Raw genomic sequence first — 72,089 nt, 5'->3', positions numbered from 1 at the left:
GTCTCTTTGCTAGTGAATCTAATTCAGCCTGGATCGCATCTTTCCATTTAGGCCAATCCGCTCTTTGTTGACATTCTTCGACAGAGCGAGGTTCGATATCATCATATTCTATAATTTCTTTTGCAACATGATATGCAAATGCATCATCAATAGCCATAGAATTTCTATCCATCATCTCATGTACACTAGTGTAATTCATGGAGATCTCTCTATTTTCTGGAATTGGTTCTGACATTGGAGCGTTCCTCAATGATGTCTCTTGGACATAATCATAATCCAGAATATTCTCATGAGATGGATTATTTACATGTTAACGTTAGTGATCCGAGGGATCCCTAGTTAGCTTAAAGAATGAGAGAGAGAGAGAGAGAGAACGACACAAGAAGTATAGTGGTTCGTTTCCCGCCTTAGCGGGAAACTACGTCCACTTGAATGTTTAACTAGTGTGTTTGGGCCTTGCGGCCCAAGGGGATTACAAAGTGTGTAATGGGATCCATTGAGTTGTGGGTGGAGACATTCCTTTTATAGGTGAAGGAAGCCATCTCCTTTACATTTTCTTAGATGTGGGATGTAGAAATCACTATTCTAGTCTAGAAAGCATGTTTGTGAAGGCAACTTTGCAAGGCCGGGAAAGTGGCTTCCCGGTGACGTATTTGCCACTTCCGGATACCGTAGCGTAGCTTGAACATAGGGCTACAAGATGCAAGTAGCGGTTGGGCCTCACCATGGCTTGTGGGTGTCCCAAAGAGGGTGTTACTTATGCTTGGTGAGATAGCAAACTAGTCATGCTAGTAGAGGTATCTACAAGTCCCCGAAGTCCCCAAGTAAGAGGAGCTTCTTGGTTGGGGAGTTATAATCATGAAGTCATCAAGCATAAGAAACTGGGCGGCACGGAGCCCCTACAAGTCCCCGAACTCCGTAAGCAAGAAGGGACTCGTTAACCTGCACAATAAAGATAAAAACAAGCATATGTAGAATGTTCATTGCATTGGGCAACAAATGTGAGTTGCATGGATATGCGTTGGCAGATATGAACGTATGGGGTGCGCGATACATGTTGATGTATATATGTGGATGGCACCGAGTACGATCGGTTATGTCGTATAGACTCGAGGGCGCATATGGATTGCATATGATAAATGTGTGACGGGCGTAAGGGAACGAACGAGGTCAAGTTTGACGGGGTTACGCTCGTGAGATGTAAGTTGCATAAGTACTGCGAAGTTATGCATTTGTAAGTCATGAACGTGTGTACCGTTGTGTTTGTTTGGTTTTTCGCTCGTATTAATGGAACGCGAAAAGAATTCAATTTGTCGCAAGCGACAAATGGTAGAAGAATTCAATATTCCATTAACGTGTGGTGTGTTGAGTAGACATGAGTGTAAAGCTCGAGGATTGCCGGGAAGGCATGAGCTGAAAGCTCGTGAGCGGGAAACTGGGGGTTGCTGGGAAGGCATGAGCGGTAAGCTCAATGGTGCCGGGAAGGCGTCAACGGGAACTCAAGGGTTGCCGGGAAGGCATGAGCGATAAGCTCAAGGGTGCCGGGAAGGCATGAGCGGGAACTCAAGGGTGCCGGGAAGGCATGAGAGGTAAGCTCAATGGTGCCGGGAAGGCGTGAGCGGTAAGTTCAATGGTGCCGGGAAGGCGTGAGCGGGAACTCAAGGGTTGCCGAGAAGGCATGAACGGAAGCTCAAGGGTGCCGGGAAGGCATGAGCGATAAGCTCAATGGTGCCGGGAAGGCATGAGCGGGAACTCAAGGGTGCTGGGAAGGCATGAGCGGTAAGCTCAATGGTGCCGCGAAGGCGTGAGCGGTAAGCTCGTGAGTGGAAGCTCGGGGGTGTCGCGAAGGCGTGAGCGGAAGCTCGTGAGCGGGAGCTCGGGGGTGCCGGGAATGCACGAGGGCGAAAGTCGGCGGTGCCGCTGAGGCACGAGCGCGAAAGCCTGGCGGTGCCGCTGAGGCAAGACAGCCAAGCTCGGTGTTGCCATGAGGCATTAACGGGCAGCTCGATGGTGATGCCCTGAGGCATGAGTGTGACCGTTGCTAATTATGCTGGGCTGTATGTACAAGTCCCCGAAGTCCCCAGTCAAGGAGGGTGTTCTTGCGGGTTGATACCAAAGCGTAGCTTTGTGCCGTATATCAAGCATAATTAGTGCGAGTGCGTCGTCCATCTAGAATTGGTCGGAGGGTGTTCTTGCGGGTTGATCAGCTCAGCCATATTTCTTTTATCGTTAAACTGCTTTGCAAGTGTTTATTTTGTTTTTGGTTCTCTCAAAAGTAAGAATGAGCAAGTGTATATACTAGTTTGGTTTTAGCTCTCCAAACAGCTTTAGACTCTTGTAATGAGAACCTTAATCTTGGGTGGTTGGGGTAGGATAAAGCCTTCATTCCCAGTTTCCCTAATAGCTTACAAAGAAAAGGATAAATGAATGAAAAGGAATCGACAAGCATGCTATACAGATCCTTATTGATGTTGTAGGCTTCAAGGAAAAGTCTTGTGTCGTCAAATTATTCTCTACTTGGCATACTTTGCACACACCATGTCATTCAGGCACAGATTCGATATAGCAAAAGCCTAAAAGGTCCTCAGCAGTCACCAAAGTCATGAAATCATCTAGAAGTCAATAAATCCCACCTTTGGCTTTGGACGCGTTTGATGTTAGAATAAACTTCTTATCCACAAAGCCAACGCTGATATGACATGTTCCTGGAAGCTCATTTCCCCAACTAGATAAAATTGTTCACTACTCCAAACACTATATATACTTATTTCTAATCTTCCATTCCATCATCACCACAAACAACCCTTCACTTTCTAGTTTCATACATTTTACAAGAGCATACCCACAAGACTTCCTTTCATTTAAGAAGAGGATTTTCTTTCATAAAGTTAGAAAAAGCGGAGAGATTTTTTTTCACTTATATTGAGAGATGGCTGAGAAAACCCACCAGGCATACCCTGTAGCCCCGGCAAATGGTTACACAAGAAGTGATGGAGAGTCTTTAGTATCCGAAGGTGAGCTCAGACGCAAGAAGAGGATCAAGTTGTTTACTTATATTGGCGTCTTCATTGTGTTTCAAATCATAGTGATGACTGTATTTGGTCTCACTGTGATGAAAGTTAAGACCCCCAAGGCCAGGTTGGGTGAGATCAACATCCAAAGTCTCAACTCTGTCCCTGCAACACCTTCGTTCGATGCAGCTTTCACTACGCAAATCAGGATCAAGAACACAAATTGGGGTCCATATAAGTTCGATGCAGGTACTGCCACGTTTCAGTACCAAGGTGTGACTATTGGCCAAGTTGTTATTCCTAAGAGCAAGGCTGGAATGCGTTCAACCAAGAAGATTAGTGTCGAGGTGGGTGTGAATACTAATGTATTGCCAAGCAGTTCAACTCTTGGCAGTGAATTGAACAGTGGGGTGTTGACCCTTACTAGCCAGGTTCAATTGAAAGGAAAAGTCGAACTGATGCTCATAATGAAGAAAAACAAGTATGCTGCAATGGATTGCACCATAGCATTTGATTTGTCATCAAAGACGGTCAAAACTTTGGAATGCAAGTGATCCTGAATCAAATAAGATAACCATTTGTATAGAGAGATGATTAAAGACTAGTTCTTGATCTTCTATTTTGCTTTTATTCATTATGTAAAGTTTGGATTTGCTATATATAATTACGATATTGGTGTTGTCTATTTGATTGAGTATAGATATGGAACTTAATTTCTGTACTAGCAAGTAGCGAGTATACCTGGATTTCAATCATGGCATGATATGAAAATAGTTTCTGAATCATGGCATGCACCTTGAAGTTTCTTTCGCTTTGTAACATCATATTGCTATTCGACATGCCACAGTTTGGCTACACACCCCTGGTCCAGTAGCATAGTCGACACGCTTCTCTGCTAGGATATGGTGGATACATATGAATACCAAAGGATATGGTGGAAGAGTAGTCGAACATGCAGAACTCAGAAACTAAAAATTGCCACTAGCATATTTAAGCCAATGGGCTTAAAAGCTCATCCTTTATGCACAACTCCATAATGTGTCATGCTAGCAGTATTCTAAGTGTGGCTCATGACAGAATGCGTGCATATCGAATTCATAGGGACCGCCAATCTGTTTTCTCAATCCGGATTTGGGTATTTGTCAAAAGAAGGTGTTGCAGGGGAGAGAGCTGAAGTTCTGGACGAATATGAAATTTGAGTTAATTGCATAGTCAGATTCTGAAAGGTTAGTGGAGAAAATTAGAATATCAACAAGTTTGCCTCGAGTGATATTTAAACAGATCAAAAGCGCGGCAATCAATCCAAATACATGTTTAGTTCCTTCTTGAAATGCTTACATTCATTTATTCCATAACACTATCACAACTAACAACTCACGAATACCGAGTAATATAAGTAGCAAGTTTACTAGTCGTGCTCCCTAATGAACTCGATTACCAAAATTACAAGTACTCAATATTATTCAAGGGGTGAAATGAGTTCCATGAGGACCTTAATTTTATGTTCTGGTTCCAAGACAAAGTCTCAATGCCCCATAACTAACAAATACAAGGAAAAATATTCAACGAAAATAAATTAAATCACTTGCTAAACCTGCTAGGTCCTTATTTTTGTTGTAGACGATGTGGTTATGCTGTCTTAGATTTCTATTATTTCTTGCCCTTAAAAAGTCTTGCTCTTCTTCTGGAAGGACTATGCCAGATGAGTAGATTCACAGCAACGCGTTTTGACCTGTTGGGTTTTGGTCTATGCAAAAACGTATAAAATCGAAGGTCCTAAAACGTCCATTTCAATTCTGAATTCTTAGAGCAAAAGCCTAAAATGTCCTCAACAAAGTCATCAATCATCTAGAAGTCAACATTTATCACCTATGGTTTTGGACGCGTTTGGTGTATCAAATAATATTCTGTCCAAATAACCATTCGTTTCCAGCAATTTTGTTCCTCTAAATAACTTACTGTATTGTCCATACTATTTCCAAACACTATATATATGACACCACTACTACTCTTCCATTCCATCATCTCCAAAAACAACTACCTTCACTTTCCAAGTTTCATCCTACAAAAACAAACTCACTGAAGCAGAGCAAAAACAGAGCAATTTTCTTTTCATCCATATAAGAAGGATAAAAAGAGATGGCTGAGAAGACCCACCAAGCGTACCCTATAGCACCGGCAAACGGTTATGCAAGAAGCGATGGAGAGTCTTTGGTATCCGAAGATGAGCTCAAGCGCAAGAAGAGAATCAAATTGTTTACCTACATTGGTATTTTCGTTGTGTTTCAGATCGTAGTGATGACCGTGTTTGGTCTTACTGTGATGAAGGTTAAAACTCCGAAGGCTAGATGGGGAGACATTAGAGTTGAAACCCTCAACTCTGTTCCTGCAACACCTTCGTTTGATACAACCTTTGAAGCCCAGATAAGGATCAAGAACACAAACTGGGGTCCTTACAAATTCAATGCAGGCACTGCCACATTTTTGTACCAAGGCACAACTATTGGGCAAGTTGTTATTCCAAAAGGCAAGGCTGGCATGCGTTCCACCAAGAAAATCGATGTTGAGGTGAGTTTGAATACTAATGCATTGCCAAACAGTTCCACTCTTGGAAGTGAATTGAGTAGCGGGGTGTTGACGCTTACCAGCCAAGTTCAATTGAAAGGAAAAGTTGAGTTGATGCTTATAATGAAGAAAAATAAGAATGCCTCTATGGACTGCACAATAGCATTTGATTTGTCATCCAAGACAGTCAAAACCCTACAGTGCAAGTGATCATCAAGCCGGTATACGGATTGCCTGATGAAGACTAGTTCTAGTTTATTTATTTATTTTTTCTATGTGAATTTAAATATTTTGTTCTTTGTTAATGTCAGACCTCTTGGGGCTTGAACATGTTGTATAGGCATAATTCATGAGTATATATATAATAATGTTCTTGAACTCCTCCTTTAATATGATTAAATTGAACCTAGCTAGTTTTCTTAAATGCACCCTAACATTTAGCATAAACACTCTGGAGGACTCAAAGCCAAACGATCAATATAATGTATATTAGTACTAACTGTATCATGCCACAAAAACTATATGGGGTGGGCTACTGTTATGTTCAAAACAGAAATTAGAATTTTTGGACATACTATTGCAAAATCTTCAAGGAGCGCAGAATCTACTTTTGTCTAAGCCTGGAAATTGTACTTTTGTCTAAACAGAGGAAACAGAATGAACAGAGGTGCTGGACCTACCAATAAATTTAAATTTCCCAAAGAAACTTGAGTACCAAATTTTACTTACAGGTGAGATTGTGAGAACATGTAGAGATGATAAGTAGGCCATCTCTGGTAGGAGAGGGCTATATTAAGGTTAGTGTTATAATTTAGCCCCCAAAAATTATTCTTTATTGATGAACTAGTGAACCATCTTCAGTAAGGCATGACTAAATTTTAGTTATTTAAAATATTTTATGGTTTTACATTATGTTTTTTAGATGGAGAAAAAAAAATGAGAAAAACCCTAGGAGAGCTCTCTGTCTCTCTCTCTCTCTCTCGCTCTAGCAAACCTCAAGCCGGTGACGGCTAGTAGCCTCTTCCTCATCGACAAACCCTAGCGCCATCCCCATGGTCGGGCTTCCATGGAGGCCTTTGCCACCTTCATATCCTCGTTTGCTCCAGGCTGTTGATCAGCCCTTTCCTTGTTTCAAGGAAGGGTGGATTGCATGCTATTTGGATTGGCTCAGCTTCCGACGGGGATGGTTTCTTGGTTGGAGGAGGAGACCCAAGATCTGATTCTAGTGGCGCCTCCCTTCTTATAGGGATTGGAAGATTTTCGATGGAGGTATAGGAATGGCAGCAGAGTCTTGGCATAAGGGAGTCGGAGCCCTGCTTTGGTGGAAGATCATGATGCTGTGGTTGTTGTGGGTGCAGATCGACGGCGGCGACAGGATTGGTCAAACACTGAGTCTGGATGCCGTGTTCATGGGGGTCCAGATCAGTGGGATGTGGTACTCACGAGATCTATGGAAGATCTGGGTTTGGGACCCAGGAATTAATGATCTGCCTGTTGGTTTTGCCGGATTTTGGTGGTGTTCCGCCACCGGGAGAGTAGTCTCTAACCATATTCAAGGGCAAGGAGGAGAGGATCGAGCTTGGGTCGTTTGGGCCCTAGTTCAAATGTGGTGTCATCAAACCATATCTCGTGACCTGCTGGATCTTACATTTGTGGGAGGCTTTTTGTAATCTACTAGTATTTTTGTACACCAATTGAGGTCTCTAGGCGAACTTACTTGTTGTTCAGTTGCTTTGAGTCATGTATTTTTTTACTAGGTTGCAGTTTTCTCTTGTTTGTCGCTTGTCTAATTGTGCGCATTTGTTTACAATGAGGGTCACCTGTCATTTGTTTGGCGGCTTATGCCATCTAGAATTGTTAGTATGAGACAACATGTGATGTACGTGCCTTCTGGCCATGGATAAGTAATGAAGTTATCTATTTCTCAAAAAAAAAAAAAAAAAATGTTTTTCAAATTTATGATTTTATTTGATTAATTTTTTAGACAAAAATTAATTTTTTAAGATGTACTTTTGGATGAGGTATCTATGTGTTACTATAAATAACATTTTCGGATAAGATGAATAAAAGTTTTATTTCATAAATTAAATATTACATAATTAATGATACAAAATCGTAAATTAAATCATTGTTAGCATAATTGATAGCAAAATTATGACATAATTGATAGCTCTTTTGCCTACAGTTGGATCCACAACCAAACCATTAGGCATTGATTTTTTGTCAAATCAATGCATCCATGTATGTGTCAACCCCTCCCCTTTAAATATGTTGGATTTGTTTATGGGTCCCGCTAGATCCCAAGGGTCACATTTGGGGCTATTTTTAGCCCTATTCAATTTTCATAAAAGAGCTAGAGAGCCTAGTTTGACCCCCCTATTAGAGATAGCCTTATTTACACCATTTGCAGGTGTCTGTCAAGTATTTGGGGATTTGAGGATTGGCGAGTTTGAAGCTTAAGCCAGGACATCTCAACAGAAGTTTCTCATAATATGTAAGACAACCACTAGTCTCAGAAACTGGAACCGTTTATATGCGGGCCATTGTCTAAGTTTTCATAAAAAAGATTTAGGGGCTATTGGCAATGCATGGTCTGGGTAGGTTTCTGATAACTAAATGAAAGGCAAATGGCATGATTAAGGGTTAATTGCTTTGCTCACTAAAGTTAAGAAATTGGAGTAGATGACTTGGAATCTTGGATAGTTGAATGTATTGGTAGACCTTTGTGGACTGTGGTCTGTGGATTAATGAAAGGAAGGCAGAAGTGCTTGTTATGACCTGTATGTTATAAGCTAGCACTGCCCAATCCAAGTTGTTAGAGGTAGAAGAGTTATTGCAATTACCTTAACTGTTGAATGATATTAGAAATGAATGCAAAAGTGCTTGTTTTTCCCTACGCTTCTAAGCTCATCTCACTAGGAAGGAGGAAATCTTCAAGTAACATTAGCATATCAATTGTCATGTCACAGACGTCACACTACGGTAACAAAAGTGGCGCCTAAAAATAAGATCATCCGTCAATACTTGAGGAAATGCAGTGGTCTAGTAATTTGAAAGCATCCGAGTAACATAATAGTACAACGACAATTATACAAAGTGTTACTCAAAAACAAAGAATGAAACATGATACAACCAATCAAAGAATTAAGAACTACTCCCAAAACCACACCTATAGTTTGGCCTAATTTCATTCTCCATCACCAAATTTACAGACGCTATATACAAAGTGCCACAATTCCGCTCTCTGCTGATCATTTGCATGCCAAAGCTTGAACTGTCTTTGTGGACAAATCAAGTTTCATGGCACAGTTCATTGTGGCGGATTTCTTCTTTTTCATTATAAGCATCAATTCAACTTTTCCAGTCAATTTAGCTTCGCTGGTCAAAGTTAATCCTCCACTGCTCAATTCACTTTCAAGATTGGAAGTGCTTGGCAATCCATTGGAATTCTGTTGGTACAAGTTTTTTTTTTTTTTTTGGTCATATTGGCATTCCCATACAAAAATGATATGTTGTTTTACAAATGTTGTTAAGGGAAAATATCTTGGTTCAATGCTTATTTATTTAGAAAAGATATTCCCTTGGTTGTTTACGTGGTGTATTGTAATCCTAAGTCTTCTAGGATTTGATATTTTATTTGGTCAATGTTTAATCACCATGATACTTTCCTATTAGAAGTCTATTAGGGTTGGCGTTGCTTCTTCACATATATATAGGATGCAAACTACATGTGCAGCCAACTCGCAAGAACGCAAGAATAATTGAGAGTCTTGCTTGATATTGTGTGGTGATAAAAATCCTAAACACTTGTTCCTTGGTTAAGTGTTATAGGTCAGTTGCTCATGCGTATGGAGTTACTTGTGATCTGAAGAGTTGCTGTGAAGCAAGAAAAGGAAAAATTGAAGAACAATCAAGTGAAGGAGTTCGAGATTGAAGAACAATCAAGTGAAGAAGGAGTTCGAGATTGAAGACAAACTGCATATTAGTTTTGTCTATTCATTGGAGCCGCGCTAGTGCTATTTGAAGTTGTAAAGAACATATCCTTCATCATAATTTAATTGTTCTTATTTTTGGGTTCTCAAGAGTAAGAGCCCCGCAGTGTTTTTAATCTCGTATTTGAGATTTTCACTGCGTAACTAAAAATCTGGAGTTTTGTTCGTTTTCTCTGATTTCTGCCCAGTAGGGATTGATCCGTATACTGCAATCCCCATTTTCCAGAAAACGTATTCTGTCCTTATATTTTCAAATTCAAACTCACCTCGACATTGATCTTTTTGGTGGAACGCATTCCGGCCTTGCTCTTTGGAATAGAAACTTGCCCCACTGCTACACCTTGGTACATGAACGTTGCATTGCCTGCATCGAACTTATAGGGACCCCAATTTGTGTTCTTGACCGTGATTTGGGTTGAAAAGGTTGTGTCAAATGAAGGAGTCGTAGGGACAAAGTTGAGATTTTGGACATTGGTGGTGCCCAATCTCACCTTTGGAGTCTTCACTTTCATGATAGTGAGACCAAAAACAGTCATGACTATGATTTGAAACACAATGAAAATGCCAATATATGTAAACAACTTGATCCTCTTCTGGCGTTTGAGCTCCTCGGATTGGAAGGTGGGCAATTGTTCATCTTTTCTGGTAGTGTAACCTTTGACTGATGCCAAGGCGTTTTTGATCTTTTCAGTCATCTTTGTTTTTTCCTTAGAAAAAGCTTAGACCAGTTTAGCTGTCAAAAGTATGAATTGAGTTTGTGTTTGACTTTCTACTAGTAGGTGGGTATTTATAGTTTTCCGGTGTTAATGAGTTTGTTTAGAGGAGATGGCGTGAGCTTCCCACCTTCCAGGAAATAGTAAAATGTAGGCAATCGCGCGTAATCTGGAATCTGTGACTTTGTAGTCTTCTAGATGAGGAGCTCACTTTTGGGTGTTTTCGTTAACGTCTTTAGGCTTACATAGCTCACAAAGAAAAGTATATGTAAAAAACTGAAAATAGAGGTCTCAAGCAGACAGATCCTTGTTTATGATGTAGGAGGTCATTATGCCGTCATAGCCTTCTATTATTTTAGGGTGCGGCTATTGCCACCCTACCATTTTCTTTGTTCACCCTACTTGCTTATTACACCTTACATTTTAATTTTAATTATTAAATATACTTATCTAACCCATTTCTCCTTACAATAATATCCTTATATCCAATTGAAAAAGAATTTTTTTTAACGAAAATCTCTCATTTAATTTATACCAATAAAAAAATAAAAATATATTAAAGTTTCATACTAAAATCATAATGTGATTTATTTCCATTTTTTTTATTTTTCCATTTAGTTTCAATGTTCATCTATTTCAATTCATGTCAAAAGATTAGTAAGTTAACAACGGTAAGCAATGAAGAAGAGATTGATTTTTTTTTTTTTGTGTTTTATACTTTTACATCGGTGTTGCAAAGATTTTGATGAAGTTAACACTAATGGTTTGCGAATTGAATAACACATTAACTATGAGGAGTCAATAATAAAAAGACTAAAAAAATAGTAAAAAAATTCACATTTGGATGAAGAAGATGAATATCAATGTTATCCAATGAGAAATTAAGTAGTCTTTATATTTAATTAATTGGTTATGTATTTAGTTGTCCTTACATATTTAGATTTTAGAAAATTAGTGTACTTATTAGTCATTTTGTATTTGGGCAATATATTCTTTCAATAATTCAAATGTTTGTAGGGTAAACTATGAAAATAGTAGGGTGACAATAGCCGCAACCTTATTCTATACTTCGTTTTCCTTTACATTATGACATGAGCAAAACACCAAAAGGGTCCTCATCCATCATCTAGAAGTCAATAATTCCCACCTTAGGTTGGGACACGTTTGCTGTCGAATATTTTTCCAGCAAGTTTATTCCCCTAAATAATTTAATGAAACAGTGCATATTCCAACCACTATGGTCTATAACTCTATATATACACACACTACTCTTCTATCATTTCCACAAACAACTACCTTCACTTCCTAGTTTCATCCTAGAAACACAAATCAACCCGCAGAAGTAGAGAAAAAACAGAGATCGAGATGGCTGAGAAGACCCACCAAGCTTATCCTACAGCCCAAGCAAATGGTTACACAAGAAGCGATGGAGAATCTTTGGTATCTGAAGATGAACTCAAGCGCAAGAAGAGAATCAAATTGTTTACCTACATTGGTATCTTCATTGTGTTTCAGATCATAGTGATGACAGTATTTGGTCTCACTGTGATGAAAGTCAAGACCCCCAAGGCCAGGTTGGGCGAAATCAGAGTCCAAAGCCTCACATATGTCCCTGCAACACCTTCATTCGACACAAAGTTCACAACCCAGATAAGGATCAAGAACACAAACTGGGGTCCTTACAAATTTGATGCAGGAACTGCCACGTTCCTGAACCAAGGCACTACTATTGGGAAAATTGATATTCCCAAGAGTAAGGCTGGCATGCGTTCTACTAAGAAGATCAATGTCGAGGTGAGTTTGAATGCTGATGCTTTGCCAAGCAGTTCCAAACTTGGAAGTGAATTGAGCAGCGGGGTGTTGACACTGACGAGCCAAGTTCAATTGAAAGGCAAAGTCGAATTGATGCTCATAATGAAGAAAAACAAGAATGCTTCAATGGACTGCACCATAGCCTTCGATTTGTCATCAAAGACGGTCAAGAGCTTAGAATGCAAATGAGCAGATAAGCTAAACAGTGAGTGATGGAGGGTGGAGCTAGGCTGCATCTACCATATGGATTGCCAGAGGATCAAAGTCCTAGTTCTTAATTTTCTATTGTATTGTTACTTTTTTATTCTTTTATTCGTTTTGTGAATTGAAGCATATGTATTTGTTGTGGAGTTTATAAACTATGATGGTGTTTATTGAATCACTGAGGCAGCTGTTTTTTTGTTTCTTCCTTATAATCTTCTCATGGTTATAAAGAATACGGAAACAGATCACTGAATCGTAGATAAAGAAATGAGGAATATAGAAAAAGATGAATGAATATCTTAAGGAAACGATAATATATACAGAGCAAAAGCAGAACATATATACAAATTCCAAGGATTTGGATCCTTCTTTCGATGCTGCATTACAATCATAACACCAAACACCCAAAAAATTTATAAACTCATTCTTTCTCATGCTCAAACATCCTTGGATAATGGATATACACAGAATGATAATCTAATGAAATGATCCAAGTCTGAAAATGATGCGTAATCTATTCAAAAGCAAGAATACCTGTTGTTGATTTTACCCGCCACTTTTCATCCTTTGTTTGCTCTTATTTACCATCAACTTTAGTTGTCTAATCATCTATGCAGGAAAATCTTCTCTGCCTTGAGAAGTTAGAGATTTTGTTTAGGGTTGTTGTGCGTCCCCACTTAACCAAAGTCCAAATACCTCATCTAGTGGACACACGTCTAGAGCAAAATCAAAAGATAATTGTGTTGGGCTGAATTTTGTGTGGCATAGTATCTCATTCGTGAGTGAGAAGTTGTGAATTCGACTCACAAAAGACTAATCGTAGCATTTGAGTTGTTTATCTGATAAAAAAAAAAAAAACTTGAAATCATATATCAGAACTTTGTAAATTATGAGACAATTAGTGAACCAGTTCACTAATAAATCATGGATAAAATAGTCTAGCATCATGGACAACCATCATACCTTTAATCCACACTTTGAGATAAGGTCTATAAAACCGAGGTGTTGCATGCCATCTCCAATAGAGGAGTGAAAAATACAATTTAGCCCCAAAAGATCTTACCACTTTTCTGTTACTTTCCGATTAGAGAAAACAGTCGAACTGTTCTAATAGTAAACTGTAGAAGCACACATGCTACATGCAATCATATTAATATCCACCTGCAAATAAATGTAGTCACAGAGTTGGTTGGGTGTCGAATAAAGTGTGACTGTACATGAATCCTAATATGAATAATGCCTTCATGAACTACAAAAAAGTTGTTGGAAAATAAACTAAAATTCAGTGTAAGAGTTCGATAATAATAGCGTATTTTGAGTCTCTCAATAGCATTATTTGGGAACTCTGTATATGCTCTTGAACTATATATTTCTAATAACATGTTTGTGTGATAGGACCGTTTATCTAAATATTTTCGTCAAAGTGTGTTGTATCACGGATACCCGTTAATATCCAATAAAAATTAATGATTCTAAGATAAGCAGGCAACCAATTGGCAAAATGAACAACTGTAAAGCCAGTGGCCAGTGGCCACCATAAAAGATGATTGAGAAAATTAGATATAAACTAAAAAATATAAGTTTTTTTTGAGAAAAACCCATAGATATTTTTCTTTCAATTTACACCCATTATATATAAGCAAACTTTGTATATAGAGTATATGGCTATAATTAATAGTTTTTCTCACTCTTTGATATATCTACTATGCCCTTCTGATTATGGAGAGTTAAATTAAGTATCTTGATTTATCTTTTTTTTTATTTTTTAATAAAGGGCTGGTGCGGCTGCCCTCAAGCCTCGATTAATGAAACTGTCGAATACAAGAGGGGGACATTAAGCCTAAACCTCTTATTACAATAAGCATCTAGAGTATTTCCTGAAATAATATCAGAAATCTCTACATAAGACATGTATTCTAAAAGCACAAACTAGCAAAGAGTACACAAATAGCTACTCCATTTGCTTTAACATAGTAGTAACATAGCGGAAATATAACTCGATATGTAACTTGATTACAACATAGCATAATTACCAGCTTTAGCACAGCTTTCCTCCTGTGTTGCAGCCGAAAAGAAAATCCGACGACACTGAGTCTCACCCTGCCACTGGTGAGACTCAGTGTCGAAGCAAATAACTCGCCACCGACCTAGAGCAGACAAGGCACGTAGAGTGCATACACAGGCACATAGCTCGATTAGTCCTACACAACTAATGTAGGGACTTATTAAGTATCTTGCTCAATCTTATCATCCATTTGAATTTGAAATATTAAGCTAAAAATCAATTCATTTTGACTTTATCATAATTAATTACGTCCTTAATTTCTTCCTTACTTTATATTTTCATTACTGACTTGAGCATATATTCCTATATATACTCATTACAATAGTAGTTCATTTCTAGCACAAATTTCAATTCTTATTTTCCTTATATGTAGGTATTTTCTTTTCGAATAGATTTTCAACTTTCTTTTCCTTGATGGGATCAATTATTGTTTCAAAAGATGGAAAGAGATTTAGATTCAATCATTGGGAGCAAGGGCGAGGGGCAAGCAGGTATGATGCTTCTCACTTGTGTCTATGAAGAACAACTAAAGAAATGTTCTTAAAGAAGAGAAAATGATTCAAGATGGGGTCAAGAAATGTAAAAAAAGCTTTTGTATTGTGTTTTCACTCCTAGGCTCACATTCGGTGCCTCTCTATATTCTAGAAAGATTTCTAATTGTAAGGTATGTATCTTGTTCTTGGATTACTTTCTTCTTCTTTTTAGGTATCTTTTTAGGTATCTCATGATAGCTTTTTACTGTCAACTACTACATTTCTAATTTACCTACTAAGTAATTAGATGAAAGTGAGGCTTGAATACCATAAACCTTCAAGCTAAAAAAAGATCGTATCTTCTACGATCATAGGTATAATATAGTAGAAAACCTAATAAAGAGGTATGATACAAAAAAAAAGAAAAGATTGTAATATAGAGGCGTCCGTGTCATACAAAAAAAAGAAAAAGAAAAAAAGAAACCTCCTATGTATCAGATACAAACTTGAAATCAAATTAACTAGAAAAAATGTTTTGATGATCAGGTACCTAGCTTATTATATAGGTATACGCATATAGATATAATATAGAGGCTTTCAACCTAATAAATATGGTCAACTCGCAATGATAGAGTACCTAAGAAAGAGGGTTGATGTTAAAAATGATTCTAATAAATAGGTTGATATGAAAATTTCTAGAAATCAAGTTAGCTAAACATACATGTCTAATCTTGAGGTTGTAATTTAAAAAAAATATATAATCTATTAGTTGGGTTAAAAACTTTAAACTTCTACCTTTAGGTTAGGTTGCAAGTAAAACAGAAAGTTACTTTTAAAATAGAAAGTTTAAATTATCAAAAAGTAAATATCACATTCACTTAAATCTATATAACTTTTAAATTCAGAAAATTATGTAAAAAAATATCCATAATTCTAGCAATCATGATGAATTTAATGAAAATTGCGATAATAATAGGACCAATAAAAAAGATATACAATTAAGGTATTTAAAAATGACATTAATTTTGTTAGTTGACTTATGTTTGGCAGAATTAAATTATGGCAATTTATGTAATTCTTTAAAAAATGAAATCTAATATTTTATTATAGTTGACAATAATTGGGTGTAGATTGAAAAGAAATAATAGGTGAATTTTTTCTATTAAATTTTGTAGAAATTGGGTGTATAATGAAATGCCCTCTTTTGTGGAGCAGCCTATTCTTGACCAGAAGAGCCATTACTCCCATTAGTATGATTATCATATAAGCAAATTGGGTAGCACTCTTCTAGATTAATATTTTCAACAAGATAAGATTAGTAGTCTCAAGTCAATAAAAGAAAGAAAAATTTACACATGCTTTACATGCTACATTCCCTTTTATATTATTTTTGAAATTGCCATCATCTAGAAGAATAGCAAGTCAATCACTTCAACCTATGCTGTGCGCGTTTTTGGAGCAGTTTCCAGGCAACTGGCACCCACCATTTCCTAAAACACATTGATCAAATTGTCCAAACACTATATATACACCACCTTACAGAGTTCAGTTCCCACAAATTACTTGCTCAGTTCATCTTCATATTCTGTATAAAAAGAAGCAAAGAGAATACGGTTTCTTTTAAAACTTTCAAGGAAGATCAGAAAAATGGCCGAGAAGGACCAGCAGACGTATTCATCAGCAAATGGCTACTCCAGAACTACTGACCCAGAATCATCTCCCTTCCAATCCGATGAGGAGCTCAAACGCCAGAAGAGAATCAAATTGTTCACCTACATTGGTATTTTCATTGTCTTTCAAATCATAGTGATGACCGTATTTGGTCTCACTGTGATGAAAGTTAAGACCCCGAAAGCCAGATGGGGCGAAATCAGTGTTGAGACCCTCAACTTTGTCCCTGCAACGCCTTCGTTCGATACAACCTTTGAAGCCCAGATAAGGATCAAGAACACAAACTGGGGTCCTTACAAATTTGATGCAGGCACTGCCACATTTTTGTACCAAGGCGTGACTATTGGGAAAGTTGATATTCCTAAGAGCAAGGCCGGAATGCGTTCCACCAAGAAAATCGATGTTGAGGTGAGTTTGGATACTAATGCATTACCAAGCAGTTCGACTCTTGGAAGTGAATTGAGCAGCGGGGTGTTGACGCTAACTAGCCAAGTTCAATTAAAAGGAAAAGTTGAATTGATGCTCATAATGAAGAAAAATAAGAATGCTTCTATGGATTGCACCATAGCATTTGATTTGGCATCAAAGACGGTCAAAAGCTTAGAATGCAAGTGATCATCATCCACAAGACACGTAAATACAGGAGGGTAGAGCCATTTACGCTGTATCTTCAGATAGGATTTGGATTGTGAAATGATGAAGACTAGTTCATTTGCATTCTTTTATTCATTTTGTGTGATGCTTAATTGGATTAAGTTGTTGCTGGGTCGATTATAATGATATCTTTCTGAGTATGAGGCCTCTGTTCTTCACTATTTCATTCTCTTGTCTGATAGAAGATAGTAACTGCAAGAATACCTGGCTTTTTTTACTTGCATAAAATCCTGTTAGAAGAAATTTGTTATCTAATAGATGGCTTCTATTGTCGTGTTTCCTCACCTAACGTAACCTATCTTCATTTCTCCCTGTTTCACTACTTTAAGGCAAAAGAAAACAAACTAGTCGACAATCGAAAGATTCATAATAATATGTTGGTTCTTGGTCAATATCTTGATCTATAATTAATCAATTGAAATTCAATTGTTCAACTTTTCTTTGAACCATAATATAAATTCAAATCGATGAGAATAATTAATAAGATAAAATTTAGTATGTCATAGCAACATTGTTCAAGGTTTTAGGGGTAGACCACAATATTTGAGTTTCATAAATCATTTTTATTGCTATTAGGGTTGGAAGTATCACAATTGAAAAACAAAAAAAAATCACATTCAACAATTACAATGAACATGTTGGGTATCAAAAAACGTTGATATTATAAAAGATTAGAGAAAAGACAAAAAATCAAGAAACAAAGATGATGAAGGACCAACCTCTTCGGCGCAGAGAGAAAAACTTTGATAGATTTTTTTTATTTTTTTGTAAGAGGGAATTTTGATAGATTTTTTCAAATCTTTGGTCTGGAGGCTGGAAAATTATTGGAGTTTGGTATGTACAGTTAGCACTACAAAGTCCATGATTATCTATGATTTTCTAATTCCTCTGTACTTTTATTCATTTTTAAAAGTCTTAATTGAATACCTCTAGATTTTGGTAGGATTCATAAAGTCTTTAAAAATTCTAATTGAATACCTCAAGACTTTTATGGACTGCTAAAAGTCTATATTGAATACACCCAGAGTTTTAAATTTCATAGATTTCTTTAAAAGTTCCACTAATTCCATGTACAATACACTCCCCTGAGTCTTATGGCACGTTTACTTACTTGGAATGGAAAATAATCATGAATCGGAGACAAGTGGAATGAGAGAAGAAAGGAATCGGTATTGATTCCGGAGGAATGATTCCTAAACCCATCTCCCAGCTTCGTAATCGAATTCCTGAGTATTCAGGAATCGATTCCTGATAAATAGGTGGGACCTACACCAATTCCGATTCATTCATATGTTAGTAAATACAAGAATTCTTTTACTTGGAATCATTCCGATTCCTTTATGTGTTAGTAAACACAGGGGTGTTTTTACTCCGTAATCATTCCATTACATTCCATTCCATTCCAAGTAAGTAAACGTGCCCTTAGTGTTGTTGCTTTGGTCTTCTATTAACACTAAATTCTAGGGCTATGTTTGTTACATGGGACTGGACTGGATTGGAGTAACTTATGTAAGAAAATAAGACTCATCCCACGTTTGGCACACATGAGGACTCAATTAAATGAGATTAGAGAGTCCCCGCATCAGCTCCCGACCTTCTTACATAGAACCCCCAAAACTCATCGGACTGTGGAAGCACGGGATTCAACAACGCATTAGTCTCTCCTTCCCTTTCGCGCGCTTCAACCTCGTCTCTCCTTCTCTTTCGTGCTTCAGCCTCGTCTCTCCACTCTCGATCGCGCATCATCCTCCTTGAACTTCTATGTTCAATTTCTTTTCTATGTCATGCTCCTTTTGCTTTGATTCTGATTCCTTCTTCCCTTCAACCCCGTCTAGCTTCTTCTTCTCATGTATCTACTATGATTTGTTAAATTAAAGACTATGGATTGATTTTCTATTAACAATTGTTTATGGGTTGTAACAATTGGTGTCTGGGTAGCTTGATTTGCTAAGAATTGATCAATTTCAAGATTGGGTTTTTTTTTTCTTTTAACAATGTCTGTGTTTTTATCTTCTTCTTTGGTTGGTTGTTTTCATTGATTTTGAATGTTGATCAATTCTGGGTTTTTTCTTTCTTTTAACAACGTCTGTGTTTTTATCTTCTTATTTGGTTGTTTGTTTTCATTGATTTTGGATGTTGATCAATTCTGGGTCAAGTAACTCTAACTAGTCATGTAACTGGTCACGTAACTGACCATGTCACTGACCAAGTAACTGACCATGTCACTGACAATGTCACTGACTAAGTAACTGACCATGTCACTGACTAAGTAACTGACCATGTCACTGACAAAGTATCTGTAACTGGTCAAGTAACTGACCATGTCACTGACCAAGTAACTGACCATGTCACTGACCAAGTAACTGACCATGTCACTGACCATGTCACTGGTCAAGTAACTGACCATGTCACTGACCAAGTATCTGTAACTGGTCAAGTAACTGACCATGTCACTGACCAAGTAACTGTAACTGGTCAAGTAACTGACCATGTCACTGACCAAGTAACTGTAACTGGTCACGTAAAGGATAAAATTTCTGGATTTGTCTTCAGCTTTCTCATTCCAATTTTATTTTCTTCTCACAAACTCATAAAATTGTTCATGTCTCTAAAATTACCAACTTTTAGTCCAATACACAAACAAACATGGGATAAGACTATTTTGACTATTCTGCTCTTTAGTCCTAAGCAGTACCAAACATGGGTCATGTATTAACATAGCATATCCCAGGTTAGAAGAGTCCTAGACTATTATAGGAAATAAGGTGGGGGATAATAGTCCCACGTAACAAACACCACCTAGGAGAATTGGTTCGCTTCTTTTTTTTTTTTAGATAGGATGAATAAAAGTTTTATTTCAACATTTAATTTCATAAATTACATATTACATAATTAATGATACAAAATCGTAAATTAAATTAGAGTTAATTACATATAAGTGCATCTTTAAATGTTTTTTTAGTCATAAGGCCACCAACTAATTTTCTCTCTCATAAGGCCACTACATTAAAAATGGTCTTATATTTTGGATATAAAAACTAACATATTTACATAAATGCCACAAGAGTAAAAAGTCAACAATCATTCTCTCTCTCTCCTCTCTGGCGAGGTCTTTGGTCAACTTCGGCAGACCTCTGGCAGGTCTCCGACCAACTTCCGGCGAGTCTCCTGCAAACTCCGCGTGACCACAAAAGCTACTGTCATTAACACAAAAAGCTACTATGACTAGCAACAAAAGTTACTCTGATGAAATTTCCAGCAACTTCCGGCAAGGTCACAAAAGCTGCTATCACTAACAATAAAAGCTACTGTCACTAGCAACAAAAGCTACGCTGGTGAGATTTTCGGCGAAGTCACAAAAGCTACTATCACCATTAACAAAAGCTACTGTCACCAATTAAAGATACGCTCCCAAAAATCAAAAGCTACTAACATCATTAACAAAAGCTACTGTCACTAACACAAAAAGATACTCTCACCAGCAACAAATGGCTACTGCCACTATCACCAGTAACAAAAGCTACTCTCACCATCACCAAAAGCTACTGTCAAGCAAAACAAAAACTACACTAACAAACACTAAGACCTGCTCTCACAAAAACCAAAAGCTACTACCAAGTAGAAAAAAAGTTACTCTCAACCAAATACACTCCGATTTCAACCAAACAAGATCACGTTACCAAAAGAAATTTCAAACTGCTAAATGAATCCACACAAACAAGATCACGTTGTAAACTCTAATATAAAACTAAAACTTGTAAAATGGTACGATAAACTAGACGAAAGCTATACAATACCTCCCAGTTAACAATTAACTACAAGAATCATGCTACCATACATATTTAGGGTGAGAATAAAAACAAAAAATTGCATCAGATCATAATATGTTTAATTTGCAATCGACCTAAGTAAATTGACAACAAAAATTAGCACATAAAAAAAAGAGTTCACAGTTCTTCCACCTCAATTGTTTCTTATGCAACATTATCTCAATTTGAAATGAAATTCAGCTAAAGAAAATATGCAATAAAAAAAAGCTTCCTAAAAGCGATCGACATGCAGCTCGGGCGGTCAATGAGTTAGGGGAGAAGTCGTTGTCGCCGGTGAAGGTCTGAGTTTTCGTCTTGGATGGCTTTGACAGCACACCGGATAGACCGGGTCTCGTCGAGTTCGACATTCTATATCGGAGTTCTAGTTTGGCGACGCTGGAGAGAGGCAAGATTTGGCAGGGATCGTCGCCGGGTTGGAGTTTCCTTCGATGGTCGAGACAATGTCGTCGCTGTCGATCTGTGGGAGAAGCAAGGGAATCCGTCGGTGGCAACAGTGATCTGTGGGAGACAAGAGTTGGCGAAGGGAGACAACGGCAGAGTCGAACAGATATGGGAGATCCAATTGATTTTGTGAGATCTGGAGTTGTTGATTTGCTAGTCTCGGATTTGGGCTAGGGCTCCGGTATTAGGTACTTGAGGAACAACTCAGACCGGTTCGGCGAGGACTGGTAGGTGGTTCATGCACGGTGGTTCATGGCTGAGAGAGTGAGGGAGGGAGAGAATTGCAGTTGGATTTTACAGAGAGAGAGAGATACGGTTTTGATTTAAGAGAGAGAGAGAGAGTGAGAGACTGTTTGTTTTGTTTGTGGAGGGGCAAAATAGTCAAGACAAAAATAAATTGAAGATGAAAGTGACCTTATATATACAAGAAATACTAGGTGGCCTTATGGATAATTAAAGTCTCAAAATGACACCTGTGTGTAATTTTCTAATTAAATTATTGATAGTAGAATTATGGCATAATTGATAGGCTGATAACATAATTGTCTACCGTTGGATTACAACGGTTGTGTAACATGAGCTGTTGATTTTCTTTTCAAATCAATTCATCCATGCATGCGTCAGCCCCTCCCCTTTAAATATGTTGGGTTTGTCTGTGGGTCTTGCTAGAGCCCAAGAGTCACATTTGGGGCTATTTTCAGCCCTCCCCAGTCCCCACCCCCCTTTGGACGTAGACTTACCTTTAGCCCTATGACCTTTTGCTTGCCGGAGTCCATAATTTTTTTTAAAAAAGCTAGAGAGTCCAGTTTGGCCCTCCTATCAGAGATGACCTAACATCAAGACCAAATCGGGTCATATCCACTTGCATTCGACCTGATTCAAGGTACGTACATTCCTTTTTCCATTTTTATCTTTTGATTTCCGAGTAGTATATGCATCCTAAAATTGTTAACTCCGTCTATAAACCTTTTACATTAAAATCGATCCACTTTGTCTATTGATAATTGGTTTCAGCATATGAGAGGGACGAGCTACTAATGAAGAGCTCATCTCTCACCAAAATAATATATTTGAGTTTGCATAAATTGGAATGCTTTGCTTGCCATCAAGATTTTGATACATTGAATTATATTGACGATGCTGATCAAAGATCTTCGCGAGACGGCCCAAGCGAAGAGTGACACTAGAAGGCTTGAGGAGGAGCCAGGAAGCTGTGGAGACGGTAGACTCGCCAGATAGAATGGAATACATCTTGCAAATGTTCAATTCACCATTTTGATTGTTTTTTTTTTTTTTTTGAAGTCCATGAGCTATGTATAATTTTGATGACTTTTCAAGTTCAGGTAGATACAGAACATGTAGTCATTACATGACTTTTGATTCAATACTACTCGTGATAAATCCCTATTAAATGTTCGGCGCAAACCCAAGTCACTAGAAGCACTGATTTGAAATCACGGGCTTGTTCAATGAAGTTACATTCAATCTTCAATGTGTAATGCCAAATTACGTCATATATATGTTTTTATCCATGACTCTGACTGTCACCAAATAAAGGAGTAGCAACAGACAAAGAGCACTAGATGCTTTAGCCCGCAAGCAATAACAAATTGCCAAAAGAAACAGACCGTTGTAAAGCCACCTCCCATAATTCTCAGTCATTTCAAGCCCTCTTTTCTTGACCGGTCTCAAGTCAACTAGAAGAGTGCAAATTACATCACGCGTTGTATAATACAAATATCAATTCCTTCAGATAATTTCAATGATACCAAACTTCATTTTATGTCACATTGACTTGAAAACGAGCTTAGTATGTATATATTAAGGGTTACACATATTAAGGGTTATAAACAAATATCAAGTATGATATGCGGCTTCCAAATGTGTAGAGAAGAAGGTTCTATAAGCGGGGAAATAATAGCCACATCTAGAAGACTAGGGAAGCCAATCACTTCAACCTATGGGGAGTTTGGTTTGATTTTCACGAAACTCAGAACGGTTACTCAGAGACTAGTATAAATACAAGCAGCAGAAGCTAACATTCCCACAACCAATATCACATTTCTTCTTCAGTTCATCCTATTCATATTTTGGAAAACAATACATCTTCTTTTGAAGCTTTCAAGACGCTCAGAGTGATGGCAGAGAAGAAACAGCAGACCTATGCATCAGCAACTGGCTACTCCAGAACTACTGACCATGAATCGGCACCCTTCCAAACCGACGAGGAGCTCAAACGCCAGAAGAGGATCAAGTTGTTTACCTATATTGGTATTTTCATTGTGTTTCAGATCGTAGTGATGACTGTGTTTGGTCTCACCGTGATGAAGGTCAAGACCCCAAAGGCTAGGTGGGGAGAGATAAGTGTTGAAACCCTCAACTCTGTTCCTGAAACACCTTCGTTCGACACAAAGTTCACAACCCAGATAAGGATCAAGAACACAAACTGGGGTCCTTACAAGTTTGATGCAGGTACTGCCACATTTTTGTACCAAGGTGCTATAATTGGGCAGGTTGCTATCCCTAAGAGCAAGGCCGGAATGCGTTCCACCAAGAAGATCGATGTTGAGGTGACTTTGAATACTAATGCCTTGTCAAGCAGTTCCACTCTTGGAACTGAATTGAGCAGCGGGGTGTTGACGCTGACTAGCCAAGTTCAATTGAAAGGAAAAGTTGAGTTGATGCTTATAATGAAGAAGAATAAGAATGCCTCCATGGACTGCACTATAGTATTTGATTTGTCAGCAAAGACGGTCAAAAGCTTAACATGCAAGTGATCGTCGATCACACAGAAGCCAAGCAGTCCGGGACAGATATTGGAATTGAAATGGCGCTTTATATATTACTCTGATTTTGGATTGCAAGATGATCAAGACTAGTTCTTGATTCTTTTTACTTGGTTGTTAATCACTTATTCATTTTCTTTTTGGGATATGTAATACTCCTTGGAGTTGTTGTATAGCTATAATGAAGGCTGCTGTTTTGTTTTGCCTTGTTTTATATGATTGAATATAGAAATAGATGTTTGATTTTCTATAGAGGCAAGAATACCTGATTTACATAAGAGAACAGAGTAATAACAGAGGAGGGAATACTCTTTGCAAAACACAGTAACAATCAATCACGTTTAGTATTCATTTATGGTACATTAGTGTACTAATTTACTAATACATCAAGTGAACTAATTTAATATAAAGGTAGAGGAAATCCATGTATTGACAATGTTTAACATTATTTTGAACTAGTGTATAACAATACCAAAATGTTAAAAGAAGTTGGTCATTTCCTAGTAAGTTATTGCTTAGATCATTTGTCATCCTCTTCAAACATCAAAATGCCAAATGTCAGACCCCAAAAAATCCTCATCGATGAAAAAGAGCCAAATGTAAGAATGAAAAACCACATGGGGTGAATGTGCAAACTACCCTAAATATAATGGACCAAATGTGGCCTTCCACCTGTTCGCGGGTTTTGAAAACTCTGAAATAGAGAGTTAGGTTCCAATTTCCTCTCATGGCGACAGGGATTGATCTAACTAGGGATTCTAGAGAGAAAAAGGGGAATCATCAAATTAGGCATCACATCCAGCTTTCTCATATTGTACAATCGCGATGGAGGAACTTCTGATTTTTACGGTATTTCTAATTAAGCTTAATTGCTTATCAATATCAATCAGTTAAATTCATTTGATTTTTTGTTCTGGATTAACTGTTAGACCTAGTTGTTGTATGCGTGGAGAAAGTTGAAAAATTCATATCTTTTAGGTTACAATTTTGTGTCCAAATTCTGAACTCTCAAACAAAGTCAGGGTGAAGAACACCAATTTTGGTTCAAATTAACATTGTCATATTTCAATGTCAGGGTGGATCGTCTTCTGCAAAACTATCATTCCCCATAAAATTTTTAAGCTTACTTTAGGAGCTACATTTAAATTTTAAAAGGATCTCTTTTTCTATATTCAATAATGTAAAGGAAAACAAATTGAACAACCTTATACAGAAAATATAATGAATGAATTAAAAAAATTAACAAATCCAGAACTAGTCTTGATCAATCCTGAAGATGCAGTCTCTAGCTCACTTGCATTGTAAAGTTTGGACTGCCTTTGAGGATAGATTAAATGCTATAGTACAGTCCATATTAGCCGACTTCTTTTTCTTCATGATGAACATGAGTTCAACCTTTCCAGTCAATTTAGCTTGGCTGCCGAGGGTCAAGATCCCACCATTCAGATCACTTCCGAGATTTGAGCTTGACAATCCATTGGAATTCAAACTCACTGTGACATCAATCTTTTTGGTGGAATGCATGCCAGCCTTACTCTTAGGAATACTAACTTGCTCCACAGCCACGCCTTGGTCCATGAACGTTGCAATGCTTGCATCGAACTTATGGGGTCCCCAGTTTGTGTTCTTGACCTTGATTTGGGTTGTGTCAAATGAAGGTGTGGCAAGGACAGAGTTGAGGCTTCGGACGTTGATGGCACCTAACCTGACGTTTGGGGTCTAAACTTTCATCACAATGAGACCAAATACGGTCATCACTATGATCTGAAACACAATGAAACCACCAATATACATAGCCAATTTGATTCTCTTTTGGCTTTTGAGCTCATCTTCGGATTTCAAGGTGGCAGATTCTTCATCCTTTCTGGAGTAGCCATTTGCTGATGCAAGCAACTGTTGGTTCTTCTCAGCCATGTTTCTTTTCTTCGGAAGCCTTGAAAGAAAATGTTATGTTTTTCCTGTTTCAAAAGAAAGTTTTGAAAGTATAAGAGGAATTGAGCAAGTGTAGTATGTGTGAAGTTGTTTGTGACAATGTTGGTACTGCTATGTGGTATATATAGTGTTTGATAGATGACGGGGGTAGCTTAGCATCCAGGAAAGTGTAGTCAAACTTGCATAGTACAGACGTTTTGATGACTTGATAGTCTTCTAGACTTTTGGTTCTAATTTAGGTGCGTGCTTGCTGCAAGACAAAGTCTACGACTTTGGATGACTTGGATGCTTGTTTCCAGGCTAAGTCTTTAATCAATTTGTTGAAGGATGTCGACATCATGTGTGCCTCTTCAAACTAGAGTTTAGAGTTATAATAGGAAAATGTTCTAGGTATTCAATTGTATTCGGATTCTATTACCATTTGTGTACCTTGTAACTCCCTATATAAAGGGCTCTTATTATCAATAATAAACATAATTCCAATTCTCTATAACACGTTATCAGCACGAGCCCTAACCCTAGCCTAAAAGAAAAAAAAAACAAAACCCTAAAAAAAAAAACCTCATCACCAAAATCTGCCGCAAGCCCTAGCCCGTGAAGCCCTACCTTCCGCCCTGCAGCCCACTGCCACTCCCTGCAACAAGCTCTAGACTCCTCAATGCGCCGGTGCTGCCCCCCTGCACACCTGCGCACCAGCGTGCCTACTGCCCCCGCAGCCTCTGCACACAGTTGCCTGCTGCCCCCGCAGCTCCCCAGCGTGACATCTACAGCCCTGCAGCCTGCCCCTTGCGCGCCAGCCAGCCAGCCTACCTCGCTGCTGCCCCGTCATACACACATGCTGTTGCCCTGTTGCTACTGCTCATTTGCTGCTGCCACCGATTGCTACTGCTGCAGTTTGCTGCCACTCGTTGTTGCTGCTGCTTGCCTGTTGCGGTGCTGCTGCTACCGCAAGCTACTGCCGCCACAGCTAATTGTTGCTGCTGCCCCAACACACCTGCTCCAACACGCGCGTGTTCTCAAGCCCCGTACCATCATGTAAGATTTTGTATTAAAGTTGCTGCTTTCTTGTATTTTAAATTCATTTATTTGTTGCAGAATTTTTGAAATATATGAAGATGGTTTTGAGTATTTATAAGCAGAATCGTGGGGATTCACGTTAAACGAACTAAGAGCGTTCATGCCAATGACCTAAGAGTGTTCATAATAAACGAACTAAGAGAGTTCGTATGAACTAAGAGTGTTCATAATGCTCGGACTAAGAGCATCCGTAAGCATCAAATTGTGACCATATTAAAACATCATTGTTTGGTCTAATCCAATTATTATTGGAAATTGATTTCTTGGTAGCATAGCTCGGAAATCTTATTATCATTAGTTTTCGTGGAAGTTTAGCTCCGAAACTAATTCGTTCTTGTTTCACCATTTTTCAGGATGTCAAACTCGAACATACTCAATTTTGTTCCATTGGATTATGCAGGAAAAAGATACCTATTGTGGGCTCAGGACTTTGAGCTCCATCTTATTTCTCGTGATCTATTGCACACAATCCAAGAGCTTTGTTCTGAAGGAACTGCTCCAGACCCTCAAACTGAGATTGACAATTCCAGGACACTTTCCCTAATGATGCGTCATATGGATAGAGACCTTTAGTTTGAGTTCATGAATGAGGATGGCAATGTTCGTGACTCCATCCTTCTGAATTTAGAAGCAGAATGGAATGATCTTCGCTTCTCTGACTTTGATACAGTCATACAATTTTATTCGGAAGCTCTCTGCATCACAGGCTAGGGATGATGCATTTATGTGGCAAGACAATCACAGAAGAACAATTGATTGAGAAAACCCTCAATACCTTCCCTGTCTATGCTAGAGGTCCTATGATTTATTTCGAACTCATATAAATACAAGACGGATCACAAGCTTTCAAAAGCTTATTGAAGCTATGGAAATTACTGAAAGGCAAGACAACGAGCTTGTGAGAAGAGAAATTGATAGGCTTCGAGATAGCGATCCAGAGCATCGTCCCATGGCTAGAGAAAGTTGCCATAGATGTCGTGATCCATATGATAGAAATGTTCATGAAGGTAGTCGCCAAAGGCGACAATCACGCCATCATAGGAGCCGTGATTTTGAGGGACTAAAGGTTGGAAACCATAGAGCCAATGTTGGCCATGGTCATAATCTTCCATCGCCTCAGGTCCTAGGGACCATGCACATTGCGCCAATGCGCCTCAATCAAGGGAGAATCCTCTTCATGGTATCTATTTCTGATATGGAACGTTTGATCAATGGGCCTGAGTTTGCAATGTACCTAAGAAGGTAGCTGCCTCACAGTGATCAAGACATCGAGTTCAAGAAAACTTTAAATCTGGCGATGAAGACAAAATGCCGCAGATTTTTATTTAGAATAGTCTTTAATTTATTTCCAAGAATTATGTAATGGCAGTTAAGCCTTAAATCAATAAATGACATTTTGTTTTAACTCTTTTTCACTTGGCTCACCTAATTAAGCATGATGTCTAGGAAAGTAATTGAGATTAGTGGTACTTAAGAGAGCCAAGTGAAACCGACATCTCTTCCTACTTTCTTGGTCATATTTGATTGGAGTCACCGAACGGATTGAGTGACTACAATCTGTCTAAGTTTGACTTTTATTTTTGGATTAGACTTTGGTTAAGAAACTTTGATGTAATCATTGGCTATTAATAAAGTGTCGATTCTTTTACTTAATGTCTTGGACATACCTTAATTCGAACTTTATTTGAAAGATATAAGAGCCAATGGTTTTCATGTGGAAACACATTGTGAGAATGGACAAGAGTTCCTTTGCATCGGACAAGAGTTCCTTTGCATCACCTTTAATAACTACGGACATAAACGAGTATTAGAGAAACTTATATGTCGCTCTAATGGGTTGTATGCAACCACTATTCAAGTCATTGGATCCAACCATGTCATGAGAGATGATTTATGGGATTCTAACATATATATGCTTTGGCATGACCATTTGGGACACCCAGGCCGTGACATGATGATCCGTGTATTAAAGACTTCACACGGACATCCATTTTTCAGAATGAAAAGAAGTAAGAACCAGAGGAGCTACACATGTGCCTCATGGTGCCATGATTGTGCAAGACTGGCCACATATGGCAGGCACTGCCTACCCCCTACGGCCAATACATGGAATCGGTGCCTGCCTCCTATGGCCAATACATGGCATTGACGCCATGTATGGAGACTTGGCTCCTCTCTCTACTTCTCAAAGAAAATTGTGACATTCTGGCTCAACCAAAACTTTCATTGGTTGATTATAAGGCCAATCTTTCGTTCTGTAAAGCCTTTTTTTTTTAGGATCAAGACCATCCTATGCAAAGGACACTAAAGAAATAATTCCATTCTTACATAGAATCCAAGGGGATTTTGTAGATCGATTCAACCAACTTGCGGACTGCTTAGATGTTTTATGGTGTTGGTTAATGTGCGGACACGCTGGTCAAGTGTCGTGCTATCATCCACTCGTAATGCTGCTTATGATGAACTCCTAGCCCAGAACATATGGCTACGGGCTCACTACCCATATCATCCCATTAAGTCAATTTGACTTGATAATGCTAGAGAGTTTACATCGAAAATCTTCGATGACTATTGCATATCATTGGGTATGGATATCAAATATCATATTCCCATGTACACACCCAATTGGTCTCGCAGAAAAGCCACCATTAAAAGATTACGATGGTAGCCCGGACTTTGGTTATGCGCACCAATATTTCCGCTTGGGTTATGCAATATCGCATGCAACTATGCTAATTCGTCTACGACTCATAGCAGCCACTCAACTTTTATTTGCGTTATAGCTAGTGACTGGGTTCGAGTCTAATATCTCGTACTTATGCATATTTGAGTGTGCCGTTTATGTGCCAATTACATCGCCACAACGCATCAACATGAGTCATTGCAACGAATGCATATATATATATATATATTTGTGTTGGACATAAGTCTCCAACTATAAGTCCACTATGTAGAACCCTTGACAGGTGATCTCTTTTTCGCTGGATTCGCGAATTATCACTTTGATGAGACAGTCTTCCCGTCATTAGGGGGAGATTAGAATGTCAATGTTCAACATGAACGACAGGAATTGTCATGGTCTGTCCCCACTATGTCTCATCTTGATCCTCTAAAAGTGACGAGATCACATATACCTGCTGCAAACATGTCTGCAAGGATTGATGTCCCCACAAAAGGACATGGTGCCTCCCAGAGGAGATCGGTATGGCACCACTACCATGGATGGTGGTATGGTGATGCCACAAGGTGGCATAATGGCGTCATAGGCCATGGGTTCCACTAGAGAGCGTAGGAGACCCATAGGTTCGATGGATTCTCGCCCTAGGAAGAGAGCGAGTTTGGCATAACTCGATCCATTGATAATTGATACTCAAAATCCATCTCATGAGAATATTCTAGATTGTGGTTATGTCCAAGAGACATCGTTGGGGGACGCCTTAATGTTAGAACCAATTCCTAAGAATATAGAGATCTCTACGAATTACACTAGTGTACATGAAGACGTGGAATTATTGAGACTAATGACATGGAACCTTACTCCGTTGAAGAATGCCAACGTAGAGAAAATTGGCCTAAATGGAAAGATGGGATCCAGGTTGAATTGGATTTACTAATGAAGAGGAAGGATTTCGGACTTGAGATGCCAACACCTCCTAACATAAAAGCTGTTGACATCAATAGGTCTTCATTAGATAGCATGATGAGAAAAAGAGTAGATAATCTAGCCTTATGGCACAAGGCTTCTCACAAAATGCCCTGGAATCGACTACGAGAAGACATATTCTCTCGTAACGGATGTCATTGCACTCCACTACCTTGTTAGTTTGGTAGTTTTCGAATAACTGAACATGCAGTGTACTTACATGAGCATTTGCAAGCATAATTAGCTATAATGAACCATTCATGATACCGCCAGCGGTACCAACTACCACCAACTGTGTGACCTACGGAAACACAGTCGAACATGTTACCACTTGAGCCCCGGCTCTCCCTCAGATCACCGCTGACGCGCGGCGCCAAGTTAGCATCAGAAGCTTCAGAAGCTGGGGAATGAAGCACATCAGTCCCACATCGAAAACATGGAGAAGATCAAGTCCCTCCTTACCTATAAAAGGTTCTCTCCTCTCTCCTCATTAATTACTCATTTAATACTTACATATTGTTACTTTGTCAACATAAATACATTGACTAACTTAGGCATCAGAGAAGAGAAGACCGCCCAGCGCGGTCTCCCTTCGATGCCCTATGTATTTCACTAGACAGGTAGCGGGAGCTCTGAGAGTATCATAGGTAGCGGTCTGCCCATCGGACCAGCATTAATAAAGGTTTAGCTACTGCTGAACTTTAAACATTAACATTGGTGCCGTCTGTGGGAACCCTTGAACAAAAGGCCATCTCACTAACGGTAGCGGGGGAAAAGCTGAAGAACGAATGGATCAATCAGCCAACCCCCACCCTAACAACCCAACGATCAACGTTAATCCAGTGGTTAACGTTAATTGCGCATTATTCAACATACCGGTTAACCCTAGTGTGGAACCCCAGGTTACTCCCCAGGTCCCGCCAACCCAAACTACGATGAGGGCTCAGCCTAGCGGCAGCCTTCCACCGGTGCAGGACCTTGCCTCTATGTATGAGCTGGCACTGGCGGACCTTCACAAAGAAAATAGAGAGCACGAGCATGAGCGCAAAGAAAAGGACGAGGCCCAAAAGTAGGTGGCCACGCTGATGTCAAGATTTGATGAGTTGAAGAAGGCGCTGGAAGCAAACGCCAACCCAGCACAAAGCGAGCAATCACGGAGCACCAGGCACAGTCAGCCCAACACCGGCGGGTTGGTACCCAGACCAACCGCTCGGCGATCAGGGCTACAACTGAGGGAAATCCACCTACCCACAGGCGGGAGCTGGACTAGAGGAACCTCTAGGTGGGGCCCACCGGTGACACAACTGCCCTAATCTTGGAAAAGATGCAACAACTAGAGAAAAGGCTAATCCAGGCGGAGGCAGGCGTCCCAGCACCAATGCCAAATCTACTTTTTGAGTCCAGGCCAGGACCATTCATCACCAGGATCCTGTATGCCATCCGCCCGACGCACGCAAAGAGGCCAAAAATGTCACACTACAACGGCATGAGTAACCCCTTTGTCCATATGGACACCTTCAAGAAAGTCACCAATAACAAGAAGTTCGATGACGCCACCCTCTGCCACTTGTTCAGCGAAATGCTGGATAGTGAGGCGATGAGTTAGTTCTTTGAGTGTCCGCCGGGGTCCATTGACTCATTCCATGCACTATCAAATGCTTTCCTCTCTCGGTCATTCTATTGGTTGTTGGACACCACAACACAACTCAACTATTCAACCTCAAGCAAGGAGCAGAAGAAACATTGAAGGCATTTGTCACCAGATGGCGAGCGGCAACGTCCCAGTGCCGCGACCTTGATAAGACAATGGCGCTGGCAGCTTTCAAGCAAGGACTCCTCAAGGGGGCATTCCTCTATCATCTTAACTATAAACATCCAAAAGCCGCGTATGATCATGTCATGAGCGAGGCTGTGATCTATGCACAGGCAGAGTTCATCACATACAGAGAAACTCTACCACCTCTGCTGACACTAGCAAAGTCCACTCAGCCTTCATCCAGTCATCAGGAAACCCTAACAAGGCCCCTGCCACGTCGCAAACTGATAAGAAGAGAGAGTGGCAACATGGTAGCTACCAGAGCAAGTGGTAGAAGGACCAACACTAGAATAAGGGCAACCGCTCATCCTATGGGGATAACCGTAATAAACAGACTGAGTCCTCCCAGCGGTACGCAGTGTTTACAGTCCTCACAGCCCCATATGAAGAAATATACGACCAGTACAAGGATCAAATTCCGCCACCACCCCAAGAAAGTACCCAAGGGTGAGTAAACCCAGAAACACAGGCAAGTGGTGTAAGTACCATGAGGACAGCGGGCACAATACCAACAACTGCAATGCTCTCAAAACAGTTATCGAGACTTTGTACCGAGATGGTAAAATGGAACAATTCAAGGTGCGCCAACCACCACCCGTGATCACCAACATTGAACCCATGGGTCGTAGCAACACCATTGATGGTGGTACCCCAATCACCAACATGTCTCATAGGGCGAAAAAACGCTACGCACGTGCTAACCACCCCAAAGAAGTGTGCAACATCCGTTATGAAAGGTCCGCTAAGCTCCCAAAATCTGGTTGGGCGCCCTTTTCCTTCTCAGAGGAGGAGGAGAGCGGAGTACATCTACCCCACGATGATCCATTTTTGATCGACATCGTACCCGACAGATGGTCGGTGGGAAGAGTCCTTGTTGACAGTGGGTCTGCTGTAAATGTCATCTTTAATGGTTGCTACAATAAACTTCAGTGGAATAGAAAACTACTATAGGATCACGAGCCATTGCTTAGCTTCTCCGGTGATGTCACGCAGCTATTGGGTTCTAATTACATGTTGCTAGTTATCGGCGCTAGTCCATGCACGACGGAAATCCATACAGAGTTCATCATTGTGGACTGCTTCAGTTCATATAATGCCATCATTGGCCGACCGGCACTCAATAAGCTCAAATGCATCATCGTCGGATACATGCTCCTCATGAAGTTCCCTACCCCCAGCGGGATAAGCTGTGTGAAGGGAGGACAACAGCTTGCTCGTGAGTGTTATTCGATGACTGTGTCAAGGTCGACCCGCCTCCACTAGATCCTCACGATAGGAAACAATGCACCGGCGCCAGACATCTTTGAGGACCCTAAGGATGACGAGAAGAAATATGTCAAAAAGGAACCTGTCAACCCAGAAACATCCTTGAGGGTTATCAGCATCTCTGACGAGCACCCTGAGCGGACAGTCTGCATCGGCACCTAGGTAGATCTAGAGGTAGCGGCTGAACTCACCTAGTTTCTAAGTGACAACGCCGCCGTCTTTTCATGGTCCTATGCCGACATGCTAGGCATCTCCCCCGAGATCATCACACACAAATTAAGTATCAAACCATCTGCCTACCCTATCAAGCAGCGGCGAAGGGCCTTTCATGAGGAGAGATACCGTGCAATAGGGGAAGAAGTTGCCAAGCTCCAGAACATTGGATTCATCCACTAGGTTAGTTACCCTCAGTGGATTTCCAACCTGGTTATGGTAAAAAAACCCAGCAGAAAGTGGCGGATGTGTGTTGACTTCAAAGGCCTTAACAAGGCATGCCCCAAGGACAACTTCCCGTTACCTCGCATAGACCAACTGGTCGATGCAACCGTTGGCCACGAACTACTCAACATGATGGATGCCTTCTTCGGCTACAATTAGATCAAGATGCACCTTGGTGACCAGGAATGCACCTCCTTCACCATCGACAAGGGCCTATATTGTTACAACGTCATCCTTTTCGGTTTGAAGAACGCTGGTGCAACTTACCAACGACTGATGAATGCTATGTTCGTTGAACATTTGGGCAAAATCATTGAGGTCTACGTGGACGATATGTTGGTAAAAAGCATAAAGGCTAGCGGACATATGGCAAACCTCAGAATCATATTCACCATTCTCTGGCCTACGATATGTGTCTTAACCCAGAAAAATGCTTCTTTGGCGTCACCGCCAGCAAATTTCTAGGTTACATAGTCAGTGAGCGGGGCATAGAGGCCAACCCTGACAAGGTATAGGCCATCCTCAACCTGATGGCTCCAGAGTGGATGAAGCACGTTCAGAGCCTCCAGGGCAAACTAACCGCCTTTCTCTGTTTATCTCTAGACTCACTGACAGATGTCTCCCATTTTTCAAAGTCCTGAAGACAACCCACAAGAAGGTCATCGACTGGAACCCAGACTATGAGGTAGCGTTCTAGAGCTTGAAAGAATACTTGACAGTGGTTCCGCTCCTCTATATTCTTGTGCAGGGGAGACATTGTATATATACCTAGCAGTATTACAGTCAGCGGTAAGTTGCGCCATTTTCCTGCAGGACGGCAAGGATGAGCTCCTCGTATTCTACACAGGTAGAGGCTTGAATGAGGCTAAAACAAGATATCCCCCCTGGAGCAGCTCGCTCTAGCACTCATCGTCGCCGCTAGACGCCTCCACCAGTACTTTCAGGTCCACACAATTCATGTCTTAACAAATCAACTGTTGAGGCAGGTAATGTAGAACCTTGAGCACTCGGGGCGCCTCAGTAAGTGGGCTATTGAGCTCAGCGAGTTCGACATTGACTACAAACCAAGAACCGCCATGAAAGGCCAGGCGGTGGCAGACTCAATTTTTGAGCTCACCGAGCGACAGGTTGAACCTAACACTGAAATGGTAACCGCTAAGGAGCCAGCCTCCCAGCAGTCAGACTAAAACCTACACGTGGACGGCTCCGTTTGCTCCAAGGCCAGCGGCGCCGGAGTCATCTTGACAGGGCCAAATGGACTAAACGTGGAATATGCGTTGAAATTCAACTTCAAAGCCTCAAACAACATAGCGAAGTATGAAGCGCTCATCGTCGGCCTACTCCTCGCCATCGACTAGGGGCTGACAGTGTCAACATATTCAACGACTCCCAGTTAGTCGTTAACCAGGTCAACGACAGTTTCCAGGCCAAGGACCAACAGTTGGAGGCATACTTGGGTTACGTCAAGACGCTCCTAAAAAAATTCAAATTCCACACCATCACGCAGATCCCCAGGGAAAAGAACGCTAAGGCTGATTCACTAGCGAGACTAGCAACCGCTCAGCCACACCAAATTCCACCCGACACAAGGGTGGAATGTCTTGACAAGCTAAGCATCGCAAAAACCCTAGCGGAGATCTTCAACATTGAGGTCAATCCCAGTTGGATGGACGAGATCATCGAATACAAGTGCAATGGGACATTGCCAAAGGAAAAAATCGAAGCACGACAGCTCAAGCGGAGAGCAACCCGCTACAACATCTAGAATGACAAGCTTTACCTCCAGGGGTTCACCCACCCCAACCTCCTGTGTCTAATCCCAGAGGAGGGAAAGGTTGTTCTGGCAATTATACACGGCGGGGAATGTGGAAACCACTTGGGCGCCAGATCCTTGGCCAATCGCACAATGCGACAAGGCTACTTCTGGCCTACGCTCGGCGGCAACGCTAGGAAGGTATCAAGATCTTGCCACAAATATCAACAATATGCTGATCTCCCACATGCCCCAGCGGAACCACTTTCAATCATCATTGGCCTATGGATTCACTCCATGTGGGGCCTGGACTAGCTGGGAAAATTCCAAACCACCAAAGGCTAGTTCAAATACATCATAGTTGCCATCGACTACAACAACAAGTGGATAGAGGCAGAGCCACTGACTGCAATAACTACCACTAAGGTCACGTACTTCCTCTGGAAGAACATCTATTGCCGCTATGGTGTCCCTCACACAATCATCACAGACAACGGCACACAATTCAATAATAGGGAACTCATATCTTTCACCGCTAACCTAGGCGCAAAGATGAGTTTCGCATCTGTCTTTCACCCCGAAACCAACGGCCAGGTTGAAGCATCAAACAAGATAATCAAAAAGCTACTAAAAAGAAGCTCGATGACGCCAAGGGTTTATGGCCGGAGAAGCTGCCGGAAGTTCTATGGGCCATCAGGACTACCCCAACTTCCGCCACTGGGGAAACACCATTTTGTATAATGTTTGGAACTGAAGCCGTCCTACCTATTGAGGTATCTCAGCCTACCGCTAGGGTCGAAGCCTACTGCCCTGAGACCAACGGTGAATGCGTCAATCTTGACAGGGACCTCCTAGAAGAGAAACGATACAAGGCCCATTTACACAATTTATAAAACAAGCAAAGGGTATCGCATTTCTATAACGCTAGGGTCAAAGCCCGGAACCTCCAACTGGGGGACTGGGTAATGAAGGAAGTCATTCCACCGCCAACGTCACTCCGCCCAACTTGGGAAGGTCCATACAAAATTGTGGAAGTCGCTAGCCCCGGCACCTTCTACTTAATGGACAAGGATGGCGTCACAACGACCCACCCTTGGAATACCGAACACCTTCGGTATTACTACAAATAGTCAGGCAGCTACCCTAGAGCATCTTGGCTTAGCTAAATTTTTAACTCAATATTTAGCTAAGGGAAGCTACCCAACGGGTACAGCCCCGCTTTTTGTAAACACTGACATATCAGTTATCAATGAAACGAGGAATTATTCAAACCATTGTCGCCAAGTTCAAGCACAAGAATTAAATTAAGGGCAACGCCAACAAAGTTTGGCGGACTACGTCCGCTACATCGTGCACTTGGAACAATTTTAATCCTTTTAATGTTTCATTGAGTCACAAAACAGCAGGCAAAACTCTAACGGTAAAAGCAATATTCAAACAACAAATAATCAAAAGCCATACGACACTGAAAATTCTCACACTTCCATCCATTCAGGGTTGGGACTACCCAGCCAAAAATAGTCAATTACCAAAAAAAAAAAAAAGAGAGCAAAAGTACGTATGAAAGCTTCGGCGGCATTACAATACAAAGGTATCGAGGGCAGTGACTTCAACGATTTTCGGTACAGCCCTGCTCACCCTCGACCGGCGGTTGCCGCATGCCCATACGACTTGTTTGGTCAGAGCCATGCGCAGTCGGGCTAGGGGTCATGATGGTCCCGTTCGGCCGGGTACAATCCGCCACAACATTGGCCCTAGAGACCTCGGACTGGGTAGTCTGCTGGGAGGCTTCCGCAGGGTCATCATCACTCTCTCCACTGCCGGAGTGCAAGCCAGGCTGAACCTCCAAAGACCCGGCCCGAGGGCTGACTGCTTGCTAGGTGTGCTGGTAGGCCCGGACGCCTTCGCCCAATCAATGGCGCCCTTTTTATTCAGAAGCTCCACATTGGCAATAGCACTGACCTTCGCCGCATCCATCAAGCTTGCTTATACGCTGCAGACTGCTTAAAGGCATCCACAGCGGCGGCCTCAACACCGCTCCTTTCCGCCTCCAGCTGGGCAGCCTGATTACACGCATTTTTATAAGCGTAATTACGTTCTAAGCACTAGAATTAAGCTAATCTCTAAAGTAATTATTATGTAAGTAATCCATTTTTATTTACTTGTAGGAAATAAGCGGAATTGCGGAAACCGATACAAAAATATGCAAAATTGGAGCAAATTAGAGTTTCCGACAAAAGAACAAAATAGTCAATGCGGGTCAATCATGGCCAACTCCATCTAGGGAACAGAATCTAATTGCCTCCGATAGTATTTGCGGAAATACATTGAGAAGGGAGAAGAAAGAAGAAAAGAAGAAAAAGAAGAAAAAGAAAAGAAATTTATATATATATAAAGAAAATGAAAGAAGAAGTCAAGGCCCTGCACGTGTTCATCTTCTAATTAATTAAGCAAAGAGTTTGCTTAATTATACTTGGTGACCTCTTCTTTCTTTTCAGCACGTGGCGGCTGATGTCGCTAAAGGCAAGCGCATAATTTAACCCTGAAATATCGTTAGTAGTATAAGCAAATAGGGATCGTTCTATTCCGGGGATTGAGGGTACACCTGTAATTGTGTAACAAATAAAGAAAAGTATTATTTACAAAAATAAAATAAAGAATATAAATATATACAATTGTATAAACAAATAAAGAATTAAAATAATAAAGTATTATTTACAAAAATAAAATAAAGAATAAATATATACAAGTAAACACAAATAAGGGGGGATTAGGATTCTTAAAATTAAAATTAAAATAAATAAAATAAAGAAAACGTAAAAACATATATACAAGGGTGGAACGCAAGGAACAAAGATCAAAACCAATTCCATGTAATCAAATTCGATTCAAACCCTATAATTGTTCTTCCAAGTCATGAGAGAGGAGTTGATCATGTGAAACATTCGAAAGCAAATGATTTCCCATATTTTACTTTTCAATGCTAATTAACCTAAGCGAAAGCACCTAGATTAATCCTATCAAACATGCAATCAAGCCCTAGAAAGCTAGTCAATCATGACATGTTCAACGCATTAGACATAGAGAAAGGCTATCAACTCAAGTGTACAACTTAGTTATGGAAAAGTCCACCTAATTGCAATCCTCTTCAATTAAATTCGATTCTTGTCCAGAACCTTTACTACTTTTGATTCAAGTTACACAAAACGAAAAGTCGATTTCATGTTCTTAAACCTAGCACCAATTACATGCAAATCCTATAAGTGTCGACCCAAATAAGATAAACATATAAAAGTTTTCTGTAAAGCAAATTTAATCGAACAAACTCACATAAGCAACTTAGAATCACAATTATAGAATTCGAAAACTTTATTTAAACATAGAAATTGGGCTTAAACTTTGCCCTAAACATTATTGTTAGCTAGAAACAAGTCCATACGAAATCAAACAAGGAAAACAAAAGATCATTACAAGGAAAAAGAATGAATTACACCGTGAGGGGAGATGGAGATGGAGAGCTTGAACGTTGGAATCTTGAATCTTGGAAGCAAGCCTTCAAGGTGGATGATGGAGGCTATGATCTTCACGGCTCCTTCTTCTTCTTCCTCTCCTTGCTTGAAAATGCAGAACTTTGCAACTAGAGAATGGAAAAGGAAAATGGAAAGGAAATGGAGAGACAAGGAGATGAAATGGATGAAGGAATGTGTGTTGGAAATGGTAACTAAGGAAAATGGAGAGGAAATGGTGAGACAAGGAGATGAGATGGATGAAGGAATTGGTGGGAAATGGTGACTAAGGAAAATGGAGAGGAAATGGTGAGACAAGAAGATGAAATGGATGAAGGAAGATGTTTTGGAATGAGAGGAGAAGGTGTTTATATAGGGAAGAAAAAGAAGAGTGAAATGATGAGTGGAAGAAAAATAATGAAAGTGGAGTATGTTAGTGTGAGTAATGATGGAGAAAACATGATGATTACACCCTAAAACATGGAATGTTTTTGGGTGATGATGATAGTGGATTAGTGTGAGAAATGATGGAGAAAACATGATGATTACACCCTAAAACATGGAATATTTTTGGGTGATGATGATGATGGATTTCCTACTCATTTACTTCAATTTTATCTCCACCATTTGTAGGTAAGTGTGGACATAATGCTCATTTCACCATCATTTACTCCAATGTACCTAAGAAAATAGAAATTGAGTTAAAAATCGATTCGTTAAGGAATTAACTAAGCAAAATGTGAGGAATTAACTATTAAAATACCACATTAAAATGCTCCTATCAAATTCCCCCACACTTAGCTTTTGCTAGTCCCTTAGCAAAATCAAAACACAAAACAAAATAAAGACTCAACAAAAAGTAAGTAAATGACTCTATTGCTCCTAACTGTTGTCTCAGAGACTCCAAACTCATGGCTTTCACGTTAAACACTTAATCAAAATCACATAGATAATTCCAAAGTTAATAAACGTGTGACACTCATATGACTAAGTAAGATATGGAGAACTTAAGTTATACAGTGAATGATAGCATGTTTCGAACAAGTCCAATCCAAACTCACAGGGCATACTCTCGATTTTTCTCTCAGAAATGGCTATGCTTAAAAGCTTCACACTCAAGTATATGCAAGAGAACAAATTGTAAGGCAACAAACAGCTTGCATATTTCATCAATAAAAGCATTTTGTGAAGAATTTTTAAAGACCTCATGAAATGACTAAGTGCACAAATGGACCTAAACCATAAGCTCGACTGCGTAACTGACTCCACTAACCAAAGACTGCCCATCTCAAGGATCAAGTCAGCACTTAAAACAGGTTGTAATGGGGCTAAGCTAGGGTTTTCGAAATGAAGATTAAGGATACAAAAAAAATCCTAAGGACCTAGCAGAGCATATAAGGACCACCTTATGTCATCATTTTTGTAGACCAAATATCATTGTTTTGGGCCAAACCTTCACTCTAACCAACATGGGAATGGACAAAGGCATAATTTTCAACTTTGAGCCTTCTACAAATTTGCAAGTCCAAAACCACACTTCAACATTTTCCCAAGAGTTTTCTTTTCAATTTTTCTTCTCTTTTGCCGCTTTTCTTTCTTTCTTTCTTTATTTTTTTTTCAAGGCAAAATTTTTTTTTTCTTGGATTTTTCCCACCCCATACTTGTCTTTCATCGTCACCCCTACATACTATGTCATGCTCTACTAAGTCCTTAAGACAAGGGTAGAGATATCCTGTACTAAGCTCATGGTAGGGTAGTGAGGGTGATGAAATAAAGGTTTTCAACGTAGGCTCAAAGGGGTTCATTCTAAGGAGTCCCACGACGGGCACAATTGGGGACACATGCTTGTTTGGCTTTGGTGGTTACCCTAATGCCTTCTATCCTATCCAGGATCAGTGCATATTATGGCATACAAGTTTTGACAGTCACAACAGTCGAGTTCTAGTATTCTCTAGTCCATTAAAATCTATGGCACATGATCATTGGATTTCCAAACAATGATGAGGTTTTGCAAATACAGCCACGAAATTCTAGAATTATCAATAAGCACTCGAAAAGAAAGTATTTTAGCACAAAAACTCACTTGGGTCAAATGAATCAGACTTAATCCTAGCATGCTTAATGAACCACGTTACAATCCTATCTCAAATCTTCATACAAGCATCACAATGTCGATTAACCACAGAATTCAATTAAGTCCTATTTTGATTGTGAAAACCTTCAGCCATGAATTCAGAGACATGTTCATCCTAGACGTTAGGAGCATCCTAAGACTCAAACACACAAACAAAAACACTCTAAAACCAACAATTTTTTTTTTTTTTACAATTTAATTTAATTTCAACACTTAGGTACGGGAACAGGGAGTCTCGATGTGCAATGGGACTGAAACAGCTACCATTTTTCAAGACTATGTTTAATCCAATATACCTTAGTGTATCACAACATCAACTAAAAACACAATAAAAACACAATCCAACATCAACTATTTTTCATTTTTTTTTTATATACTAACTACTAAAAACACAATAAAGCAATAACCCTTCCCCCATACTTAATTCATGCATTGTCCTCAATGTACAAACAAATATAAATCATGCAAAGCATAAATCAAGCATAGAAGAGAAAGTTAACACAACGAAACCTAAAACAACTTAAAATTCATGAAAATAAAATAGAAGGAAGAGTTCAAGAAAGCAAATCTGCGTTTGATGTCTCCTCCACAGCTACGGTTGAAATGGGTTGCCTCCCATGCAGCGCTTAATGTTTAAAGTCTTTCAGCCTAGACTTGTACCTCCATTTACTCCTTTGGAGGAGCGGTATGCGGGCGAGTGGCAGCCCTCTTGCTGGTTTCAGCCTTCGGAGGTGGGTCCTCATGTTGTGATGCAGTAGCGTCCTTGCGAGGAAACCCAGGAGGATAACTCTGCAAGTTATTGACTTCCTGAGCAAGCTTGTTTATTGCAGTGTGACAGCGGATCAAAGAGCAGTTCATCTCAGAGATGTAATCGATCATGCAATTGACTCTCCAATCTGTCACCATAATACCATCGCGGAGAGAGGAACGCAAATCATCAATCAAATCCGACAAGCTTTCCAGGGTGGCCATAGGCCGAGGAGCACGAGCAGCTGGTGAGGAAGAAGACTCTCCGGGATGCAGTCTGGGAGAGCGACGAGGCAGAGGAGGGGGACTGCGGGTACGCTCACGGATAGGACGATGGTCCCATGGACGAGTAAGCCCAGCTCTAGTGGCCGCTTGACGACCTTCTTCCTCCAAAGAGAGAATACAGTGTTGATTGACGCCCCTGCGAGGAGTAACCTTGGTTCGAGCCATGAGGAAGTAGAAGGAATTTGAAACTGCACGCTTAGACAAACCTTAGTAAAATCTGGAGGAGACAAAAAAGGATGTATATGTAAAGCACAAAATAGGGTAGAAATCTCAACAGGCACACGGTTTTAACAAAGCTTCTCCGGGAAGGAGAAGAGTTATGACAGTTCACGGCCCAAGAAACTCCCCCACGTGTAAATATTCCTTTCTTTTCCTGGATTTATGGCATGCTTTCGGCTATAGGTTGTCTGTCACGGATCCTCGAGATTTGTTTGATTCTCCCACGCGTCCTTTCTTTTCCTTGATTCATGGCAATTAAACCTTCTTTCGGCTGTAGCTTGTCTGTCACAGCTCCTCGAGATTCGTTTGGTTCCCCCACGTGTCCTCCACGCGCCAACAGCTTTTCCGTGTTTTCGGGTGACTTTAATCCAACGCTTAGATTTAATCTCAGAGATCGTCGATCCAACGGTGGAGATCTGCTCACTCGTTCTATAAATAGGTGCATTCTGAGCGACTGTTCACTCCAAAAGAAAATTCTTCCGAGTTCCAGTCTTTCTCTCTCAACCCTTCAGCCTTTCTTTCGAAACTTAAATCCTTTCTTCATCAACATGGAACCACAAACTCTGCAACTAATGGAGCAACAGACCCAGCAACAAATCGAGGATGGAGGAAACAACCAAGCAGCCGGGACTAATAACCGGTGGGCTCCCACACCGCCTCAACTAAGAATCCTCAAGGGCCTTTACTATGATAAGGGTTTTAAGTACCCAACTCCAGAGCAGATTCAAGAGATCTGCCTTCATCTGAAACAGTATGGGCAGATCGAGGACAAAAACGTCTTCTTTTGGTTCCAGAACCTCAAGGCTCGTGAGAGGCAGAAGTTGAAGGAATTTCGGAACGTTCCGGTTGGTGGATCTCTCGATCTCAATTTTGGATCCACTAGTTCTACTGATGATGGTAGATCCATTGATCTAAACTTTGGGTCACGTGTCGGCTATGGTGTTGACCCATATTCCTCCTCACCCTTCAACACTAATACCAGTACTACCTCCTTTGGCACAACAGGAGGACAATCTTTCATGGAACAACGAGGAGGAGATCACTAGGAGATTGAAACCCTTCCACTATTCCCCATGCATGGTGAGGACATCTTTGGCAACATGAAGACTACTTCCGAGGGAGGTAGCAGCTATGGCGGTGACTCTCGCATTTCCCTTGAGCTCAGCCTCAACTCCTACAAAGATGCAGACATGGCTTAGTTTAGAGTATTATTATTATTATTATTTTTGTTTTTTTGTTTTTTTGTTTTTTTTTTGTAAATAGCTGAATTTAATAAGACTGAATTAATGCAGTTTTTTTTTTTTTAAATATAGGACTCAAAAATAAAAGACAAACAAAAATATATATATATATATATATATATAAAATATATAGGACTCAAAATGAAAGACAAAAATATAAATCCCTTCCCCCACACTTAAATATTGCATTATCCTCAATGTAATCAATTAAAAACATGCAATGAAATAAGTAAGCATAGATAGAAGACATTTACGAAAACAAATCCTAAAATAAAAACAATAGAGAAAAAATGAAAAATAAAAGAAATAGGGAAAGAGAAAGCAAATCTGATTATATTCTGAATTGGGTTGCCTCCCAAGTAGCGCTTGTATTTTACGTCTTGCAGCCAGACGGTACCTACATTAAATAAAGTTAGTAACTATAATTAACAAAGAAATACAAAATAAAAACAAGTATAACTATTAATTACAAACTACAAGTATTAACAAGTATATTGTACATAAGACACAAGTTAAGTACTCAAGTGAGTATAAAATGTGAAAAGTATTTTTACAAGTTTAAAGTGTGAAACAACAAAATAATTTACACGTATAGAGTATTCACAAGTATTTCTTTTATTATAAACATTATTGATATCGAATCAAATTCCAAGCGGTAAATCAAGTGAACGTGCGGCCCAAGTATAGTCGCCTAGACACAAACTCCCTTTCAAATCGTTTGGGCAACCTTACTGAAATGGCCTGGTGGGGGAGGACGAACACGAGAGGAAAAATCCATTTTGGCATGAGCTACTCCCACATAGTGGTTTAGGCCCATTTGCAAGCACTTCTGGATTCAAAAACCCGTCATGAACGTTGTCCCCTTCCTAGACACCATTCCACATAGGCTATGCTTACTAAGATGAAAAAGTTCATAAGTGTGAAGACAGTTCAACAAGTGTTAATAAAGGCCGCCCTCAACCTTAAGGGACCTGAGCTAGGTACCAATAAGGGGTTTAGGCCAATATTAACAAAAGAGACTTCACCTATTCCTCTCAATTTACAACCTACAATTAAAATTCGTGTTCAATAATATAAATAATATTCTAGTTAATTTAAACTAAGTTTTAAACAATTTATATACAACAAATATATACAATAAATGACACAATTTAGCAAGTGATTTTTCAATCCCCGGCAACGGCGCCAAAAATTGATGTCGCTAAAGGCAAGCGCATAATTTAACCCTGAAATATCGTTAGTAGTATAAGCAAATAGGGATCGTTCTATTCCGGGGATTGAGGGTACACCTGTAATTGTGTAACAAATAAAGAAAAGTATTATTTACAAAAATAAAATAAAGAATATAAATATATACAATTGTATAAACAAATAAAGAATTAAAATAATAAAGTATTATTTACAAAAATAAAATAAAGAATAAATATATACAAGTAAACACAAATAAGGGGGGATTAGGATTCTTAAAATTAAAATTAAAATAAATAAAATAAAGAAAACGTAAAAACATATATACAAGGGTGGAACGCAAGGAACAAAGATCAAAACCAATTCCATGTAATCAAATTCGATTCAAACCCTATAATTGTTCTTCCAAGTCATGAGAGAGGAGTTGATCATGTGAAACATTCGAAAGCAAATGATTTCCCATATTTTACTTTTCAATGCTAATTAACCTAAGCGAAAGCACCTAGATTAATCCTATCAAACATGCAATCAAGCCCTAGAAAGCTAGTCAATCATGACATGTTCAACGCATTAGACATAGAGAAAGGCTATCAACTCAAGTGTACAACTTAGTTATGGAAAAGTCCACCTAATTGCAATCCTCTTCAATTAAATTCGATTCTTGTCCAGAACCTTTACTACTTTTGATTCAAGTTACACAAAACGAAAAGTCGATTTCATGTTCTTAAACCTAGCACCAATTACATGCAAATCCTATAAGTGTCGACCCAAATAAGATAAACATATAAAAGTTTTCTGTAAAGCAAATTTAATCGAACAAACTCACATAAGCAACTTAGAATCACAATTATAGAATTCGAAAACTTTATTTAAACATAGAAATTGGGCTTAAACTTTGCCCTAAACATTATTGTTAGCTAGAAACAAGTCCATACGAAATCAAACAAGGAAAACAAAAGATCATTACAAGGAAAAAGAATGAATTACACCGTGAGGGGAGATGGAGATGGAGAGCTTGAACGTTGGAATCTTGAATCTTGGAAGCAAGCCTTCAAGGTGGATGATGGAGGCTATGATCTTCACGGCTCCTTCTTCTTCTTCCTCTCCTTGCTTGAAAATGCAGAACTTTGCAACTAGAGAATGGAAAAGGAAAATGGAAAGGAAATGGAGAGACAAGGAGATGAAATGGATGAAGGAATGTGTGTTGGAAATGGTAACTAAGGAAAATGGAGAGGAAATGGTGAGACAAGGAGATGAGATGGATGAAGGAATTGGTGGGAAATGGTGACTAAGGAAAATGGAGAGGAAATGGTGAGACAAGAAGATGAAATGGATGAAGGAAGATGTTTTGGAATGAGAGGAGAAGGTGTTTATATAGGGAAGAAAAAGAAGAGTGAAATGATGAGTGGAAGAAAAATAATGAAAGTGGAGTATGTTAGTGTGAGTAATGATGGAGAAAACATGATGATTACACCCTAAAACATGGAATGTTTTTGGGTGATGATGATAGTGGATTAGTGTGAGAAATGATGGAGAAAACATGATGATTACACCCTAAAACATGGAATATTTTTGGGTGATGATGATGATGGATTTCCTACTCATTTACTTCAATTTTATCTCCACCATTTGTAGGTAAGTGTGGACATAATGCTCATTTCACCATCATTTACTCCAATGTACCTAAGAAAATAGAAATTGAGTTAAAAATCGATTCGTTAAGGAATTAACTAAGCAAAATGTGAGGAATTAACTATTAAAATACCACATTAAAATGCTCCTATCAGCGGCTCCTCTCTTAGTTTGACACATCAGCCCTCATCCTAGACCAATTTCCTCTCTCATGAAATCTGGAGACCACCACCCTTATATTTGATTCTTTCTCTTCTCTCAACAATAGAGCACAACGCCGCACTCCATCAAAACAGGGCAGCCCTTTGGGCTGCTCTCATTCTCTCCTTCCTCCTCCATTTTTCATATTTTCTTTAGTTTATTTTAGGAATTTGAAGGAATTACTCACCCAAATCTTCAAGGATTCATCAAAAGCCTCTACCTCTACAAGATTCAAGACTTGGGGTAATTGTGGGAGTTGTAATTCAAGACTAGTTAAGCTAGCTTTTTAGCTATTTGTGATTATTCTTGTTTTCTCCTACTTCTCTACTCTTTTCCCTTTGAATTTTGTATCTTTGATGTTCATAATTATGGGTTGTGAGTAATTTTCTTGTTAGGGGTTAGGGTTGTGTCCCTAACCCAAATTTTGTGTAAAAGATGTTTAATTTAATGTAAGGATGCAATTTTCATATGATGGATGCTTATATCTATTTTTGTTGGGTTAAAATGCATGTCTAGAAGTCTAGTCAACTTTAGGGTGTGTATTTTGAGCATGTCTAGGACGGAGTTAGAGGCTTGACCCCCTTAAATTCCTAAGCTAGAAACCTTCAATTTCGTATTCGAGGGGTTACAAGCATGTTGATTTACTCCCGCTGCGTGATTGCGCGGGCGGGTCGCTTAGTAGTCTAATTCCTTGATCTCCACGCCTCTTGATGTGAATTAGTGACCCTTAAACCGGCTGTAATTCATATCAAGTGAGTTCCTACGAACCTTGAACCGGAGTAGGAATACCATGAAAGGGAATTTCGGTCCTTGAGCCTTGAACCGCCTTGGATACGACTACCGCTAAAATAGGAAATATGCATCTACATTAGATTAGCTTCCGACACATGAGATTTGGTGAAGGATCCTCCCTAGCACCCGACATTCCCATTTATATTGTTTACGCTTTTATTAATTTCTTTGCATTTTTATTAATTGCTTTACATTGCATTATATTTTGTTAATGTAAAATCAACTCTCAAAATATTGAACTCCAACTCATTGTAAATATTCATCACTAGGCTCTTAGTTTTGATTAGGTTTTGGTGAAAATCAAAGCCGAGCATTGCTAAGGTTTGGTGCCTTAGATTAACATTTTTATTTATTTTCTTTTTCTTTTCTTTGTTTGCTAAGTGTCTTTATTTCCGATTACCCAAGGATTGTGGGTTAGCCACTAATCCCCGTGGTACGATAAACTTTGGGCATAATATTTCCCTATCTTGACAATGATACGTACGCTTACGTAAAAATGTATCAAGTCATAGCCACACCCTCTAATCTTTTTACCTCGGCAGATTTGGCGGTAGAGTCTTTCTGCAGAATATCAATCCTCTTAACCTTGGCCGCCATCTGCTCTTTCAGCTGAACTATATCCTGCTGAAGCCGGTTGATGTGATCATTCCACTCAAGGTTTTGCTCGATAGCAATCTTCAGCTTGCTGTGAGCATCCGAGGCATCACATTCCGCCTTGATCAGCTGCCACTCCTTATCCGCCAGTCTGGCTTGAGAATCCACCAGTTCCCCCCACAGGACTTTGAGCTCCTCCCGCAACTGCCGCTTGACCTCAGGCTGCTTCGAGGCCGCAAGGAAAAATTCATGCAACCAGACGGACAAGTGGCTAAAGGCCGAGCTAAACAGCGATTGCTGCAGCACCGTTGGACGGACGGTCCCATCCAATCCGTCGAATCCCAGCCTCTCGCAGAGGTGGAACAGAAACTCCCGCTCCGGTTCAGCCAGAAATTCGGCGTACGCGGCGAATGAGTCCAGGTCACCCGTCTGCACCTCCCCGCTGGCGGGCGCGGTCACTTTGGGCGGAGCCTGTCATGCCTTCTTTTGCTGATGGGCACCAATAGTCTCTGCGTCGTCTCCTTCCTCTTCTTCATCGGTGTCATTTTGGAGATGCTTCCTCTGTAGCACCGACCGTGTGGATCCAACGGCGGCAGGCCTCGACCTCTTCTGTGGCCCCAACCCATAATGGTGACTGTTTCAGCTGGAGGCACCACTTTCTCCTTCTGCAGCCCACGCCGGCTAGCAGACATTCTCTCTTTTTGCTGCACAGTTGCACCAGGAGCCTTGTTCCCGCTGGCGGCCCACGGTCCACGTCAGTTGCAGCCTGAACGACGGGCAAACCATTGGCACCAAGGTGAGAGTGGTGAGGCATTGGTAGCACCACGGGAGTGTCAGACTGACACAGTACCAGTGTCTCGGGATCAACAACCGGCTTCTGGCAGCCAGCCCAGAGGCGTACATGCTCTCCAAGAAGCTCTTGATCTCGGCACGGTCCATGGTTTTCTCAAACGCCTCACGGCTCTCTCTGTTGCCCGGTGGAGAATCTATATAACAGAAAGAGTTAGCTCGACAAAACAACGAACTAAAACACACATCCGCGGATGGTACTTACCAAGGGCTCATGTCAGCTGTTGATCGACCAACAACTCCCACCCGGTGAGTAGGTGAAGATCTAGCAGGTTGCGGTTCTGCCAACAGCCTCGAATTCTCGCCACGCGGCACTCTTCTTCACACGTCAGGTTATAGCGCAGACCCACTGCACACAAAAAAATGAGTCACTACAATAGGAATTATTGTGCAACCAAAACCAACCATGAGCAGCGGAAGCCAGCGACAATCTCTAATGGATTGGAATTCCGACTTAATCCTAAATGGGTTGCCATAGATAGTTGAGCGCCATTAGTAACCGCCACATGTTAGGGAAAATCTGCCCAAAGGTGAGGCCAAATTCACAAACCAAAATATGGAGATTTCGCAGCAGCGGGAATGTCACTCCCTGGCAGAAGATCGCCTCGTGCATGGAGGCATACCCCGCTGGCAGGACCGACACTCTCTCATCCTTCAACGGCGGTTGTAGCTTCACAACGCCTGGCAGGCGAAACACCTGCTTCACACTGTTGACAGCAACCACCGTCATCGGCCCTCCCACCTCGTCAACCACTGTACCATTGCGGAGAACCCATGCTAACTCAACCTCTTCCCAGCCAGCCTCTATCACCCCATCAGCGTAGCTGCTAGCGGCGCTATTGCTCGACAGCCTCTCCTCCATCCTTTTCCGAGTAGCGGCATCCTCTCTTGCCCTATAACTCTCAAGACGACCAGCACGACCCATGGCAACTTTCCAGGGTATGGTCTGTAGCGGTGCAATGTCTAGCGGTTTTGACCAAGAGGTTCTTGTAGGGGTAAACGGACCAACGAGTCAATAACCACCCTATCCGCCATGTTGAGCAACTCGTCAGACCCGGAACCCTCACCGCTCGAGATCTCTACGACGCTAGCCATCCCAAAACCCTAAGACTCAAACCAGTCAGTTCGCACAGGATCTAGGCTATCTCTGTATCAGTTGCATCCAAGAGCAGCAAGAATAATTGCCTAGAAAACGCCAAAACAAGAACAAAACACACCCATATACTCAAACCCAGATCTGACCATTGATAGGAGCATAAAATGCGATGTTTATAATGATTAAACCCTATATTTTGCTAGGTTATTTCCTCTTTCTTGATCAATTTAACTTAGTTAGTGTTTTACAGGTGAAAATGGAGTCTCAAAGTCCAAAAATGACTAAGGAAGGCACAAGTGGGGTAGAAATGGAAAGAAGCGAAGAAATGGAAGTTTTCCCAGTTTGACTAGGAAAAGGAATCCTAGTTGGAGTAGGAATCAGAAGCTGACTTTGATTCAAACTCTTAAGTTGCGGAAATTAGAAGTTCTACTTGGACAAGGAAACCCAATTGTACTCAGATAAGGAATCCTAGTGTAACAAGGAGTCCCAGTTGAATAAGGATTACTCAAGAAGGTTCCGGAAGAGTGTAGAAGCATCTCGGAAAAGAAGTTTGTATTCAACTAGGAAACCTACTTGCATATAGAGTTCTACTCATACTAGGAGAGCCTTAAAACGTTCATGAAGCATATAGAAGTCTCAAGAAGATCATATGCCATGCACATCAGCACATGAGGAGGAAGTCTCAAGGAATTCGGAATTCAAAGCATTATGGAGTTTGGATTTCTAGTTGAGTTTGGATTGGAATTGCCGTGAGATTCTTGAAGGTTCTAGGGGGTTCTTGACATTCATTCTTCAATAAGGCGTGGAAGACATGTGAGAGGCATGTGATGCAAAGGAAAATTGAATTTGACTCAACTTGTGCTTTAAAAGTCAAATCCATTACAGATTCAGAAATCTGCCTATGCAGATCAGTCAATTTCAAAGGAGTGTCAAAAATCGCTCAAAGCTCAGAAAATTATGATCTTTATGTGGTTGGAAAGATACAGATGTCTAGTTTCTAGATATTATTACAGCTTGCAGATATATATATTTTCTAGAAGAAGTTATGGCTGTTTTAGTACACTGAGGTCAATCCTACCGGAAATCTGTTTTGTGACAAAGAAGTCTTAGATCAACACAAACTAAGAGAAGTCAAGTAGAAACGAATTGGAAGTGCCTTGAGACATTTTCATATATATATATATACCTTGTGTATTTGACGTCTCAGGGCTAGCACGTTTCTTCACAAATTCGATTCTCACTTGTTTGCTCTCTAGTTTCAGGTTTTCACAATCTTCAAGGAGCACAGCCGTTCCATCACCCTCCACCACCATGATCTTAACTTGTTGCCATGCTAAGGAGCTGCTTTGGACCTTGGGACGTGACTAAGGGTTGTTCATACGCTTTGTCATACATATAACTCACGGTTTTGTGTAATTGTTGAATGGATTTTCTGCTTTGGATTTTCTATGTGTAAACCGAATCTTTTGAGTATGCAAATTTGTTTTCAAGTATAATTTTGATGTTCTATTCAATGGTTGATGTGTTTATGTGTCCTTTGTCTTGATTAATTGCCGAATATATGGATTGTTGATCTGATTTTGTGCTTCATTACATGGAACGTTCTTGTGGTCTGGAACATAGGAAGACTTGCATGTAATTTGCTAGTAATTAGGTTTATGCTTTGTAACCCTAATTCAAATAAGTAGTAAAAGCTTGCTTTGAGTCGAAATCAGGTTATGCATGTGTTGATGAGTTTTGACATGCTTGGATTCGCATGTCTATTGATTCTTTCTTGAACTTAATGATTTGAAAAAAGGGATTTTTCAACACAGTTGCTTTGAGTGTGTGATATCGAACTTTTCAAAATAAAATTGATTTGGTGCTTTGCTATTTCGATTTGACTTAAGAAAGAAAGTTAAAAGGGACAATGGTTGCTTTGATCTTTGTGTCTTGGTTGATAGCTTTCCATGGTAATTAAAAGAAAGATTAAGGGATGCATGAAAACGTTGAGCTTGATTGGTTCATGATAAGTTGTTCTTCGAAAATTCTTCTTTTCCCACCTTGGTATAGAAACAATTTTTAATCTTTATTTGTTTTCTGAAAATCTATGATTTCAATCCTCAAAATACCCCTTGTTTATGTTTCTTGATGTTTTTGTATATTTGTAAATAAATCAAATTAACTTTAGGATTTTTAGATAGCATGTTCACATAAATAAACTGAAAATATATTTTAAAATTCATGAATAGTGTCTCCGTGAATAGTAATATGTGTTAGTGTTGTCTAGGAATTATTTTGGTGGTTTTTAGGAATTTGTTTTGTGTTTTTTTTGGAGTTCCTAAATTTTAGGGATTATTTGGTGTTTTTTAGGAAAAGTAGTTAGACTTAGTTTTGACTTAGGATTTCTTGATTGACTTGGTTTAGAATTTGTATCCTTGTTGTATATGGATTTCCTAACTTGATTATGACTTGTAAAATGTATTTAAGTAGGAGTATGATTTCTAAAACCTTTCTAACTTAGTTTTCTTTCTTTCTTTCGAATTCGTATATATATATATATACTTGTATATTTTGTAGTTCTTCATTCCTTGTCTTCTAATTTTGTGATCCATGTATGTGTGCTCTCTAATTCTTCGTTGGTTGAAATTATGCATGCTTGTACTTGCAAAATTTTTGATTTTCGTGTAAACTTGTAAATGTTTTTATAACTTTCATGTAACATGTATATTCTTTCCTTTGATTTCGTTTCACATGTTTGTACCCTTAATCCCCGGTTTTGAATGATCCTTGCTTATCCTATACTAACGCTCGACATTTTCAGGGTTTAAATTGGCGAATGTTTTTGCACGTATCAATTTTTGGACCATCTAGGAAATCCCTAAACCCCAACTCTCTATCAAACACCAAAACTCATCCCCAAAACTCGCTTTACACCCTCGGAGCACACCGGGGAGGAGCAGATAGCATCCCAAATTGAAAACCCAGAAACTGACAGAAGCAAACACAGAAATCCAAAAAAACAGGGATGAGATTCAAGATACCAACCTCAAAGATGAAAGCTTTGGTGCAATCGAAAGCGCCTGTCTCCATTGCAGGAGATCTTTGTGCTTCAAAGATCGATAACTTTAGGGGTCATGATGGGTAATAGTCAGGTCTACTCTGGGAAGCCAATTGAGTGGTGGCATGTTGACGCTGACCAGCGAAGCAAAACTGACCGGAAAGGTGGAGTTGATGTTGATCATGAAGAAGAAAAAGTCAGCTAATATGAGCTGCACCATACAAATTGATGTGTTCGGAAAGACCATCAAAAGCTTAGAATGCAAGTGATATACTAGAAATGTTGAGATTACCTAGCTCTTCATTTTGCTGCAATTTTTTTATTCATTTTTTATCTGTGTTACGCCTTTGATTTGTTGTGGATATATAAATGATATTTATTTATATAGTGTTTGGCCACTTGTTATTTTTCTCTCTTTATTTGACATGATCATGGCAACAGATCCCAGCTAATTGCACTAAAGTCAGAAACTGAAAGTGTTTTTGGAGACATTTATATCGACAAGGTCAAGAACCAACAACTTGGTAAAAAGGAAAAGAGCATGATATGATATGTATCACCACCAAGAGCCAACTCCCATGCTCACCAATTTTATTAGGTACTTTTTTTTGTTTTCGTTTTTGAAACTAGATAAACAAAAAATCATCGATCATCAATAGGAAGCCCGACTTCAAATACTAGAGCAACTCCTAAGTACAACATTTCAATGCCTATCAATAGTAAAAATCACTCTCGTGGCTCACTTAAAAAGGATTTACTACAATGCTTAAAATTACAAACATTAGAAAATATGTAAATCAAACACTTAACACGTCCATGAAAGAGTAAAGCTACCCACTAAACCAGAATTTCAAAATTAGATTAGGGTGGCAGTACGTGGTCGCACACCCTCACCCTCCATCAAGAAAAAAGCAAAACCCAAAGTTCTAATGAAGAGCACGGCATTGAAATCTGAAATGGATATGCATTTTCAACACGAAATTTTTTCTCAAAAAAAAAAATTGTTTGATACTATGATTTTTCACCAAAAATTATGGATTATAACACAATTTTTTTGGCCAAAATAAAATATTCTTATTATCTCACCAAAATGTCTTCACTTTTAAATCATGAATTTTTTTTTGGAGGTTTAGTTCTGGGGTCGGTGGCGGTGCTGCCCCTGAGTTTCAATTTGGTGGCATTGGAGTGGACTCCTGTTCGTTGTGTTGTTGGAGACCCCTATCAACAACTCAGTAGGGTCAATGGCGGTCGGCTGGTGGTTGCGAAGGCCTTGCTGGTATTGGAGGTTTCGAGGTAGGTGACTTTCCGATTGGTGTTCTTGTTGGTGGGTCATCTGGGTTCGTAGGTCCTGAACCTAGTGTTCTTGTAGGTGAGGGCAGCTTCATGGCTGCCATCGACAGCTTCACTGTTGGTGCCGAAGATCTCAATGGCAGTGGGCGAAGGTTACTCGCGGCGGATCCGATATGGGATATCTTCCTCTGGTTTTGGGCTTTGGGCCTACTTGGCTGCTAGGGTTGTTGCCTTTGATCTGGGCCTTGGGCCTAGGATCAAGATTTGGGTCAAATTGGGTTGACCTAGTTCTTTGGTGTCATTGGGCCTTTCTAGTTAGTACAGACCCCGGGGACGCCCCCTCTACATAGGGAGGTCCTAGATGTTTTTGAATAAGTTAGGGCAGCCCTTGGTCCATCACTCTGACATTGTCATGGTTACTCTAATTCTGGTGCTGATTTTAGGTAGCTTTAGGGTTACCTTGCATGGCTCAATATTGACGTAGCCCGCCAGGGTGGGTCATGTTAAGTTGTTACCTACATTCTTAGTATATTAATGGATTGACAACCCTTCATTCAAAAAAAATATATATAGAAAATTACACAGTAGCACCAGACCAAAGATGTAAAAATAGAAAACTCACATTCAAATAGATTTATACAAATAAGGAAATGAGCTCAAGCCCAAAAACCAAATGAAGTAGGTCTAACTCTGAATTTTAATGCCAAATGACTAAAATGCTCAATTTGATGAAAAATTTACGCACATGCCACTGAGTGAATCAAATACCCAATACCTGGGCCGGTTATCAAATCAGAAACCCCAAAACAGTAGCAGAGAGTATCGTTCCCAAATCTGAAACCCTACAATTTCGAAATGGTATTAAATCAGTAGCAGAAGTCAAATTTGACGAAGAACTAACCCAAGAAATCAAGTCAACATACTCTCCGTCTTGATTTCCAGCAAAACAATAGGTAAGTTTGGTTAGATTTTGAATCTCGTTCATGGTTTTGCATCGATTTCATGAAAAATCAGTAGCGACATTTAAAACGATCTCGAAAATGCATGTTTCATCTTTGAATCATAATGAATTCGAAGGTGGGTCGGAGGTGGGTTCTGTGGTGGCCGGAGAATCAGCCGAGGAGGTGGGAGGAGGAGGGTTTGGGGTTGGGCGAGGTGGCGGAGGAGCGGATAGACTCGACCCAGAGGGGTGTAGAAGGAGAGGGAGGAGAAACGATTCATAATTCTGACTCTGATTTCAATATGAATCTATCGCTGTTAGATATCTTTGAATCAATGCCAGAATACGAAAAAGTCAAAATCTTCCTGCTTATTTTATTAATTCCTTGTTGCTATCTGCTAACCGATTTGTTTGCTTCGCCGATTTCTGATTTTGTTTTATTATTTTAATTAGAGCAGAGGTCAGGGTTTTTGTCACCATTTGTTTTTGATGGGTAATAATCATCATCATCATCATTTGTTTATATGATAGGAGCTTAAATGAGTGGGGCAAGTGATGTATGAAATTATTAGTGTTAACGTTAGAGATCCGAGGGGTCTTTAGTTAGCTTTAGAGAGTGAGAGAGAGACAAGAAATATAGTGGTTCATTTCCCGCCTTAGTAGGAAACTACGTCCACTTGAAAGCTTTAACTAGTGTTTGGGCCTTGTGGCCCAAGGGGATTACATGAGTTGTAATGGGATCCTTATTTAAGTGGGAGAAGGTGCCTTTTATAAGTAAGGAAGCCTCCCCCCTTACACTTGTTTTCCAATGTGGGATGCTAAAGTCACTATTCTAGTGTAGAAAGGCCTATTATGGAGGCATATTGGCAAAGCCGGGAAGGTGGCTTTCAGGCGAGGTATTGGCCACTTCTGAATACCATGGCATAGCTTGGACATCGAGCTATGAGATGCATGTCTCGGTTGGGCCCCACCATGGCTTGTGGGTCTCCCAAGAGGGTGTTACTTATGCTTGGTGATGCAGAAAATAGCCTTGCTAGTAGAGGTATCTACAAGTCCCCAAGTAAGAGGAGGTTCTTGGTTGGGGAGTTATAATCATGAAGTCGTCAAGCATAAGTAACCGGGCGGCATGGAGCCCCTACAAGTCCCCGAACTCCGTAAGCAAGAAGGGACTCGTTAACCTGCACAACAAAGACAAAAACACGCATATGTAGAATGCTCGTTGCATTGGGCAACAAATGTGAGTTGCATTGATATGCGTTGGCATATACGAATGTATGAGGTGCGTGATACATGTTGATGTATACATGTAAATGGCGTCGAGTATGATTGGTTATGACGTAGAAACTCGAGAACACATATGGTTGTGTGAGCAAACGAATTGCATATGATAAATGCGTGATGCGCGCAAGAAAACGAACGAGGTTGAATTGATGAGGTTATGCTCGGTGCAAGTTGCATGAGTGCCATGGAGGCCAGCGTTTGTAATTGCGTGAACAATGAATACGTGAATGTTTGTGTTTGTTTGGTTTTGGCTAGTATTAATGGAATGCGAAAAGAATTCAATTTGTTGCAAACGACAAATGGTAAAAGAATTCAATGTTCCATTAATGTGTATGATGTCGAGGGGATGTGAGTGTAAAGCTTGGGAATGCCGGAAGGCAAGAGTGTGAAAGCTCGGGGGTGCAGGGAAGGCGTGAGCTGGAAGCTCGGGGGTTGCCGGGAAGGAATGAGCAGGAAGCTCAGGGGTTTCCGGGAAGGAATGAGTGGGAAGCTCGGGGGTTGCCGGGAAAGCATGAGAGAGAAACTCGAGTACCGGGAACGCATGAGCGGAAGCTCGGGGTTGCAGGGAAGGCTTGAGCGGGAAGCCAGAGGGTTGCCGGGAAGGCATGAGCAGGAAGCTCGGGGGTTGCCGCGAAGGCTTGAGAGGAAGCTCGTGAGGGGGAAGCTCTGGGGTGTCGCGAAGGAATGAGCGGAAAGCTCGTGAGCTGGAAGTTCGGGTGTGTCGCGAAGGCGTGAGAGGAAGTTCGTGGGTTGTCAGGAAGGCATGAGAGGAAAGCTAGTGAGGGGGAAGCTCAGGGTTGCAGGGAAGGCGTGAGCGGAAGCTCGGGGTTGCCGCTTAGGTGAGAGAGTGAGAGCTCGGGGGTTGCCGGAAAGGCTTGAGCGGGAAGCTCGAGGGTGTCACGAAGGCGTGAGCGGAAGCTTAGAGTTGTCGCTGAGCGGAGAGCGTGAGAGCTCGGGGGTGTCGCTATGGCCAGAGTGTGAAAGCTCGAGGATGCTGCTGAGGTGACAGTGTGAAAGCTCGGCGGTGCCGCTGAGGCGAGGGCGTGAAAGCTCAGGGATGCCGCTGAAGGCATAAGTGTAACCGTCGCTAATTATGCTGGGTTGTATGTACAAGTTGTCGAAGTCTCCAGTCAAGGAGGGTTTTCTTGCGGGGTTGATACCAAAGAGTAGCTTTGTGCGGTATTGCGGGCATAATTAGTACAAGTGCGTCGTCCATCTAGAATTGGTCGGAGCGAACGCTGATGCCCTTTCGGGTGGGCTCCTGCTAGGCCATCCGAGGAGTCCCCCACTCCTGGTTATAGACCTCCGTATGGTCGGAAAATTGTTTAAAGAGGGGAGCTGCGTTAAAGTAATGGGCGTTCGGTAGCGAACCTAATCTTTGATATCCAAGCATCAGGGGTTAACTGCCGGATCAATGGCTGCCGTGGGCTGCGTTAACCGGTTCCTTTACTCTTTCCCGGAGGAGAAAAGCTTGACTACAATGCCGCGTAGAGGTCATTATCATTATGAGGCGTTGCCTTACCGTATGGCGGTTGGTCGTAGACCTCCAAGATATCACAGTCTTTTCCCATGGTGAACACTTAACCAGTTTGGGAGTGACCTTTGTGTGGGTTAGAGAGGTACCCAACATCAGCAAAACCTTCCAAAACACTTATATCGTTTTGGAATGGGGATAGAGAACGCAGGCCAGCGTTGACGGCGTTTCTAGTGTGTGATGGGTCCGAATCCATCTTCTCTCTGTAGGGATAGAACAAGCCCATATCAATCATACATCTCAAGTACTGAAATATATCTTTTACACCAATCAAAATGGCGTCGCGTTGGTGCAGAGCTATACCTTAGCTAACAAGTTCACTGCAAACGAGATGTCCGGTCCTATGCGTTGAGCTAAGTACAATAATGTGCCTATTGTACTCAAGTAAGGCACTTCTGCCTCTAGCACATCTTCGTCATCATCCTTCAGATGAAGAAGATCCTTTTCAGGATCAAGACTGCGGACGATCATGGGGGTGCTTGAGGGTTTGACTTTGTCAAAATGCCAAAGCATCTATCGACATGATGCTCAAGTTCCAAACTGAGACATAATCGTGTTATCCCATAATCCTTCATCTCAAAATAGGATTTCAAGTGTTCAGCGGTTTCCCTTAACTCTTTAGGGGCTTCTAATGAAGATCATGTCCAACATGAACCGCGATGGAATCCGAAACTTGTTATGAAAATGCGTGGGCATATCCCTTCCCAATCAAGTAGTCATTTTAGCGAGCGTTTCAACCTTTTTGTAAACGCTCTCCATGGTCTAGAGCACTTGACTTGGGTAAATGAAGTTCACCATGAACCTTCATGTATATTCTGTATCTAGATCCCTATAGAGATACGTAGTGACCACATTTGTAAGTTGCATGTTCAGTTATTCGAAAACTACAAAACTGACAGGGTAGTGGAGTGCAATGACATTCATTAAGAGAGAATATGTCTCATCGTAGTCGATTTCAGGGCATTTTATGAGAAGCCTTGAGCCATAAGGCGAGATTACCATATCTTTTTCTCACTACGCTTTCTAACGAAGACCCATTAGTCAACAGGTTTTATGTTAGGAGGTGTTGGCATCACTAGCTCGAAAACCTTTCTCTTCGTTAGAGAATCCATCTTAACCTGGATCACATCTTTCCATTTAGGCCAAATTTCTCTACGTTGGCGTTCATTCATCAACGGAGCGTGGTTCGATATCATATGACTCAAACAAACTCATGCGCAACGAAATGCGCAACTACATCATCAATTATGATGGAGTTTCTATCCCACGTCTCATGTACATTAGTGTAATTTTCATAGAGCTCTATATTCTCAGGAATAGGTTCTAACGCTGAGGCGTCCCCCAATGGTAACCCTAACCCGGAAGATTCTCATGAGACAGATTTTGAGTCTTGATGATCAAAGGATTGGAATGTGCCAAAGTGTCCTTCGAACCTACAGGCCTCCCACGCATCCTAGTTAGGGCCATGGCCTGTAACGCCAGAATGCCACTCTCTTTGGCGTTAGCGTCATGCCTACCTCCGTGAAGGGTGGCGCTACGTCCTCTCGTAGGGACGTACATCTTTGCAGGCATGTTTGCAGCATATTTGTGTGATCTCGTCACTTTAACAAGGATCGAGATGAGACATAGTAGGGACATGCCACAACAATTCCTGTCATTCCTGCTGAACATCCGTATTCTTATCTCCCCTTAACTACGGGAAGACTGTCTTATCAAATTAACAACCCGCAAAACTAGCGGTAATGAGATTGCCTTGCAAGGGCATTAAGTGGCGGACGATTGTTGGAGTCTCAAATCCAACGTAGTTGCCCATTCGTCTGTAAGGACCCATCACAGAGCGCTGTGGCGGCGCAATTGGCACATAAATGGCTCACTTAAATATGCGTAAGTACGATACTTGTACCCAGTCACTAGCTGTAACGCAGAGGTACATTAAGTGGCGGTGGGTCGTAGATGAATTAGCATAGCTGCATGCGATATTGCATCACCCTAAGCGGATATAAGGAGATTGGTGTGCATTACCAATGTTCGGACTATCATCGTAGTCATTTCCGCAAGATCATTTGGGTGTGTACATGAGAATATGATGTCCAACATCAGTCCCATTGCAATATCCATCGAAAGTATTTCGATGTAAACTCTCTAGCATAGTCAAATCCAATTGACTGAATATGATGATCTGGGGAGTGAGCCCGTTGTCATATGATATGTGCTAGGAGAGGAGCATAAGCAGTATTTATAGGTGGACAATGGCACAACACGTGACCAGTGTGTTTGCGTGTCAACCAACATCATGAAATATTTAAGCGTCCGCAAGTTGGTTGAATCAATCCACAGAATCCCCATGGATTCTATGTAAGAACAGAATGAGTATGTTCATTTCCTTTGCATAGTACGGTCTTAGTCCAAATTTCCCTAAGGAATGGGCTTTGTAAAACGAGCGAGAGGCTTTAGAAGCAACAAATGAGTATTTTGGTTAGGCCTGAGCGTCTGAAACGCTATTTGAAGCAAGTTGGTGATTGTAGCATCACCTGGGGCACCATCACCATGATGGATGCTATCCATGGCGTTATGGATAGGGAATGCGCCAGCCCTAGGCTGGTGGTGGACGGAGGCGGTGTCCTAGGTAGCTGCGTCGGTCACACTTAGTCCAGAAATTAACTTTTGATTCATGCTTCGTTTCGCTCGAAAGAAATGATGTCCATGTGAAGTCTTTAGTAGACAGATCATCATATCATGACCATGATGACCTATCCTGTCGTGACAAAGCCAATATGTGTCAAAAACCAAGAGATCCTCTCTCGTAACTTTATTGGATTTAATAGCTCGAATAGTGATATTAAGTCCACTAGAGAGACACATAAACTTCTCTAAGATGTGCCTTTATTCGCAATCATTAGAGGTATTGCAAAGGAACTCATTTCCGTTCTCTACATGCGTTTTCTCATGGAATCCGTCGGCAATTCATAAGTGTGATTAGCCCTATAAGCGTAAAGAGTTTATGTGACAGTAATTAAGGTGTCATTTGGCAAGTGGAACTTGGGCTATTCCATGTCCTTGAATTAATACTGATGGCTCAGCCATTGTAGTCACAAAAGTCATATGCTCAGAATCAAAATAGAGTCATAAAGAACTCGAAATTTTATTCATAAGCCAACGGAGTTACATCATTATCTCTTTGACTAAACAAAATCTAATCCAAAATGATAGCTAATGCAAAACAATGGTAGTCGTCTAACTTTTTTTCAGTAATTCCAAAATAAATGTGACTAGGTGAGTAGAGAGATGTTGGTGGAGCAAGGCTCGCTTAAGTGCCACTAATCTTAGAACCTTCCTAGACATCACACTTACTTTGAGTGAGCCTACTTTAACGAAAAGCTAAACCATTGACATTTACTACAAAAATATATGGCAATTGCCTATTATATCTCTTGGAAAAATAAAGACTTAAACAGAATTGACGATCTATTGATCCCAGCCAGATTTGTAGTCTTCAACCCTTCACTCTAGATCATCTTCTTGATCTTCTTGTTCCATATAGTGAGCTTATCTTGATTCACAATACACTTTGTAGGCGGTGACAATTTCTTCACGAGCTCTCCAAATGTGTGCCCAATGATCAGACACTCCACATCGAGAACATACATCTCTTTGCTCAAACTCCATTGATTGAGGCGCTTTGAAAACGTCATTTAGACCAACATGGCCAGAGGCGTTGCCTCCCTCTCTCTTTCCACGTTTACCTCTTCGGTTCCGTGTTTGCCTATTTTGGCGATTACCTTCCCAAGTAGAGCTATTATATGGACCAGAACGTCCAAATGTATTCCTAAGATTAGGGTTTTGGTCTTGGCACCCTCTCTTTGGAGCGCGATAATAATTGGATTCCGAAATATGCTATGTTCCCACGGATATCGAATTATAGTTCTTCACAAGGATGTTATCATGCTTTTCAACGACATTCATAGCTCCAATGAGCTCATGAAACCTTGTGATCCATCCTGCAGTAACATCGATTCGATAGTTCTTAAGCACCATCAATGCAGAGACAAGGAAGGTAGAGAGAGTCTTCTCAATCAACATCGCATTTGTGATCTCTTTACCACATAATTCTGTTAAGGATTTAATGCGAAGTGCTTCCGAGTTGTAGTCAAGAATTAACTTGAAATCACAGAAGCAGAGGCTATGCCATCTCACTTCTAGGTCAGGAAGCAGGGAGTCACGGACGTTGCCAAATCTTTTTTCGAGTGAGACCCACAGCCTTATGGGGTCGTCGTACTGGAGCGAATCATCCATATGACGAGTCATTAAGATGATGGCTTTTGCCTTATTAGCCTCTAAGGCTGCTCTATTTGCTTCCAAAGCTTAAGCTTGTTCAACAGTTAGCACGTCCTGGCTAGGCTCGATAATCGTATCCAGGATTCCATCGGCCTTGAGATGTTGAGGACATCACAAACCCACCTGTGATATCCAGAGCCAGTTGTTCCCAAGGGAGCAAAGTCCAATTTGTTCAAGTTACTCATCCAGAAAGAGAACAAGATATTAGGGTTAGTTTCAGAGTGAAAAATGCTACCACGAAAACAAATAAAATTTCTGAGCGTAGTCGCTTCCAAGAAATTAGGAATTTCAGAGCGTAGTCGCTTCCAAGAAATTCGATTCCAAGAGGGGTTGGATTAGATCGAAACAATGATGTTTGCGGTCGATCGTTTTATCTCAACAAACTCTAAGTTTGGAGAACTCTACAAGCTCCAAGCTTGGAGTGAGCACGAACCCCCACAGTTCGGCTTAATTTTGTCTCCCCTATGATGAAGAAAGGGGGGGGGGGGGTAGAAGAAGGGAGTTTGCAAGTCCCCGAAAAAGAAGAGAAATTAAATTTAAAAACTCTAAAAAAAAGGGAACGTTTAGTAAAAAATACCTCGAAATAGGTCGCCAGAAAATTTGACCGGAAAATTTGCTGTAAAGTAGTTGACCGGTGTTGACGTGGCACTGGTGCTGGTGTGGCAGGGTGACGCATCGCGCTGACGTGGCAGTGGGCTTTGACTTTTTCCTTCTGGTCGTGGGCCTGCATTATTTTTTTTTCTTTCTTTCTTCTTCTTCTGCATGGGCCGCGTCCCCTTCTTTTTTTATTTGTTTTTTCTTCTTCTGGGCCGCGGGTCTCCGTCTGTCTTATCCCCTTTTTTTTTCTTTTCTCTTGCTGTTTTTTTTTTCTTTTGCTAGAGGATATGCTGCCGGTCTGGTCACCTTTTGGTCGGTTTCTGGAGAGATAGTTCCAGTTCCTGGAGTCTGGGGTCAATCTGGGGATGATGACCAAGTTTTACTGAGAAGGGCGGTGTGGAAGCTTGTGAACCGGGAAGGGATATTTTTCTCTCTTTGGAGGGCCGGTTTGGTACTTTTCCTGCCGGTTCCGGTGATGCCGGTGGCGGTTCTGGGCTCCTGGGATCGAGAGCTTCAAAGTGGGTGTCGGTGGTTGCTAGGATTTGAAGGCTACGATTTTAGGGTTTCAGGGTTTGGTCGTCGTGCTAATAGCGTGTTGTAGAGAAACTAAAATTGAGAGGAAATCGCTGTGTATTCTCATTAATAATAGGGGCCTCTTTATATAGAGGATTACAATGTATAGAATCTCAATCATATAAGGAAAGTAATCGTACATTGAATATGAATCTAGATCCTTCTAATTTAACTCTATTACCACTAGGTCAAGTAACCTAGAGTTTGGGCCAAACACAAATTAGGGTTTACTTGAACAAAAACTAAGATGATGGGATATTAGGGAAGAGTCCCTTAGAGTGTATTGGGTAAGAGGGGTAAATAGATAAAAACCCTATATAAAAATGACCAAACCACATGGGTCAAATACGTGTTGTTAAATGGACTATCCGAACCGACTAAAACAATAACGGACCATCCGACTTCTCCTTCCTTCGCGCGTTGCGAAAAATGTGAAACAAAGGAAGCCACAGTAGAGTTCGCGTTGTCTATCATGGCGGCCACAGTGATTGAGCTAATTAGGGCTTTGCTAAACACTCAAGGGTCTTCTCAGACCGTCCAGTTTCCAAGCTCCGATTCTCAACCATGTTGTCTTCTTCAGCATTAACAGAGTCATCATCCTCTAGGTATGTCACTCCCTCTATCTCTTAGTTGATGAACGTGTTCTGTTTCCCTAAATTTCCCCTTATACTTTTCCTCAATGTTCTGTTCCTTTTGTGTCCAAGAATTAAAATTAATAATGCTGCACAATCAATTTCCAAATCATGAACACCAGCTCTCAAACATAGTCAAGGATAAGGACACCAATTTTTGTCCTTAGAAATATGAAATTCTGTCAGGTTTCAATATCAAGGCTTTGACTGTAGGTTAAGCCAATGTTTTAAAACGCTGACGGCGTACCCGAGGCGTTTTCGGGAGAGCCTTGCAGCCTTGCAGCCTTGAGGCATAAGGCGCATAAGGCGTAAGCCTTACGTATTAATCACTTATATTCATGTAATTTCTACTCTTATACATACCACATTATGATTCAACCAAAAGAACAAGAATTCACTCACAATAAATGAAGTACTAGAAGCATATGATTCAACAAAAGTACCAACATAAAATAAAATCAAGGATTTAAAGTTCAAACACCAAAGATCAAGAAAGTTCAAACACCAAAGATCAAGAACAAATGTTGAAATCTACTCATTGTTGCTGCAGTACATAAAAAAAATCGAAGAAAAGTTATGAGTAAAATGCTTTACTATGTTTGTGTTTTCTAATTCAAAACCTTCAACACCCCATATAAGTAGGCATTGCTTCTCGAAAGATTATATTTCTACCACTGGCCTGTCCTGTCAGAGAGAAGTAAAACATATTTCTTTGATTGCAGAGCAGCAATTTTCTGAACTAAAAAAAGGTGAAGAACAATTGTTGACAATTCCAATGTCCTGTGGATGACTTAGAAAATTTGGACAGTAAATAGAGCAGGTCATATATAAATAGGGATTGATCTTCATATTTTGATAACTTGATCCATAGTTAACTACTTTAAACATTAGAGAAATATTCTTCTTCACGCCATGGCTTTTGCACCATATATCATATTCTGTATGCCATATCAATTATATCAATGTTGACAACTTGGGCAACATACAAACATATCAATATATAATTATATATAAAAGTAGCCATCAATTGAAATCAGCACAACAATTAGCAGCCTATATATATGTACATAAGTAGCTATCCGGGTGATCGCAGCACAACAATCAGCAGCCCATACCTTTTAAGAAGCATAACAGTCTAAAAACAAGTCTATTCATTCAGTCAATGATACAATCATACAGAGCAAGTCTATGCATTCAGTCAATGATCTTGGCAAGGAGTCAATTGAAATTTGGGCAGCGAATTTGAAGAACAGCAAACAACATATATGCATTCAGTCAATGATACAAAGCAATTCCGAAGGAGTTGTAAATCAACTTGATACAACAGTTCAACCCCGGTCTTTTCAACTCCTTGATTCAAATATGCATCACGTTTGGTCTTATGATGATCACTAATCTTCAGATGAATGGGTTCTAAGATTTAGTTTTTCCTGCAACAAATTGAGATGGCTCATGTTAACTACTCTAGGCTATCAGTCTATCACTATCCTATAATTAATTGAAACAATCAACAATCTTATATTCACAAAGCAAAAATTGGAATCATACTTCAAATCTTCAAACATTCCTGCGAATCGAACTCCAACTCTCCAACAATCGAACTCCAAGTCTGCAACTCGAACTCCAAGTGTGAAAGTAGTCTCCGTTAAAGCCGAATCATTCAGAAAACTAATGGGTTCGAAGAGATTTGTATGATTTTGCTGCCTTCTGGAAGTTCGGCTACTGAAATGGAGAGCCCAGCTATTGTCTGCTGCAAGTCGCGACCTAGGAGGGCTTTAAACCTCAAACAACCTAAACGACGTCATTTCAGAAAACGAAAAAAAAAAAAAAAGTTCCTGCGCGTGCGCCTTGGACGCCTCAGGCGTCGCCTTTGGCGCCTTTCACGCCTTGGTCGCCGCCTCAGAAGCCTCGTCGCCTTATCAACGAAACTCACTCAATTTAAGGACTGATTTTCGCTTTTTAGGCCTCAGGCGCGTTTTTTAATTCATTGGGTTAAGCTATCACCTGAAAAACCAATTCCCCATAAGTTGAAGCTTAATGTAGGAGCTAGATATAAGTTAATAGAAAGCTAGGATCTGTCCAAAATTTTATATTCAATAATGTTACAGCAGGTAAAGAAGATATACAGTGGCCTCTGGGTAAAAAATCAATGAATAAATGACATCGTGTAGCTCTACAACAAATCCAAGTATCAAGAGACCAAAAGAATGAAATAAATAAACAAATCAAGAACTAGCTAGTCTTGATCGATCACTCGCAATCCAGTAGCTGAACTAGCCTATTTAGAGCTCCGAAGTAGTAGTTCAACTCTCACTTGCATTGTAAGCTTTTGACCGTCTTTGTGGATAAATCAAAAGCTATGGTGCAGTCCATATTGGCAGACTTCTTCTTCTTCATTATGAGCATCAATTCAACCTTTCCGGTCAATTTGGCTTGGCTGGTCAGCGTCAACACCCCGCTGTTCAATTCATTGCTAAGAGTTGAACTGCTTGGCAATGCATCAGTGTTTAAACTCACTTCGACGTTGATCTTCTTGGTGGAGCGCATTCCAGCTTTGCTCTTAGGAATAGCAACTTGCCCCACAGGCACGCCTTGGTACATGAATGTTGCAATGCCTGCATCAAACTTATAGGGACCCCAATTTGTGTTCTTGACCCTAATTTGGGTTGTGAAGCTTGTGTTGAACGAAGGTGTTGCAGGGACAGAGGTGAGCTCTTGGACACTGATGGCTCCCAATCTCACCCTAGGTGTTTTCACTTTCATCACGGTGAGACCAAACACGGTCATGACTATGATTTGGAACACAATGAAAATACCAATATATGTAAACAATTTGATCCTCTTCTGTCGTTTGAGCTCCTCCTCAGATTGGAACGTAGGTAGTTGCTCATCTTTTCTGGTAGTGTATCCTTTGACTGATGCCAAGGCCTGTTGGATCTTCTCAGCCATTTTTGTTGATTACCTGGAAAGCTTTGAAATAGAATGTGTAATCTTTTTTCTGTTTGGCTCTCTGAAGTATAAGATGGATAAATTGGGCAAGTGTAGTATGAATTGATGATATTACTTGTTTGTGGGAATGTTGGCTTCAGCGTTCTGGTATATATAGTGTTCGGGTTTTGGACAATTCGAAATGGGTACATGTAAGCTTCCAGAAAATGCTGATATCTAGCCTAACGCGCACAGTTTAGAGTTTTTGACTTTATAGTCTTCTAGAGGGTCGAATGAGTTGTATTAGGACCTTAAGTTTAGGTTCTTGCTGTAAGATTAAGTCTTTATATATGCCCCCATTGTTTACAACATGAAAACGGATAAAATAGGAATAAAAGTGTGGACTTTGAAAAGATATCTTTTGCTCCTGTTCTAAGGCAAAGTCATAATGGCGTTATAGATTTCTACTAATTCTATACTATTTTGTTTTCTCACCTGAGTTTAGTATCTAGGTATGGTCAACGCATGCGTGATCATATATTAGAATAGAGCCGTAAACTTTAATATTGTGATCAGCACATAGTAGTTCTCTGTTATTCTATACTTCTTATTGGCATCATGCCAATATATTCAAAGGTTAGTAGACTTACTATAATAAATCCCACACCACATTCCCACTTCTCATTTAGAAGTCATCATTCATCTAGAAGTTGACAATTACCACATCTGGACGCGTTTGGTGTCTGCATTAAAATACTTAACCTCAGATCATCATATTCTTAACTTATTGAACTTGTCCAAATCCGAACACTATATACACAAACCAATACTCTTCCATTCCATCATCACCATAAACAACTTCCTTCACTTCCTAGTTTCATATTTTCATACATCCTACAAAAAACAAACCCACAAAAGCAGAGAAAGGCAGAGAGATTTTCTTTCCAATTATATTAAGAGATGGCTGAGAAGATCAACCAGGCTTATCCTCCTTTGGCACCAGCAAATGGTTACACAAGAAGTGACGGAGAATCTTTGGTCTCTGAAGATGAACTCAAACGCAGGAAGAGAATCAAATTGTTTACCTACATTGGTATATTTGTTGTTTTTCAGATCATAGTCATGACCGTGTTTGGTCTCACTGTGATGAAAGTCAAGACCCCAAAGGTGAGGTTGGGCGAACTCATCATCACAAACTTTAACTCAGCCGCTGCAACTCCTTCATTTGACACAACCTTCAACACTCAAATCAGGATCAAGAACACCAACTGGGGTCCTTACAAATTTGATGCAGGCACTGTAACATTCATGTACCAAGGCACGCCTGTGGGGACAGTAGTGGTACCTAAGAGCAAAGCTGGAATGCGTTCTACCAAGAAGATCAATGTCGAGGTGAGTTTAAGCACTGATGCATTGCGAAGCAGTTCAACTCTTAGCAGCGAATTGAACAGTGGGGTGTTGACGCTGACTAGCCAAGCCAAATTGACTGGGAAGGTGGAACTGATGCTCATAATGAAGAAGAAGAAGTCTGCCAATATGGACTGCACCATAGCTTTTGATTTGTCCACAAAAACTGTCAAAAGTTTGCAGTGCAAGTGATCAGACTAGTTCTTGAAATTGTTATTTTCCATTTCTGTTTACTTCTCTTTTTTCCTTGGATTTGTTGTGTAGTTATAAAATGATATTTATTTCATTTTTTTAACCACTGAGCCCAGCATCGTTCTTTCTTCTTTATTTTTTACGTACAATTGAATGTAGAACAAGATGCTTATTTTCAACGAGGGCAAGATCCATATTCTATATTAAGTCCCGGCTTGCATCAGACTCCAAATTTCTGTAGTTATACAATACCTTATAGCTAGAGTACCTGTGGATTAAAGTGACGATGCATCTATCAAAATAATATATAGCGTGTTAAGGAAAGATATCGTATATATGGAGAAACAGAAAAATGATGTTATACAGCAACAACACATGGCAAATAGAAGGGCCATTCTCTAGTCACCAGGAATGAAGATCTTCTTATTCGAATATAAACTTAGTGTATCACACTCTTCTTGTTTCGATGTCATCCACCAAATTAGAGCTATTATAAAATGGTTAATGTTCTTTCGGATAAACAGAACTCACTTGTATATCAATGATTTAGTTGTTCGACTATAAAATCTTGCTATAAATTAAGTGGATTACTGCTAAATGTATGCTGTTTTATATATGAATGAAAATTAGTGAGCTAGATTTGTAGCAACAGAATACTATTCTATATCGTGATGCTCATATCCCTATGTACAATTCCAACATCTTTTGGTTAATGATACCATTGATACGGCAGCTGATATACTGATATAGTTCAACATAAAAGTAGTTCAATGCATAAGTAGTTGAATGTGCACGTGCAAGTAGTTCAATGCACGAATACGTAGTTATGTGTCAGTATTTTAATGCACATATCATCCAGTTCACCTGCGGTCTCTCTCCCTCTCTCTCTCTCTCTCTCTCACACACACACACACACACTCTCACTCTCTCTCTCACTCTTTGTGTTTCATGTTCCATGTGCAATTTTGTTTCCCTAATTTACCTATCCAGTTTATGCATTGCAGCTTCTACATGTCGTTCAATTATGTTGTTGCAACCTCGACTGCAGTTTCCTCTCTTGTACTTCAAGGACATTGTTAAGGTACTTATCAAAATTTCAAAACCAATGAATTCCATCCGTGTTTTTCCTTGCATTAATTTTATTGTTTTGGCCAATCACAACTTGGTTTCTCAGCTACTCTTTTTCCTTTTTAATGTTTGTTTTTGGAACTCTCTCTCTCTCTCTCTCTCTCTCTCTCGACACATCAGAAGAAGTGAATCAAACAAACTACCAAGAAATAAATAAATGAAAACATATATAGCTCTAAAGTAAGTATAAGCGTCTCATAAAAACAAAACTGAATGAAAAAGTTAATAAATCAAGAACTAGTTTGGATCACTCGTTATTCTAAGACCAAATATAAATATATCCAAAGTCGTCCCTCATAGATTTCGGCCACAATATACTTCGTTTTTTCATTCATGCGTTTAGTACATACGACTGGTCAATGCAGGCCGGAATCTAAGTACAGATAACATTAAGGTGTGAGCAAACAGTAGTGGTATAATACCATTCTATTGTTTTATACGTCTTTGATCAGATGCCAATATTATACTAGTATGTTATATCATATATCCCACACCAAGTTCCTACTCGTCTTTTGGCGGATTTGGTCTAGAAGTCCATCTGAAAGAAAAAGCTTAACCGAAGTCATCAATCATCTAGAAGCCGATAATTCCCCCCCTGTGGACACGTTTGGTGTCTGCAATAAACTACTTCACCCAAACTCACACGCTCTAGGAAGCTCATTCCCTCAAGTAACTTATTGAAACTGTCCAACTTCATACACTATATATACATAAACTACTACTCTAGCATTCCATGTTGAGTTTCTGTGTCTGTGGGTTATGGCTAGTGAAGGAAAATGCTTCAAAGGCACGTATGAATTTACGCTTTCCTTTAGACTTTATTTGCCCCACAACAAGTGTGCAAAGGGGTTTGATCAAATAAGCCTTTAGGATACAATGAAGCCTAGCAGTCCTGCTATTGTTGATCGGCGTCTTGCACTTACGAAGATCAACCAAACACTCAATTGAAAGTTACAAGAGGCTCAAGGTTTCTGGAACTAAAACTGCAATTTATAATTTCCAGATTTGTTTTGTAAAGCAAGGAAGCAATGGATTGGAGGAACTGAAAGAATAAAGTAGAGAGTATCTCAAGATATAGGAATTAAGTTATATTTAATCTGCAGGTTTCACCTCTTTATATAGGGATGTATATGCCTCTTCAATTAATTGGGATAACCCTTCCGTAAGGGTGGCAACCTTTCATTTATGAAAGATGATGATTAAAGCATGTAATTAATATCCCAAGAAGTCACCAGTAAAAGTTAACAAGTTAGCAACGTTTGCTTAATTTAAACAACAGATTGGTGCTTGTGAAGCAACACAATGCTTCACCAATATAACTGTCCAGCTGCTTCCTATATTTGAGATCCTTTTTGAAATTTGAATTGTGGTGATCAGTCACAATTCAATTTATCTTCTTTATAATTTGAAAATCTTTCCAACAATCCTCCACCATTTACAAAATATAAAAGTATATAAGTTTAAAATGTTTTTGGAAAAACCTTGAACAAAATCTTGGAAAACATAATGCATAAACTAAGGTGTCTTGTGGACTTGAACCTTAGCTTAGTGAGAATACATCAAAGTTAAATCAAGATGGCGAAGTA

At 40.2% G+C, this 72,089-nt stretch overlaps 6 protein-coding genes across 6 annotated transcripts; 5 read left to right on the top strand and 1 right to left on the bottom strand.

The window, feature by feature from the left end:
- The first annotated feature begins 2,929 nt into the window (after positions 1 to 2,929).
- Positions 2,930 to 3,565, top strand: LOC112177457. Its single transcript, XM_024315746.1, has one exon. It carries the CDS (start codon positions 2,930 to 2,932, stop codon positions 3,563 to 3,565), a length of 636 nt encoding a protein of 211 aa, XP_024171514.1.
- An 8,081-nt stretch (positions 3,566 to 11,646) lies between these two features.
- On the top strand, positions 11,647 to 12,282 carry LOC112177456. Its single transcript, XM_024315745.1, has one exon. It carries the CDS (start codon positions 11,647 to 11,649, stop codon positions 12,280 to 12,282), a length of 636 nt encoding a protein of 211 aa, XP_024171513.1.
- Positions 12,283 to 16,482: 4,200 nt separating this feature from the next.
- On the top strand, positions 16,483 to 17,121 carry LOC112177455. Its single transcript, XM_024315744.1, has one exon. It carries the CDS (start codon positions 16,483 to 16,485, stop codon positions 17,119 to 17,121), a length of 639 nt encoding a protein of 212 aa, XP_024171512.1.
- A 6,448-nt stretch (positions 17,122 to 23,569) lies between these two features.
- On the top strand, positions 23,570 to 24,208 carry LOC112177454. Its single transcript, XM_024315743.1, has one exon. The coding sequence runs from the start codon at positions 23,570 to 23,572 to the stop codon at positions 24,206 to 24,208; it is 639 nt and encodes a 212-aa protein (XP_024171511.1).
- A 1,299-nt stretch (positions 24,209 to 25,507) lies between these two features.
- On the bottom strand, positions 25,508 to 26,131 carry LOC112177453. Its single transcript, XM_024315741.1, has 2 exons — positions 26,010 to 26,131; positions 25,508 to 25,922 (listed from the first exon to the last, which is right to left on the bottom strand). Exons 1-2 carry the CDS (start codon positions 26,129 to 26,131, stop codon positions 25,508 to 25,510), a joined length of 537 nt encoding a protein of 178 aa, XP_024171509.1.
- A 6,544-nt stretch (positions 26,132 to 32,675) lies between these two features.
- Positions 32,676 to 33,636, top strand: LOC112177452. The gene is made up of 2 exons (XM_024315740.1): positions 32,676 to 32,955; positions 33,089 to 33,636. Exons 1-2 carry the CDS (start codon positions 32,676 to 32,678, stop codon positions 33,634 to 33,636), a joined length of 828 nt encoding a protein of 275 aa, XP_024171508.1.
- Positions 33,637 to 72,089: the final 38,453 nt, after the last annotated feature.

This window comes from Rosa chinensis, chromosome 7 (assembly GCF_002994745.2).
Source record: "Rosa chinensis cultivar Old Blush chromosome 7, RchiOBHm-V2, whole genome shotgun sequence".
NCBI classification, from domain to species: domain Eukaryota; kingdom Viridiplantae; phylum Streptophyta; class Magnoliopsida; order Rosales; family Rosaceae; genus Rosa; species Rosa chinensis.
This window is presented reverse-complemented; position numbering and strand designations above follow the sequence as displayed.

Bases quoted from the DNA above. Each gene is read 5' to 3' on its own strand.
- LOC112177455 (XM_024315744.1), top strand. From the start codon at position 16,483: ATGGCCGAGAAGGACCAGCAGACGTATTCATCAGCAAATGGCTACTCC.
- LOC112177456 (XM_024315745.1), top strand. From the start codon at position 11,647: ATGGCTGAGAAGACCCACCAAGCTTATCCTACAGCCCAAGCAAATGGT.
- LOC112177452 (XM_024315740.1), top strand. From the start codon at position 32,676: ATGGCGCTGGCAGCTTTCAAGCAAGGACTCCTCAAGGGGGCATTCCTC. The intron at 32,956-33,088 runs GTAGAAGGACCA...ATATACGACCAG, and splicing joins GGTAGCTACCAGAGCAAGTG to TACAAGGATCAAATTCCGCC.
- LOC112177454 (XM_024315743.1), top strand. From the start codon at position 23,570: ATGGCAGAGAAGAAACAGCAGACCTATGCATCAGCAACTGGCTACTCC.
- LOC112177453 (XM_024315741.1), bottom strand. From the start codon at position 26,131: ATGGCTGAGAAGAACCAACAGTTGCTTGCATCAGCAAATGGCTACTCC. The intron at 25,923-26,009 runs GTATATTGGTGG...CCCAAACGTCAG, and splicing joins AAGAGAATCAAATTGGCTAT to GTTAGGTGCCATCAACGTCC.
- LOC112177457 (XM_024315746.1), top strand. From the start codon at position 2,930: ATGGCTGAGAAAACCCACCAGGCATACCCTGTAGCCCCGGCAAATGGT.